This window comes from Ziziphus jujuba, chromosome 6 (assembly GCF_031755915.1).
Source record: "Ziziphus jujuba cultivar Dongzao chromosome 6, ASM3175591v1".
NCBI lineage: Eukaryota > Viridiplantae > Streptophyta > Magnoliopsida > Rosales > Rhamnaceae > Ziziphus > Ziziphus jujuba.
In genome coordinates this window covers 10,198,505-10,256,817 of record NC_083384.1, presented here as the reverse complement: position 1 = coordinate 10,256,817, position 58,313 = coordinate 10,198,505, and the positions used below count along the sequence as shown (strand labels likewise).

Sequence of the window (58,313 nt, the reverse complement as noted above, 5' to 3'; positions counted from 1 at the left end):
TAAAAAATGTTTGTATAGGGAAATATAAAATATTAACAAATATAATTGTTTAATGTATGTAAAATATGTAGAAGAAAAATAAGATTATCTTAATTTAATTTGATAGAAAAGGAAGAGGAAGAAACCAAGCAAAGATCCTAATTCCTTTTTTTATGATTTATTTGTATCAAAAACGTTTTTTTTTTTAAACAAAAAACAAAATAAGGAATTAACACGGTAATATACTATAGAACGATCAGATTGTAAGCAAGTATGGTGAAACCAATTAATTGTCAATAAGGATGACATAATTTGTAAATAATGAAATTATACTTTCAAGTTCCTCAAAAAATGAAAAATAAATCATAACTCACTTCAAGAAAAAATTTCAAAAGTTAAAAACCAATACTGGTAGACATGTATTACTTTTTTTTTATAATTTTTTTAAGACAACCGATATTTATTGTTCTTGAACTGCAAAATATTGAACAGGAATGAAAATGTACTCATGAGATTTAATAGAAGGAAATCCAGCCAAAAAAAAAAAAAGATTTAACAGATGGAAAATAAATAAATAAATACTTATATAATATATATACGAAGACGACCGACATAAGTAGGGCCTTTTAATTCGGCTCTTTGCTTCTTTTTTCTTTTTCTTTTTTTCATGTTTATAATCAGAAAAAAAAAAGAAAAAAAGAAAAAAAAAATCTTTGTTTGTACTTTCAGTGTCTAGTATGCTAGATTTTCAAAATCCAAACAAGGTAAGGCTGATCCTCGTCCTACTTTTCCGAACACGTTTTCAACGCTTGTGATCATGATCTAAAACTCCTACTTGGCAGAGGGCTTCGGCTAATTTAAACTAATAAATTATTTGTTTACACGATGCCCATTTTGAATCAATTCTACAGTTTCATTAAATCCAAAAGCTAGAAATGTATTAAAGTAATTTTTTAATATAAAATTGTTTTCAAACTTGACATAATTATACTCATTGTTTGCTGTAGAATCTATACGCAACTAAAAAAAATAAATAAATAAATAATAATATGTTATTTAGTTGAAGCATTCAACGATATGCATATTATAGTTAATTTATGATTTACCTTTTCTAGTAACAGAAAGTCAGAAACTCTACAGTCTTTGTCTCATTTAAAAGCTTAGCACAGTAAATACAAAATAGTAATATCCGAATTTGACCTTTTTTGTTTGGGCTATTTAGATCAACGCCACTTATTTAAATTACATTCCATATTGAAAGATGCTTTTAATTAGAAAACTTTTTTATGTCACATGTATGTAACTATACGGTTTAACTTTTTTTTTTTTATGTCACAGGAACATAAGCATATGGTATTCCATTTCGGTTTAATTATTAGCATAAGAACTAGGTTCATATTCCCATTTAGACAGTATTAAACAGACTATATATCAAATACTAAATGAAATATGATACTAGTATATATGTACTTATTTTATAAGATACATGATTTAAGCGATAATACCTCTTGAACTTTCCAAATATTGTTATGTAAGGATTAGTTTAATTTTTAATTTTTATTTATTTTTAGATTACAAGAAAGAGTTATATATATGTATGCAATACCAAAATATGTACAAAATAACCTCAGTTTTCAACGAGAAATTTTTCAGTACACCCAGTGTACTGACATGGTACACACGGCCAATAAAGAAATGACATCTGTCTCTTTAAGGTCGTTCGACCCTATTTCCGTAACTCTTCGGTTTTGTTTTTCCTTGGCCATCTGCTTTCTTCTCCATCAGATCTCCATTTCAAATCAATTCACTAAAATGTTTACAAGGATTTCTCACCTGAAATATAGAGCATCCAAGTCTTGCCCACTTTGATTTATAATCCCTTCATGGATTTTCCCATAGCCATATTTGAAGAACCAGAATGAAATTGTTCGCCCTTCAATCATTCACCAATCACCAGGGAAGATGGGCTATCCCTCTTGACGATACCATTTGTTTGGTTAGTCGAAAATCCAAGACAGACACCCATCTCAACCAAGAAATCTTTTCGAAAATATATATATATATATATATATATTTCTTTTAATATCTAGAATTTTGATAATCAAGAAGCCCAATTATATCTGTAGAATAAAAATGGCTTTGTGAGTTTCATGCCCACCCCAATATTATCCTTTTCAATATGCTTTCAATGTTTAATTCCTAACCCTATCCATAATTAACCCTTCATTTACTGACTAGATTACACACCAAATATAAATTGCAAAAATTAAATAACAAATGAAAAGATCTATGTGTAGAGAAAAATTAGGTTCACACTTGTATTGACTTGGGTCGTTGTATTCTTAAAAATGAAACATAGGATTTGAGCTTGCCAGAGAGAATAAGGTTGCTTTGGATGATAATACTTGCTAGAGAGACTAAGGTTGCTTTGGATGATAATACTTCTAAGTTTGAGACAAATGAGATCCCAGCGAAGAAGAAGAGTGTTAGAGAAGTAACGGTGTTAAGGTGTATAGTTGCTAATGTGACAAAATTTGTAACACCCCGTCCCAAACCATGTCGGAATTTTTGCACGTTGACCGAGGTTGACTGTTGACTTTGACAGTTGACTGAAGGGGTCAAAAGTTGACTTTTTGTCCCGGATGGAATTCTAGGTTGACTAAGGTACCGTTACGAAGTACACGTTGGCATGAGTTCGTAGACTAGTAGCACGTTGAAAATGGAGCTACGGTTTGAAAGTTATGAGCAAAACAAGTTGAGGTCCAAACTGTCCAAGGGGTGTCGGAGTTGACTTTTTATTTATGGGGAAATAAGCTTTGACTCATGCATGGTTGTGAAGTGCTCGTCGATACGAGCTCACAGACTAGCGGCACGCTTAAAACAGACATCCGGTTAAAAAGTTATGGACGCGTGAAGTTTGCCGGATACCGTAATTTTTTAATATTTTTGAGTTGATGAACAGTGAAATACCACGTGTCGTCACCTGATTGGTCCACATGGATGAGCAGTGTCACCACTGTGGCTTTTATTTGACAAAAATCTCGGGGAAGAGAGAGAAAGGGAGAGAGGAGAGAGAGAGAGGGAGAGGGAGAGAGAGAAACGACCGGCCACCACCGGTTGGCCACCGTCCGACCACCGGAGAGCTACACGCACTGGCCACCAGTGAAGCCCAGTCCCCCGTGACCCTAACCTCCAATTTTCACGGCCGTCGGCCGCCGGATGCGCCCGGATCGAGGCAGCGAAGATCGGCGGTGATTTTTCCCTCCACCGCCGATTGACCCCTTTCCGGCCATTTTCAGGCCACACGCGCCAGCCACCCCTCACCACCTCCTCAAGTCCGGCCTACTCACCAAATTTCACGGCCACCGGACCTCTGACGTGCCGGGATTGGAGCTTTTTCCGGCGAGGGGCCGAAATTCTTCAAACCCCGATTTCTCCGCCGTCCAGCCTCCGTTTGCCTCACCGCCGGTCCCGTTGGATTCCTCTCCCCTCGATCTACAAATCTGCAAAAAATCTCAGCCAACGGCCACCGCACGCGCCGCTGCCGGCGACGGTTGTCAGTGACCGCGGCGGCTCACCGGAAGTTACTGTTCCGGCGAGTACCCAGTTGCACCGCCGATCCCTCCCGACTGTGTTCAACCTCTTGAACCCGAATCCGGCATCCTTTTCCGCCAATTTGCGACGGTTTAGGAGAATTGCGGAGTCGAAACCCGAAAGCTTTCCTGCGAGATTCCGACCACCTCGGGTCCGATCACCGGAAAGTAAGACCGAATCCGTGATCCTCATCACTCGAGCTTCGATTCGGTATATAACTCGTAAATTTTAGATGTCGTTTGGTGTTCGCTCCCCGGGTACCCATTTGGGATTTATCCGATTAAAATATTAATATTTGTGGTTTGGTGTATTGTGGATGTTTTAGGTGCACGTGCGAGGAGCGGAGTCGATCCTACGGAGGATCTTGATTGAGATACGTGCTTAAGGTGAGTGACCCACCTTCAAATTAATTTTGGGAATTAAATTTGTGATTATTATGTGTGATTTGAATATTTGGAATTTAAATTCTATGTGCCAAATATTTAATTGATTTATTGTGGAATTATTAGTGAATTTATTTTGATTAAAGAAAATATGCATTATATAAATTTATGCAAATGTGAAAATTATTTTATGGCATTGAGGATTGCGAAATTCTTGTGGTTTTAACATTAAATTGGACATGATTTGATTTTCAAATATTTCAAGGAAAATATTTGTTTATGTTGGTGACTTCAATTTTTATAAAGTATGCCCATGGGATATTATGTGATTTAATTATTATATTTCAATAATTATTTATGCTATTGGGAAAATGTGAATATTTAAAGTGGTGGATTTGGGAGTTGGTGGATTTGAAAATCATGGAATTTATGATGTTGATTATAAAGAAATTGCGGAGAATTTCTGGGTTCAATTGGATGGAATAAACCCGTTATGTTTATGGAAAATTTGAGATTTTTGATATATAAATTAAATATGTGGATTTTATGATTTTTAGATGCACCGTGCACGTACTGGTGTTATGTTTATATGTGATATGGTTAGTGTGCACACGGATATGATTAGCGCGCAGGTGGGTGTGAGTAGCGCGCAGGTGATATTATGAGGTTGTCCTGTGGTTGCCATCGGATGAGGGTAGGTCGCCCCTCCATGGCCAGGACACCAGTTAGCAGCGGCGCAGTGGGACGCCACGCGACCGTATGTCGGTTTCTTTCTATAACCTCCTGTCTGGTGGTACCTTGGGACGCTGGGTACTGTTGGCGCCACTGGTATATAGTGGGTGCATCAAGTGATTTCAGAATTGGGATTTTAAAATAAGTATTTTGAAACTGTATTGGAATTAAAAATATAATTATTACCGTTTCTGGTATTTATTTGATGTCTTGGTTTTCGGGGAATACGAACAAAGGGTTTTGTGAAAAGGTTTTAAAAGGGGAACTTTTCCAACCGAGAGAATTGTAAGGGTTTTGAGAGAAATTATTATTTCCAATTAATTATTATTTATCTACTTTATTACCGTGATATTATATTGTATACTAGATAGGGTCACTCATTGAGATGATTAGCATCTCATATTTTCAAATTCCTTTCCTCTAGGTACCAGGTTGTTGGTGTTCGTCCGGAGCGGACTTGATCTTCATCGCTGTCTTAGTTCGTGAAGTACCCTGTTCTTCTTTCATTGCAGTTGTAATATTTCTTTCACTCTTGTTGTATTCTATACTTAGCAGTACTTCGTGAAGCTCTGTATACTGTATGTGACACTTATGTATTTATTATGCACTGAATTATTGTTATTTATTTTTGGAGTGCTGAAATTGTGGAATCAACTTGTAGTATTGTGGGAGGAATAAGGGGACGTTATAGAAGTGTGTTTTCAGTGCAGGAATTTGTAGTAAGTTCATCCCTTAGGGGAGGTTCTGCCGGATTTTCCATAGGAGAGTCCGATAAAGTTTCCCTGGGATCAGGACTTGTCTAGGGTTCCGGTGAGAAATTTTGGACAGGATCCTGACAAAATTAGACAAATGTTATTTTTTTATTGGTAGTGTGTATCATATCTGATTCCATGTCAGTACACGGTGTGTACCGAAGAATTTCTCGTTTTCAACCTCCTCCAACATTATGATTTGAAAAAAGAAAATGAAAAATTATACAATCGTGCTTATAAAATACTATTTGGAAAATTAAGAGGTATTACTCTCTTTTTATCATTTCTAATATTTTTTTAGTCTTCTATTTTGATGTTTCAATCTATAATTTCTAAATCATAAATATGAATGATTTATCAATAAAATAATTCAAATATATTACTTTTCAAATCATAGTTCAAATTGAATTACTTTTCAAATCATAATTCAAATAGCTACAACACGGCATAATAGAAGGGGTATCAATATATTATATATATATATATATTAAAATTTTGAAAATTTAAATTCAAAATCAATGTTCAAAAAACAGTGATAAAGCCACTGAACTGTCCTAGCCTTACCAACCAAGCCCTATAACGAGGCAAATGGTGCTTAGAGAGGAACGAAAAGTCCTTGCACTTAGTGAAATTGTCCTTTCACCTAAGTGAAATTGGGACTGTGAAAGCAAATTCATAGCTTTTGCACTCCAAAAAGGACCGGATAGAAGATGAAGTGGAAGAAACCAAAAAAAAATTAAAAAAAAATGCACCGTTTGATTCCATAAAAAGGAGTTAGGCAAACGTCATATTCATTATGCTGAAATCTTTGCTTCGAACAAAATTGAAATTTTGATAGGATTTTTGTGGCGTCGTGGTCCGATGGAGCTAGCGGAAAGCTCGTGAAAAAAATAAATAAAAAATAAAAAATTCTCACCCTCAATCATGATGTGACGTCGTTTTCTAATGTGAAGGCGTACGGTGTGACCACTGGGCTACTGTGGGCATGTGTTGCGGCGTGACCGTGACCAATGACCATCAATTTTTCATTTGTTTTTAGGACCGCAAATGATCGAGACGGTAATTGTTGGACATACTTTTTTGATCCGATAGACTAGCAAGTTCTCCATTTCTTGGTGGGGTCCCTTTTGGGACGCCTATCATTGGGAATATTTACCTAATTTTAGGACCGTTGATGATCGCAGACGGCGCTAAGGTGGACATGCGTGGATGATGACATCATTTTTCTGTCATTTTATTATTTTAAATATATATATATTTTTTATGAAATTCTACAATTGGTTGATTTTCTTTTCATGATTTTTTTTTAATGTTATTTCTCACCGTTAATTATGGAATTCAATTACTTTACCGTTTCATGTTTTCATAACATCTTTTAAAAGTTGATTTTAAAAGTCTAATTGCCCAAAAATGACACTTGGAGAAATTATGAAAGATTTAGGAAAGTTTTGACATTATAGCATGGTTTTGACAAACACCTTCTAAAATGTAATTTCAATAATTTAATTGCCTGTACACTTCAAAGTTTTAATCTTGAAGCGATTTTATGAAAAATGATTTAGAAAAGGTATTTAGGAAAATTTTTGACCTTATAACTTAATTTTGATAGCATTAAACCCTTATAAAAAAAGTTAATTTTAAAAGTCTAATTACCTATATTTGTTCCAGGAAAAAAAAATTATCAGTAAATCCCAAGTAAAGAGTTTAATAAGATTCAAACTTAGATTTCAATATTAACCATCATAAAATATTTTATATTTTATAATTCGATATCTATAATAGCAAGCAAAATTGTTTTAATAATAAAAAATAATTTTCTTAATTGGATGTGGATGGACAATAAGCAAATATTTATGTTTTCACTAAACGCAACCCCTTTATATGTCGGATGGAGACGCATGCGGACCAGAAAAAAATTGATACTATACAAAAAAAAAAAACATCAGCTTTTCACTTAGAGAAAAAACAGATGTTATACGAGGAAAAAACATTGGCTTTTCTAAAAACATTAGTTTTGCTCTTGGTGCGCACACAACTCCATTCGAATGGTCCTAATCATAAAATCTTCCTATATATATATATATATATACCAAGTGCTAACCCTTGAAAACTATCAAAAAAGATCCCAAAATAAAGAATAAAATTATTTACCTTCTAGCATCAAAAGTCCAACAAATAAACACATAGAAGGGAGGGAAAAAAGGAAGTAGAAGGAGAGCTTTTTTATCCTTTGCTTTTTTCTCTTTTTTTTGGGGATAAATTAAAAAAGATAATTTTAGCACTAGGCAAATTGTCTTCACTTTACTAGGAAAACAGAGTGAAAGTTTTTCTTTATAGTAATGATTTTTATCATTGGATAGTCTTCACAAAAGCAATATAGCATAAGATTTATATGTCTATGAACCAGCTATGAGATTTTGATGGCTTTATTATAAGGATTTCATGTATTAACTATTTAATCATTTCAATAATTGAAATTTAAAAATATATTTATAATTTATCAAATTCTTATAAACTTTATCATTTTTAAATATAATGTCAACATGTCATTAAAATTATTTTAGATCATTAATTAGTTTTTAAATCTCAATTCTAATCATTATACTGATTTTGAATCTTTAATTCTTCATGATTTTGCTAATGGAAACCTAACTCTAGGTATAATTATTTATCTGTTTAGCATGAATGATATAAGAGAGGCGATCACAGTTCAATTGCCCCTAAAATTAATAAGACTTGAAAAAGATAAATAATTGAAGGCTTTATTTATTATTTTACGAAATTATTTGTTTTTGTCATGTCTTAGCTAAATTCATTAATCAATATTATCGTAGATTGTATTTCATAAACTTTTGGTTTTCTTAATTCTTGTTTTATTATTTGTTATAAATCTAAGATGCAACACACATCGATTTAGCACTTCTACATTAAAAAACAGTGAAAGTCACATAAAGCAACACAACAACTATTTCATATTCTTCACAAATGAATGATTAGTGAAATATAATATTTTAACAATCACGTAAATACGTCAAAAAAAAAAAAAAAAAAAACTATGTGCGTAAGTCTTAACATATAAAGTAATATTAATAATGCAGTTTTATTTTATGTCAAAACGATCATGATTATAGTCAATGTCTTGCATATCTTCATATTTCATGATTAATATCGGAGATCAAAAAACCTGTGGCAGACTATGGCATGATTACTTTGCAAAACTATTGGAGCTTGTTATTTAATGTTTGATAATAAATAAGATTAACTTAATTGATAAGCTAATCAGGTCTATATTTAAATTGAGGTAAAGTAAAAAATCTTTTTAATTTATATATGTTTCTGAAAAAATGATAAAATTATTATAATATGATATTAAATATTTCAAAAAATATTCTTGGTTCTTTAAATTTTAACCAGGTTACAAAAATGTCAATAACATAATGAATATTTTTGGAGAGTTTTTCTTATGTATAATATGTTTTAATCATGATTGAAGTTTATGTCCATACAAAATCGGGTTATAGATGAAGGCGTCCACCTAGTCAATGTAGTCATATTAGCCCTTTTTTTATTCTTTATTTTTATTTTTATTTTTTATTTACCAAAAAAAACATATTAGCCCTTTTTTTATTGTTTATTTTTTATTTTATATATTTTTTATATATATTCCCCTAATCTATTTGATATAGTCACTCGTTAGACTTTTTTTTGTTGGGTGAATAGTGATGGTTAGATTGGACCTTCTGACAAGATCAACGTATTATTAACTTTTTTTCTCCCCTCGAAAAGAACGTATTATTAATTTATTAGCATACTTTTAGCCACCAAAAAAAAAAAACAAAAAAAAACAAAAAAAAAAAAACTTATTAGCATACTTATTTCATGCCCACCCCACTATTTATTTTATTTTAAAAGTGTTTCAAAGTCCAAACCACCATTATGTAAGAATTTGTCGCGATGAAATTGGTTGTTTTTTATTCTTGATTGAAATTAAAATACAGGCCATAAGCATACTTATATTTTTATATTCTTGAGAGAGAATCCTTAAGATTTTTTTTCAATTTATTTTTTGGGATAACATTAAACTCATTAAAATTAGGGAAGAAATTATTTTAACTCCATTTGATGTATACAATATCAATATTGAATGTGATAGATAAAAATAAGGTATGATTTGGTAACATAGTTAATTTTCAATTTTTGATTTTATTTTTTACTACTATATAATTATTTATAATTTACATACTCTAAATATTTATTAATGTTAGTTAGTAGTTACTAGATATTTCAAATAACTAAACTTTTAAAGAAAAAAATCAATATAATTTAAAATTATATTCAATTTGATATTTATTTTTTATTCATTAATTTTGTAGTTAATTAAAATATTTAACAAATTTTAAATATCATTAACTAATTGTTGATAAATATTTAACAAAATACATAAGTATAAAAAAATAAAAAGTCAAAACTAAAAGCCATTAAAATTACCAAATACCACCTGTAACTTCTTGAACTAAAATAAATTCTATGAAGATAGAAAAAACTGTTAGTCAAGTGTTTGACAAAATATTAAGTGCTTTCTAAGTAAGAAATAAGCACTTGAGGTACAAATAAGTGTTTTAGGATTTTAAAAAATAAACCTTCAATATATTAGTTAAAGGATAAAAATGTCAAAAATATTTTTTATTGTATATAATCAAATGTTCTACCATTTATTTTAAATGTTCTATAATTTATTTTACGAAGTATTTATTAAAAAAGTTATTCCGAAAAATAAAAAATTAAAGAGAAGTGTTCATAAAAAGCATCCCAAGCCAACCCCTAATCACTTCATTTCATATATGGATAACAATTAAGCAATATTTTTTATGTTTTAAAAAAATGGTCCATATGACCATGCTGAACATTAAACAATATTACTTTTGCAACCTATTACTAGCAGAATTCCACTCGACGATTTTTATTGTCCTTTCCACATGGTGCACCGATTGCCTAACATAGGAATATAATAAAATACTTAGAGATTTACTTTTGGGTGTTTAATTGGTTGTTGAGAGATGTGACAATTACCAAATGATTTTTTATATTTTTTCCACATACATTCTTTACAGAATTTTATATTCTCTCTTTTGATTTCAAATTATCAAATTTCATTTTTATTTTTTCCCCTTTCCTTTTTCATAACAAGTCACAACATACAATACGTAATGGTATCCCAACCAATGGCGGCTATTGATTTATTCTTTTCCCTAAAGATTCATCTTATTTATTATTATCATTATCATCATTATTATTATTTAATTAGCTGAGCAACAAAGTTAATAATAATTAGCTAATGATTCAGCTGGAACATGGTGTTAATGGATGTTCTAAAAGAAAATAAATTCAAAGGAAAAAAAAAAAAAAAAAACCTTGCATTACTACCGACAACAAAACACTGTTGATGATTTCTTTTATTTTGTTTAATCGGTCTAGTCAAGACCGGTTTGTCGCTAATAGTTTTTTTTTTTGGAAAAAAAAAATGTTAAATGTAGTGCATGAAGTTTCGAGTGATAGACATATAAAACCGCCGTAAAATTTATGTTGTAATTAATGTTGATGTAGCCCAAGTTAAGGATGATAATTTGACCCGCACATCTCAAAAATCAAGATACATTGTTACTAGAGGGGCGATTTTTTTTCTCAAAAATCCAAACCATGGAATGAAATCTGAATAAATTCTTAAGGTCCAAATCGGAATCGAACCGGGATTGAAAAATAAAGAATCCAGTCCATATTTATTTATTTTTATATTTTATTTATTTAAATTATTATATTTTTTAAATATATATTTTATTATAATTGTAAATTTGGACATGATATATTTTATTGTATTTTTATCATTTTATTTATAAATTTTTTTTTATATAAATTTCTAAAACAGAAAACTATATCAATTATTAAAAAAAAATAAATAGAAAAAATCATCCATTCTATTTCCGATTGAGAAATCTCCATACTCGTTACGCTTCTAAAACAATGTAAAATGGAGGAAACGGAATGGAAAATTCCCTACGACGATGGGAATAGAATTTTAAAAATAGACCTGACCGGTCCGGTTGACATTACTAGCCCAAATGGTAAACATTACTACCATAGTCCACGGTTTATGGATAGGCCCAGTTTATATTCGGATTATCCAATCCATAGTCCGACTCTGACAAGACGGACCTCCACATGATTGACCCAGATTAAGCCCGCGCAACCATGAACAAACTACACTCGTCCCGCTTCTCTGTTCCCGGTGAATAAAGCATCCACAAGCTGTGCTCTGCAAATTCAAGAGCAAAGCTTTGAGCTATCTGATCACTTCAATGGAGGAACCACACGTGCCTAGCACGAGCAGCCACTCTCTCAATCTTTCGACGAATTCCAGCGAGGAAACTGTGTCTCCGAATGCCCTAGCTTCTATGAGATCTCTTATCGTCAATCCTTCCACTCCCGAGTCCACAATCTCTTCAATCTTCGAGACACTAACTCGCTCTCTCCAACTCAGTACCAACAAGCTCGTTCTCCGCCATATTCTCAAGCTCCTGTACGACCTGGCCTCTCACCATAGCAGCCTTTCCCGCCTCGTGTTCGACTCGGTGCGTTCTCACTCACTCCTCTCCACCGAGTCAGCACGCCTCGCCGTGGAGGCGCTCGACGTGCTCGCTTCGATCGCCGAGCATGACAGAGCAGCCTTGGTTCCCGCCATGGATGAGCTCGACGAGGGGTTCTTCGCCTCCCTCTGTTTCAGTCCCTCAGCTTCCTTGCGGCCATGGCTCCTCAGGAATGCCGAAAGGTTGCACGTGAGGCCGTATCTCTTATTCACTGTATTTCTAGGGTTCACAAAGGATCCTTATCCGTACGTGAGGAAAGTTGCTTTGGATGGTCTGGTTGGTCTGAGTAAGAACGGTGTAATCGAGGATCGAGGAATGATTAGGGGTTGCTATTTCCGTGCCGTTGAGCTTCTAACGGACATGGAAGATTGTGTAAGATCAGCTGCTGTACGTACGGTAAGCATTTGATTAGTGCCGTTATCACAACCATTTTATTTATGTTGCATTTGTACATTTTGCTTATGGAAAAAACAATTTAGCTGTTTATATATTGATTTCAGTGAGGCTAATTAAAGGTAGGCTTCCACTGATTTGGTTATATGTGTGTCTTTGAATCCAGGTCTGTGCTTGGGGTCAAGTGCTCGTAGCCTCCAATCCGGAGACAAAAGTGTATTGTTCTGACGACGTGTTTGTCAAGGTATTTTCCTATCTAAATTTTTCTTTGTATAATGTACACTGCGTACTTGTGTTACTGGGGTCGCTATGATGGTCTTATCCACCTGAATTAGTTTTGAAACCAAACACCAGTTAGATAATGTGTTTCAAATTTTGATTGGAACGGTACTTTTATGATATCTGTCTCTTGTACAAAGTGAAAATGAACGGGAAAATCTAGTAATTATTAGGGATCTTGAAATGTAATTTTCTCTTTTCCTCTTGATATATGATGTTCTGGGAATTATATAGAGTTCTAATTCTCATGCTACTGTTGCTGCTACTATTTAGCATCCTAGGAAATTCGACAAGTATTTTGTTGGATCATTGATCTATGATGTCATTTATTCTTTTGCATTGGCTAGATTAATTATAATTTAATCAACATTTGCTCCATCCATCAGGATGGAACTATATAGATGATTATTTATTCTATGGCTTTACTCGTCTTGGCTGGTGTTGTTGGTATCTCATGAGTCTAATGTTATCATCACAGCAGGTCTTTTTGTCTAGGATATCATTTAAAGAAATCACCACCTTCCTTAACCTGCGTAGGTGAATGTTAGCACATTCTCTTCCCAGCCTCTATCTATCTGGTTGTGAGAAATAATTAGCAGTTGTTAGAGTATCTAACCTGATGTTTGTGCTTTCTGTATGCTTTTAGCTCTGTTCTATGGCAAGAGATATGAGCATGGAGGTGAGGGTTGAAGCTTTCAATGCCCTTGGGAAAATAGAGATGGTATCTGAGTATATTCTTTTGCAAACCCTGTCGAAGAAAGTTCTGGGGAGTAAAGAAAACATATGTCTTGGCCAGTACTACACTGAACAATTTGAAAAATTGGCATCCGATGCTGCTGGAGCTTTGGTGCATGGACTTGAAGATGAATTCCACGAGGTAAACCTTTTGTTGACTCTGTTTTCCATCTGAATTATAAAAGGTAGGATATCTTTTAGATAGTGTTTTGTATTTTATTGTCTTTCTGGCCTGACCTCATAGCCTCCTTAACTTTCTTGTTTAACTGTTCATGCTGGGTGGTTTTGGTGAAATGATAGCATTGTTGTGCCAGTTGAATGTTAACTGGAAAGGAGCCTTAAATTTTTATCAATACTTCATTGTCATAATTTTATCAGATTTTGAATAAGTTACTTTTGAGACACAATGGATGGTTGTCCCTGAACAGAGTTCTATTTTAAATCTGATTTGTATTTTCCTTGTAATTTGTGGGATCAATACATGCTTTCTAATTCAAAACACCGGTTGGAATGAATATGAAGGTGCGGAAATCTGCCTGTCATTCCTTGCGTACACTCACTGTCCTCTCTGCTAAGTTTTCTGTGGAAGTGTTAAACTTATTGATGGATGTACTGAATGATGATTCAATGGTTGTTCGGTTAGAAGCCTTGGAAACTGTTCACCATATGGCAACCGCTGATTGTTTGGAGGTGCAAGAAACACACATGCACATGGTATGTTGCAGATTCTTTCATTGCAATTTTATTCTTACCATGACAAATATTTTATGAATTCAATATACTTACTGTTTATAAATTTAATGTCCATGAGGATGTGGCACTAGTCCTTTGTGGTTTGTTTTTTATTCAGAAACTGGTACTTCTACATACTTGACTAATTATTACCATTATTTGATTTTTCAGTTGCTTGGCTCTTTGGTTGACAAAAATTCGACCATAAGATCTGCCACAAGGAAAATTCTTATATTAGTGAAGCTGCCAGTTTTCAAGTTGTTCAAATTAACTGTTGACGCCCTTCTGGAAAACTTGGAAACATATCCACAGGTCTGCTATTCCACTACTTGTTTTTTTGCATGAACTTGTAACTTTATATTTTGTTTGAAAGTACGGTGGAAAGGAGTTGTTTATTTAGGTTATTTTGTATCATACGGGTTACTATCTAATGTGTTCACTTGACATCTTCCCATCAGAATATTCAGTCTTAACAACTCACTCTTAAAAGTTCTTTAGTTTCCTTTCGGACCTTATGGATTCAAATTTGTTAGTGTATTTTTTTCTTTTTTTTTCTTTTTTTAAAGGAAAATTATTTATTCCAGGATGAAGCTGATGCATTCTCTATTTTGTTTCATATTGGTAGAAATCATGGGAGATTTGTACTCTGCATCATTGAGGAGATTTCTCAACAGGTTAGTTTGGTTTTATGTATGCTATTACTGGATTTGTTATTCTGATGAACATTACTACTCCACCCCATGGTTGGCCCAAATGATTGAATCCCTTCTTAATGTGAAAAGTGGACTCTATTCATATTCTGATTCAAGAGAGTTCTGTAATTTTTTTTTTTATTTTTTATTTTTTTCAAATGTGATTTGAGTGGCTTATGTACAGACACAATTCTTTTTGTAGTTTTACTTCAGCATGTTGCATTACTTTTTGCCTTAGATCCTCTCACTTATTCGGTGGAGTGTGTACCATACCTTTGAGTAGGTATGGTTGATTATTGTGTCCATGTTATACCAACCCACCAATTCAAAAGCAAGTCACCTCTTTACACTTTCATTAGCTGTAGCTTATTTGTATTAGAATGATATTATTATTCCTTTCTTCTACCTTTTCCATTTTCAGATAGAGCCAACATCTGAAAGCAAGTTGAGCTTTGATAGTGCTAGAGTTGCTGGATTGCTAGTTTTGGCAATTTCTGCTCCAGTCTTGCATGATTGCAATATTCCACCTATAATATTTGCATATGCAGTCACATTTCTTGGAAGGATCTCTCATGCTTTGAGAGATGTTATGAGTCAAAATACCCTTTTGGCTTATTTGTCACAGCGGAGTAGATCCACAGGATTACCTACTGTGGAGTTCAGAGAGGGTCACCCATGCTTGTGGTCATCTAAAAGTGATGTTCCAGAGAACAGTAGCAATGAAAATTTTGGTTCTTTTCCAATGGAGTTGCAAGAAAAGAGAGATGGAACCTCCAAGATGCAGTCTCCAATAATGAAGGAATCAAGGAAGCTAGCAACTCCACTTGTGGAATACCAGCTGGAGGTTCATGATGAAGTAATCGACTCGATGAATGCTATCCTTGTGAAGGTCAAAGATCTCTGGCCATTTGTACAATCAGGGCATGTCAATAGAGTACTGAGGACTTTGAGGTTGTACAATAGTCTTTTTTATCTTTTCCATTGACATGTGTTATTGTTTTGCAAAAGCAAAGCTATTTCCTGAAAATAAAATGAAAAATGACAGACTTAAATCATCGATTGTTTTATTACTGTTTATACTTTTATCTCTGTTTTCATTTAATGTTGTAACCACATGGTGCACCTTGGCACGTGCATGTTATAGTTGCATGATTTATTCAAATTCCTCCCTTTATAACTATTTTCTTACGTAAAAGACATTTGGGTCTGTACAGGGGTTGCAAGGAAGAGCTGGCAACATTCACCTCCAAGACTCTTGCACCTGCTGGTGTTTTAATTTTTACATTGCTGTATCTCAAGACAATAGAAGTGTTAGTCAAGGTATGGGAACAATTCCTGCCTCAAAAATTTCTACATTCTTCTAGAATGGTAACATTGGACCTTTTATTTGGTAAGCTAGACAGGAGGCTTAGAGAATTGAGGACTAGATTTATAGGCTTGTCACCAGAGGAGGAGTTACATATCTTGGAGTTGATGCTTGTCACTTGTATGCTCAAGTTGTCTAAAGTCGAAATTTGCTGCAAACTTGTTACTCTAAGAAAGCTGTCTAGTACAATATCACAAGTGGAGTCTCTCCTTAAGGAAGGATCTGTTGAACCCTCCAATTTTGTAATTAAAATTGGAAATTTATCATCTGAAATTCACTCCTTTGTGGTTGACGGTTCCAGCAATCCATTTCCATTTAAAAGGTTATTGGAATTCTTCTCCCTTAAAGAATTTGTATTTTGCGGAGCACTCAAGCACATCAAGGCTGAAATAGATGTTCCTGATAATAACTTGGAAAACCCTATATCTTTTGTTTCGGGACTTCCTGTTGGTATACCATGCCAGATCACTCTTCATAACATTTTAAAGGAGAGTAGATTGTGGCTGAAAATGAGAATGGATGATGAGTCAACTCAGTTTGTCTCTTTGGATTCGAGCATTTTCGATGGTTGTCATGAGGTCAGAAGGTTCACATTTCTGGCACCCTTCTACAGAACCCCGAAATCAATTTCTTTCACGGTTAGGTTATGCCTTGGTGTGGAATGTCTATATGAGGATGTTCAATTTGTCAAAAGCTGTTGGGGCCCAAAACATGAACTGACATATCTTTGCCAAGAAAAGGAAGTTTATTTTTCCATGGTGGGATAAAGCTGAGTGGTTTGGTTTATTTTTCTTCACCAGATTGGAAAAATATGCTTTTGTAAATTATAAGTTCCGGATGCCTGTTGGCTGAAAGTGACAGATAGAATGATGTTGTGTGCTTTGCTGATTTCACAATGACCGTTACAAGCTATCTGATGAGAAGCAAGGTCTGCACCCACTGTGTTGTAATTCCATGGAAACATGGGTTTGAGTAATAGTACTAGGGCCGGTCATTCTACAGTTTCTCAGACGCAATGATAATTTGCAAGTTGGAGAAATGGTCTCATCCCTGCTGCCTCTACGACATTGTTCCAAGAATGTCCCTGCTGATCGCACTAATTTTGTGGTTTGGACTTTGGACAATTTTGTTGAATGTGGAGGTTCCCTGGAAGCATGGTCTGTTTATTTCCTCTGCAGGTATCTTTCGGCCCTAAGCTTCTAGCCTATTGATAATTCTGTTTCTCTTAAGAAAAATATTGATATCTATATTTACATGTTTGATGGGTTAGATCTTTCCAAGGGCAGAAAGAGGAAACAAGCTTTTCGCTCTAGAAGATCATCATGTTTCTCCTTTGGTAGAGCAGCGCAACCAGCTGGAATGATTATGCTTCAACATTTTGAAATCTATTGTTTTATTTATTAATTTTATTTTTGGAGGTATTTGACATTCCATGATCCGAGTTTGAACATAATTTATGGCTGAAACGAAATAGGTGTTCACGGCGATTTGTTTTTTTTTTTTTTTTTTTTTTTTTTTGGTAAAATGAAAATTGATTGTTTCAATTTGAGAACTTCGATTCAAAAGGTACCAGCTTAACGACTTGAACATGTTAACGACGATATTCAGAAGGGGAAAAAAAAAGGATTTGTCAGTTTGTAGGCAATGTGATTGAGAAAACCTTTTTCCTGCCGGGGTAGGGAATTGATTGAATTTAGAACTTTTCCAAACCCCCTCCCACTAATAATAATGGTAATGACTGATGACCATCGAAATTGATCAAAACTAACCAACTTTAAAAGCTCATTATATTGGATGGTCCATTACCAGTTCCCACGGCATAATGTTACAAAATAACAGGTGAGAGACTTAACTGCCATAGGCAGCGCCACAATATAATAAGCTTCTTCCCCTGTACATTTTGGGTAATATCAAAAGGCAAAATATTCGACCTTGAAAAGGTCATGGAGATAAAGCAATGGCTGAGAAAAAGCCCCTTTTTCCAATGGACTTTGACTTTATATCACGCCAACCCTGTCCCTCCTTGTAAATTTCAACCTGCAATTTACGTTTTCAGGTGGTGTGGTTTTAGATTCAGCTATCAGATTAGCCAACCGCATATAACTTTTGTGTGTAGTGAAATCAGGGCAGCATTTTACTTACTGTATCTTCGATGTTGTCATCTATATTATCATCACCTCCTCTCACCCCTGCGATAACATAAATCGATTCCCCAACGACTGCAGCACCTGAATATCCCCTAGGGCGGATCATTGGTTCCCCAGTCATCCATAATCCAAGCCGTGGATCAAAAATTTCCACACTTGAAACGGTTGTACTTCCATCAAAACCACCTAGAGCATATCTACAATTTGAAACCCAAAATTCAGTACCAAGCTAGTGAAACTTATTGTTGAAGCCTATTAATATTGTATTTAACTCTTAGAACTCAACAATGGAAAGATAATTATTTTTGAAACTGATGGTTGGATATGTCCAAGGGTTCCCCTATTTATTATCAATATACTATTTAGTGCAGGAATCCCCAGCAGGCAAAACAACATGGTCAAGATTTAACCATTTCCAATTCAAAACCAAAATATAATAGCTAGGCATGGCCAGATTCAATACTATGTCCATTAATTACGTCAGACTTATACCTAATTTTGTGCACAAACTTAAGCACCCACATTTATGTCATGAAATCCAATATTTAAATGCTGAACAAAAGAAATGATAGATATGAACTTGAAGACCCCCACCCCAAAAAAAAAAAAAAGACGTATATGAACTTACAATTTTTCATTCAAAGCAACCAAAGAATGAGAACCTCTCCTCATATTCATACTTGCAATTTTTGTCCAAGTGTGTTCTCTGGGGTCAAATCGTTCCACAGACCTGAAAATAATACAAACTTTTCAGTCAACTACTGTATGGTTAATAGGATAGTAAAATACTAAGGAAAAATTATTTAGTTCCTGTCACTTCATTAAACGAGATAATATAGTTAATGGTTTGGAATGGAGAATGCAATTATTATTACCTTTTTTGTGCCTTCTTCCATGCAAATAAACATTGGACAGCACTAGACATATTTCATAGATTAAGTTTCTAACATTAAGTTTCCTAATAATGTTGTATATCATTTCTTATCCAAGGATACTTTAAAGTCAATAGATGCACGCAGCATGCACTCTTGGTTAACAGTTTTTGCTAAACAAAATTATAATAAAATCTAATTTAAGTTTAAAGTGCATGTGATGCATGATCATAACAAAAATATATTCAACTAAAACACCAAAAAAGTCCACCAGCTATTTATCACACAGGTAGTAAATCATTTGCATTTGTAATTTGCTAGGTAAGACATTTAGGCATGTTTGCATCATTCACTTTAGGTTCATGCATATACATGTGAACTACAGATGTAACAAGTATAGGTGTATATATGTATATGGATGGGTGTATAAGGTATAATGTCTTACTTCAAATAATCACTCCCATCGAATCCACCAGCAGCATAAAGCACACCATTGAGTTCCACTGCAGCAAGGGCAAATCTCTGATACAATACAAAAAGCAAAACCAAGATCCAAGTGTTAAAACAGTTTTTGCAAACAAAAAGTACACTATAAAAGGTGGCTGCACCTCGAGGTCAAGAATACATAAAGTCAATGCATAATTAATTCTCCTTGAATATTCTTTTTCCACTCCAGAGCACTGCTTTCGAGTGACATGCTACGTCTCGATGTCCTTACAAGAGAGTTATGAGGTTCATGCACTCTAAGCTCAGTTTCTGGGTGAGCGGATAGAGTTGGCAGACAAAATCAAAATAAAATCAAATAGAAAAGATCATTTAAACACCAATCCATCACTTGTACACTGTTTTGGAGGCATAATGCGGTAGAGGAATTGCAACTCATTTCTCTGAATAACCATTACCATTTATTTTACTTAGTCTTGAATTTCTTCTGATTTCTTCAAGTAGCATAAATTCAACAATTTAATAATTCACAAAACATAATACAAGAACAGTTTGCATTTAGTCAACCACTGTTTTCTCCACCTTTTGAAGCTTGTACCCCATACTCTAGGAAAGATAGAAGTGATGAATCATCCAATCTTTTCCATATTCAAGTTATGCAATCAGATCAGAATGACTGAGTTCACCTACACTATTACAAGGCAATCAAACAAAGAAGCCATATATATTTTACCTTTTGCATCATTGATTGTGTATTTATCCATCGCCCAACATCTAAATCAAGCATTTCAACCACTGAAAAGCACTCAATTCCATTCCCTCCACCCATAGCGAATATTTTGTTATTAGCACTTGCTGCAGCTAAGCTTCCCTTGTTCTGGCTCAAAGAAGGGCGCTGAGTCCATTGGTCATTAGCTGGGCAATATGATTCAACTTCATAGAAAGACAAAAGAAATGTCAGGAATATTTAATTCCCAGCGGAAACAAAGAGTGACATGAGAAAACATACCTGTATCATACCATAAATTTCCATTTCCACCACCAATTATATATAGATCACCATTCAGCTGTGCAACTGAAGCATATGAACGAACAGAGTTCATTGGGCTGAGAGATTTTATCACATCATGTGAAGGATAATATGAATCCAATGCCAATAACCATGATTCGCCAGTGTATCCTCCAAACAAAAATATTGACTCACTAGGATCCAAAGACAGCTCATCAAATAATTCAATAACATCTTCATTAACAGTAACCGTAGAAGGATCAGATTCAGGTTCCAACATCAGACGTCCTTTTAACGTTTGAATTTCCATCTCTGCCTGCACCTGAAACCCATGGCATGTGGAATTCATTTAAACAAGAAATAGTATTCAGTGGCATGGTTTCACAGCATGAGTGCAGAGTAAAACCAACCTATGACATTATCTTAATCTAGTTTATACATAAGAAAAGGACAGGGAGTTAACTTTCTTGCCTCACAGCTATGATTGACCACAAATAGACTAAAGCAATTGATATTAGTTCATAAAATGGCCTTTGATATGCAAAAAACCAATACTTAACCCAATTTCTTAAACGAACTTTCCTATAATGACAAAAAAAAAAAGGAACTCAATGAAGAAGCCCCAACTCACAAAACAGGACATAGTTAAACACAATTCCAGAAACTATGGACCATTTTTTTAACAACGCAAGAAAGAAAATGTATCATTACCAGCTTCTGCTCCAAATGAATTATCTTCTGAGTCTGTTCTGTTTTAAAAAGCTTTAGCTCAGTCACCTCTTGAACCAACTAAAGATATAAACAACAATGTATTAGAATAGTTACAAAAGAAAACAATTATACCAAAGATATCCAGAAAGGTAGTATAAAATATTTATTTAAAAAAAAAAAAAAAAAAAACAAACTACCTGAGCAACGATGGATGGGTACTCAGATGATGGATAAGGAGTCTGTCCATTGTTGTCTTCTAAACCCGCCTGTTCCCCCGGATAACCTTTGTCCTCCAAGAACAGATCATTCGAAACAGTGGTATTTTCCACATCATCCAGCATTGGTTTCTCTAGATAACTTTTCTCCTCCAAGAGCAAATTGTTCATTTTGGTAGCATCTTCCACATCACCTGACGGAGACAACTCTTGACATTTGCTCTTAAGATTACATTCGAGAGCCAATTCTTTTAGTTTGTTGTATATAATATCTTTCTCCTCTTGGCAAACCAGTTTCATATCTAATTCAGCTTCCAATAGCTGGTTATTTCCATTTAAAGATGAAGCCACATCTCTAGTGTCATCTAAAGCAAGTGATACAAACCCTTCACCCTCCTCTCTTATATCATGTGAAGGAAAAGCTTGGGAACCAGTTCTTCGCTTGATTTTACACTGTGGTACAGGGGCACCAGGAGCGACTGCTAAAGATGCCAATGAGGACATCAGCTTACTTGTCTGAGCATGGTCTAGCTCAAACCAGAAATGATGGTTATTATAATAGTTGTCATAAATTATCGGTTTAAACTGACTTTCAATCAATGGCTGGCATTGTAGCCGGACACGAATTTGAACCTTAATCAGAAAATAAAATACAAGCAACATTACTTCCTGTTATTGATCATGAGCATGTGCATCCCCAATAAAACTTCATAGCAAGTAAACCAATAAAAAAAATAAAAAAATTCCACGTAATACCTGTGCAGGATACTGTGTTTTCTCTGAACCATCAGACGTCCACCCATATGGATTAATATTCATCTGGCCAGGGCTAGCAGACTCAAAAATTCCATAAAGTTTCCTATCACTGTAGTTGAACAGAAAAAGCGGCAAGCCAGGATCAATATTCTTTACATAAGAAAAGTGTTGAGCTGGTAAGCCTGAAAAATTTTACCAATATATCCCATGAGTATTTGGAAGCACAATTAAATAGAATGAAACAACAAATTAGCAGTTATTATCTGCGCAAAAGGTTCTTTGAAAATTAAAATTCCTATAAAAATATTTACATAACTCAAGATGTTATATATGGCAACAAATCTAAATGATACAAAAGGTAAAATTTGTCACTGCAAATGAAACCTAGCATCATATAAGAATGTTTAGTCCATAAGTGCTACAAAAACTAGTTTCTGGGAATTTACCCAGTTTAACCAAAAATAAAAACTACAAGAAAAAAAGTGAATAAAATTCTGGATTAGAAAATGTAAAGACATGCAATGAAGTTTAACTTGCTCACCAAAAAGTTGTTTTGAAAGGCATTCCTTCATTGTGGTATTTGTGCATCCAAATATGACACCACCAAGGTGGATCTTCCCCAAATTTCTTGCAAATAGAGAACTGGAGATTGAAGCAGGTGCACTTCCATTAATTATCAAAGGCTGTGATTTCCTTCCGGCCCCCATTCTAAGGAACATGACAAAATCATATCATAAACACAGGATAACAGATAAAAAATCATGCCACAACCCTAGAAAGATATATATATATATATATACATATTTGATACATTACAAGCTACCTCCAGTTAATGGAGAAGGTAGAGAGGCAATAGGAATTGAAAGAGTATAACATTGAAACAGTCAACAACAAATTAGCCAAGAAGGACCATGACATCATCATATATCAACCAAACTTCAAAATATGCGAAATTGTATATAACCATGAAACAACTTCATTCTATAACAATTTCCTTTAACTGTATCCCTAATTTACTAGACAGTTAAATTTTAGTTGGGCTTAACTTTTACCTGACTTGTTCTATTTTTTAGAGAAAAGTTGTACAACAATAAATAAACATATATAACAATCGAAAGAATGTATATTATCATAAAATTTAAAATTTAACTCACTATTCGAAATTTATTCTCTGCTTATGCCAAGTTATTCTTGGAATTGCTACGGTGGGTTAAAAAAAATAAATAAATAAATAAATAAATTTATTCAATTATTGTTACTGCATTGCACTAATAAGGACTAATTAGCTGCACAATAAATGTATATTCCTTTCAGCGCATTGAGAAAAATATTTACAAAAAGAAAATAAAGGAAATGGATTATAGGACCTGAAAATGAACTGAGAGCCTCGGTTCTTAGTTAATTCTAGCAGAATAAGCAAAAATGCCCAACACATTGTGCGCAATTTATACAACTGACTCGTACTCAACCAGTAACCACATGAATTTCATTGCTTTTGCTATACCATTTTTAAGTTCAAGCATCATTCTGAAACCATGCTCATACTAACCATGTATTGAACCGCTCCTATACATTTTTGCATTAACACTTACGAAAATTCAACATAAACTAATCTAGCAACAAAACTTAAAAAAAAAAAAAAAAAAAAAAAAAAAAGGGAGAAAATTAAATTTTAAAGATTTTAAAGAGAATCAACAATCTGATTCGCTACCCAATGAATAAACCCTAGGACCAAAACTCGCTTAAAATTAGTTTTCACAATCACCGTACCAAAGAAAATAACACAAAGTTCGAAACGCGCCCGCTTGAAAGCTCGGATTAATGAAAAAGAAAAATAGAAAAAATGAAGCATAAAAACGCTATTGGGTTTGCCAAATGATCAAGCGCGGTGACAAAAAAAGCAGTAAAAATAAAAATAAAATAAAATAATGTTTCACAAAAACTCGAAAGAAGAGACCGAAAATTGAAATTGAAAACCAAGTATATAATCGCAGTCGATTCTTGAGACAAAGTATAGAGAGAGAGAGAGAAAAATAAAATAAAATAAAAGGATTGCGTTTCTTCAATCTTCCAGTATAGAATGCCAACCCACAGAAAAAAATCACAGATAGAGAGAGAAAGAGTAAGAGAGAGAGAGAGAGACATACTCAGAGAGTGAGAGAGTGGGGTTTAAGGGAAACGAAAAGCTTCGCCGAGACAAGGGACGCCAAAGCGCGAAATGGGACAAGCTGCTTTTAACTTGTCCAGCATGCAAACAGTAATGTAGATGTTTTTTAACACCATGCGCATTTTAGCGAGCAGTACCCAACAAGCTTCATTTTAAAAATAAAAATAAAAATATTTAAATTGTTCTGAATAAGCTTTTGGTATCTAACCCGAATTAGAAAATTACTTTACTGTATACCTTTCTAAGGTTTACATCCTTCTTTTTTGGCTAATAGGAGTTTTTACTTTTTTTTCTTTTTTTATTTTTCTCAAACAAAATTATCAAGTTTTCTATATTAAATTTTGCCATTCACACTTTTTAGACACAACTTTCAAAGTTGAGAAGTTACAATTTTATTCTTTTCAAAACAACATTTGATTCTTTATCGACCTTCAAACTGTTTTTGGTTTTTTATGAACTTTTTGAAAATAGTATAAATAAATTGAATCAAGTTGAGTTAAATACTTTTTTTTCTTTTTTGCTAATTTGAGATTTTACAAATTTTTAAGCAACATAATTCTACAGTTTTCTAAATTTCATTCTAATTTGTTCCAAAATATTTTTTTCTTTAAATATTGAAAGTGACATCTGTTTTGAGTTTATTTTATTTTTTTTATTTTTTTTTTATTTTTAGGGATGTAAATGAGGAGGCAAGACAAAAAGTATGAATATTTCCAACTTTGGCTAAAAATTTTAAAAATATTAAAGAAAAAATAAAACATTGTTTAAAGATAACCATGTTAAACACAACCTTGGGTGTAGGTTTACTTGGCTCCTTATAAAAAAAAAAAGGCCAAAAAGAAAATTAAGAATTAAATTTCTTAATTTTATTTTTAACTACTAATATTTATATATACGAGTATATATCAAATTTGAGCTATTTATAAGATTTTCAAAATTGGTTTTACACACTGTATTAAGTTTTATTTATTTTTCAAGATTTACTATTTTTAAATAAGCTGAAGTTGAATAAGGTAAAACTAAACCAATCTCAAATTATTAAAGTCTAGTTACGACCCTATATTTTGGTACATATCACATGTTTTGCATTTAATAAAAGACAGTACATTAGAAAAGAAAGATAAAACTGATGCCTTTTTGTGGATTTTGTGGGGTTTATACAAATATTATAAAATTTGTAATTTATAATACTAACATATTTAGAGTTGATCGGTTTATTAATTAGCAATTTACATTAAGATAATCAAATAGGCTACTCCCCATGGGACTTTTTTAAAGTTGTTATAGCTAAAGCAATATGATACTGTCAGTAGTGAATGTATGATAAATTAAAATTTTGGTCTCTTTAGCTAAAAATATTACAGAACGTTGTAAAGAAATTCATGGTACCCAATCCCAAAAGTTGATGTGTTGATTGTGACAAGGAATATGTAAGTTGAGAGCTCCAAGGCAGCCCAATATTTATGGGGTCTGACAAACATACCAAGTCCAGGTAAATTAATCTTAAATTTAGAATATGGTTGAATTAGAAAGAAAAGAATAAAGTAGAACCTGTGAAGTGACATTGTTTGTTTGTTTGTTTGTTTGTTTGTTTTTTTTTTTTTTTTTTTTTTTCTTTTTTATAGAATAAACTTTTTAACTACAGGCAGGAAAAGTATCGATAGAAATTCATTTCGATAATCAATTTTATGAGATTTTTAATTTTTAAAAAATGAGATTTTTTGAGAATTTATTTTATAATATTTGATTAATAATAAAAGAATATATAACTGTTCACAACTTTATTTTTTAAAAATCATCCAAATAAAAAAAAAATATTTCTTAGATAATTTCAGAATTCTACTTACATTTACCCAAACACCCTCTAATGACAAGCTTATTCATTGTGCAGTATTGAAATGGGCCTTACCAATTGAAATCTAATCTGGGCCACCTGATCCATACAAGATCTGGTCAAAACTAAACTAAATAGTGCGGGAGTGTGTACGTAGTTTTAGTGGAGTTGTGAAAAGAAGTACAAAAGTTATGTTTTTGATCGAGTTATTCATATTTTTAAAATGGGCCACATGGGAGATTGTCGTGTTAAGACAGACTGTCGCTGGACAAGACCACATACGATGCAAACTGGGCTTCACACTGGTACACCAAATGGGCTGGCAGTTTTTATAAGACTGATGTTGATTCATTTGACTTAACGCAATGAAGCTGTTGAACTTTTACCTCTAAAATTTACTTCTTCTTTTTTCTATTTTAACTAATTTTACGTCTTTAAATATTTGTTCATACTAGATTTATTCAAAAAAAAAATATATATATATATATATACTATATATCTGACTATGAATAAACCTTGCATAATATTTTATTTTTTATTTTTTTTTGTAAATCCTTGCATAATGTATTTATTTAGCTGTTTGAATTGAAAATTTAGAACATTAACATTTTGGTCATTATCATATAGACTATCTAATAAAAATAACAGTCCAAACACACTGGAAACTTTGGTTGCCTTTGCTTCCTTTCCCTTTTCAAATCAAACATGAACATGTGCCGACAGTGTGGCAGACCCTATTCGTCTTCTGTAAAGCAGTCACTTGGTTCCCTCTTCTCAAACAAATTAATGTACTCTTTAATTTACCCAGAAAAAAATAAATAAAAGAAGAAAAAGAGTAGGTACACTTAATTGTACGTTGATATTTCAGCGAAAAAAAAAAAAAATTTGTATATCGACAAGGGATCATGATACCATATGTAATAGATTGATTAATCACAACCGTCTGATCCTTCGCATACATATAACATAAGCTTAAATTCTTATAGTTTTCACATGAATTCAAAAAACATGGCAAACCTCTTTGCTGAATGTAGAGAGTTTTGATTGGTATATATATTGAATATGATATGACTGCTTCAATGGCGGACAAAGAGATAGAGATATTCCATGGTCGTATTGAATTCCAGGGACTTAATAGTCAACTTGATCATTAACAGCTTGCTACTACAAGGGTACTTATAAAAAAAAGTCATGCAGGCATAGTTTGGTTATTGGTGTTGCACAGTTGCAATGTGTGCATAATTGTACAGGTAGTCTATCATCAAGCCGACCTCCTCTTTCTTGTTTCAAAATCGAAAAACTTTTAATTTTTTTTTTTTCCCCCTCTTTTTTCTTGTCCAAATTGTTGGCATTTCTGAACCCATATGAGCTGTCCTTTCTTATTTTTTAAATTTTTAGATCCATAAAAGGAGTTAAAAATATATTATGCATGAAAAGAATCTTAATCAAGCTGTTAAGCTAGCTAATCTTCACTGACTAAAGTTGGCAAACTATCTCTTTAGGATTCAAAAGCATATTTGAGCTTTTTAGTGACTGCACCTGACAAACTGTTTGTGATTGGTTTGCCTTGATTTCTTTCAGACAACTATTGGTGTTTGCTTTTTTGTTTTCTGTTCTGTTTTTTTTTTTTTTTTGTTTTTTCTGCTTTATTCATTATTCATAAACTTAAATATATAACTACTTTAATTTTTTTTTAAATTAAAATAGGTTCAATAATAAAAAACAATCTATTAACAGTAACTTTATTATATCTAATATGAGAGTCTGGGATCAAAATGTTATAAACGTTGGAAATTAGATCAGTCAAAAAAATAAATTGTTGGAAATTGGAATTGCAAATACCAAAATTGTCAAAATTATGTAATATTACCTTCCCAAGTTGCCAATTAGGTTTTCCTTGTGTATAAACAAATATAAAAAAATTATATGGTACGGATAGTGATGTAAATTTTTGAAAAAATTATCATTAATATTCACATCATCTATATAACAGTATAACAATATTAACAATAATTTATAATAAAAACATGTGAACGTATAAAAAAAAATTCAATATATATATATATATATATATTTATTTATTTTTAAAAAGGTCTATAGGCGTATATATTATTTTAAAAAATACGAATGAATTTTGCAATAATTCATGTGCCATTTGCAAAACTCTTCCCAGTCCCTCCTCTAGCTACTATGGGTTTGTTTGTTTCTCGATAATGAATAACAATAACCTCCCCAATTTTATTTTTTTTAAACTTAAAATTTAAATGGAAATATAAAATTTCTACAACATTTGAACTTTAAATTTTTCATAATTATATTGTAATCAAACGCCTGATCCATAATATTTTATAGGTTTTCCTTTCCGTTTGTAAATCCACAATTCAAATATAGTGTAACTGTTTTCCTTTGTTTTTTTGGCCCCCTGTTAAATCAGTGTTCTTGTTTTTATTCGCATAATCTTTGCTTGCATTGTTGCTTTTTTTTTTTTTGAGAACAACAAACTAAAATGATTAAGAGGGTAGTTTTCCTACTATGAATATTCTTTTTCTTCCTTAGAAGTTTATCAAATTAAGCAACAAAAAGCTAACACTTCCATGATTTCTTATTGAAAAATTTGAAATGGGATCCTTTTTTTTTTTTCTCTTAATTTTGGGAAAAATTTTCGGCTCTTATTAGAAAGTGGTATAACTAAGACACCTCATTCCTTTTTGGAGAGCGATGATTAAAGCCTCTTTAATCAAGTGAGATGTTTTATGCAGAAGTCAAAAGTGACTTGGTTCAAACCAAAGGAAAAATTAAAAAAAGTTAAAAATGAATTATTACTTTGATAATTCTCAATTAAACAATTTTTAGCTTTTTGCGACTTTTAACACCGTATGAACCTAATTTTATCCAAAACCTGTACTTTAAAAATTACACCAATTTCTAGATTTGAGTTTCCTTTACGAAAAGCAAAAAACCATGATCCAACCCTGATGGATTTTCACCTTTGTATATATTACAAGTACAAGATCATAGTTGATATCATGGCCCTAACAATGTTAGAAAATCAAGTACATATATGCACAAGGAGAAAAACAGAGAGAAATCATATGCAATTTCAAGGTTTTCTGTCACAGCCCACCATATTTTATAGATCCACATCTTGAAATTTTGAAAGTAGTAAGAACAGCTTCAAAAAGTTTGATGTGGGTAAAATGATTAATGGGTCCTAGGCTAATTACTCTGTTTTGCTTAATCTGATCCCAAAAAATTCCCATTAAACCCTCATTCCCTACATAGAACCAGTGACAATTTGTTCACACTCTTTCTCAGAATCCAATGCAAAGTTCCTGCTTTTCTTCAAAAGTGGGACCTAAAGGTCCCCCTAAGACTGACCTAACGTCTATGTTTTCCCATTTTGATGAAAACAAGTGGTAATTTGGTACAAGACCATCTGCATAATCAAATGGCTTGCCTTGATATTACCCCTTAACTTTGCAGCTTGTCAATTGCGTCTGTGGCTTTTAGCAGGAACTTTGGCTGGAAGCCTTCCAATGGACCAAGTGAATGATTAAATTTGTCCCAAAATAAATAAATAAATAAATAAAATCCCTGAGATGAAAATGATCCGGGCAGCAACCACAATAGAAAAAATGTAATATTTATTTTGTCCAAATTTGACCGAACATTGCAATATATGCATCTTTATTGTTTGGTAACACTCTGTCAATGTGCATTCAAGGAGGTTGACAATACAAACCCATAAGCCAATCTATTTCAAACACCTAGCTATATATAGGCAATATAAAATACAAAAAAGTATCAATGATGGAGATTTGACAGATGCGGACATTTCCATTGGAAATACCTGCCAAACCAGGTTTCACATTCATACAGGTTGTTCAAGGTAAAAATAATAGCAATGCACATATAACAAAACATGGATATTTATTTCCATTGAAGCAAAATGAATAAGTAAATAAAATAAATCCCTTATTTGCCAAAAATAATAAATATTATTTCTTTCTTTTTTCTTTTTTGGTAAATGATTATTAATTTGCCTTTTTTTGTGTGAATAGTAATTTGCATTGGAATGTATGCATATTTATTTAAGTTGAATTTATAAAATTCTAAACTATGTACCTTTGTTCTTTTTCTTTTTGGATGAATCTCTATACTATAAACCTAGAAAAACTGCATGAGAATATTTCTAATCTTCAATATTCTCCAAGTACATTTAATTTAATTTAGTAGAGTAATGAATTCGTAAAAAATAACAAGTAATCAGTTTTCATTTTTTATATAGCAAAATAAAAATAAATAAAAAACTTTTTTTGAGTAAGATACAAAAAAAACCTAGAAAACTCCATCTTCATGCAGAAAGCAAACTTGGAAGACAAAGGAGAAAATTAGCCCTGAAGTTGTCACTTCATTATCAGGGATAAAACGATCCTTGTCCCACAAACACTTTCACCATTTAAAGTAACAACATAAAACATCCCATAGCTAGGTTTCTTGCAAATCTAATACTGTAATAATGGAAAAAATCTCACGGGGGCTAAAAAATTTATCAATTATAAAACTTTTTTTTCCTCATTAATTATTATTAAAATTTATCAATAAGAAAGCTTCTTTTCCTCATTAATTATTATTTATTTATTCTTAATATGGTTATCTATGAATTTTTAGAAATGATCGTTACTTGTTAGATTTATTTTTGTTTGCTTTCAAAACATTTTACCTTTCGTATATTCTATTGGAAGCCATGGGATTCTAAGTGTCATCGATGTATATATTTTTTTCATTTTGGGACCATTTTAGTATTTGCAATATGGAAAAGGCAAAAGATAGAATATCTAGCTTTTCCTTATTCACCAAAAAATAAAATAAATAAAATAAAATAGCTAATGCCCCGGGCTTCCTTCTAAATGCATTTTCCCATTTTTACTCTTGTCCCCACATATACCCTTATTTTCAAAGAGATGTGGAGATAATGAGATAGTTTCTTTCTCGTCCTTCAACTTATTTTTTCCTACATATATATTTTTCAAATAATACAATAAATTTTAAATTTCTATAATTATTTTGGTACCTAAAATAATTTTTTATGATATCATATATATGAAGACGAAGAAGAACTAAATCATCCAAAAAAATGATCTACAACCAGCATGATGACATAATTTTATTTAATTAAAATATTTTTATTATTTTTAACATGATATAGTCTTCGAGTAGATTACAAAGCAATAAAAAGTATAGAAGGATATATATATATATATATATATATATATATATTTATTTATATGTTTTGCTGGATATTGAAGGGATCAAAAATATTCCTATGCTTATTATAAGCTGCTACCAACTTTAATTAACAACGGTCACTAGAATAAGAAAATACTTCATCAGGAACTAACAATATGTTGCTTTGTTACAGTAAACCTGATTAATGATGTTAACCTTGATTTTTAAAGTTGCTTACGGTTAAAACCCAAAATTTGTCTGTAAATTGTAACAAGCAGAGGCTATCGTAAAATTAATTGTTATTAAAATGGAATATAAAGTAAAAAAACAAAATTATAAGATATATTTAAACCTTTTTAATTGTATGTTTTTTAAATATCCATTGTACAATTAACCTCACTCTATTTTGGTACAATAAGCCTACGGTCGAAGCGTATAAATAATACAAACTATTAAAAAGGAGGAGGAAATACACAGACACACATATATATATATATATATGTTTCCATTAATTTGATTTTTAATGTACTCGAGCATAATGTTAAAAAGTTCATCTTGTATAAAATAAGAAAGTGGCCGTAGCGTGGCAATAAAAAATTGCATAAGTTTATTATTATGATACTAATCTTACATCACGCATGCGTCTAAGGGTCAATTTTAAGACAAAACGCACTTTTTTTTAACTAAAGAAAAAGTTATATCAGTTGTAGTATCTAAAAAGACAATTAGATAATTACACTGTTTAAAAATAAGAAATTAAAAATTGCTATTCTTTTATATTAAAAAATAAAAAATTCATTTTGTTTCAAAATTACCAAATATTGTTTTGACTGTATATAAAGTTCAAAAAATCAGAAATATTAAAAATTTAAAATATAAAATTTTTTATAAAAATATTAAAAAATATCAAATATTAATAAAAATTATAAAAAATAATAAAAATTTATTTTATTTGGATCCTTTCAAAAAGTAAAAATTTTAAAAAATTTTAAATATTTTAAACAATGCATACAACTTATTAGGAATTAATATTTTTTAGATAACTAAGAATGACATCGTTAATGGCGAAAGACATTACCAAAACCAAAATGAATTGTCCATTTTGATTTTTTTAAATAAAAAATAAAAGAGTCCAATTTATTAAGAAATATTTTATCTTTAAAAAAATTTAATACTAGAACGAAATAAATTCATACTTAGCTAATTGAATTTAAAAAAAAAAATATGGAAGGAATAAAATTTGAATAATATTAAATATTTATTTATTTATTTTTTTTGGGTGAATAATTTGAATAATATTAAATAATAAGGAAGAAATTCCGTGTAATGAGATGAAAAGGGAGCTTCTTTTGGCATTACACAGGAAGCGTTTGTTAATTTGTTTTGGGGCCAGACATGGAGAGAGCTTATTAGGAGGAGCTGAGAGACAGAGTGACTCGGTAGGTGTGTCAGAGAAAACGTGGGCCCACAAACAAAAATAAATAAATAAAAAAGGGAAGGGTATCAGTGGGTCCCACTGGAGAACTCAAGAAACCCGTGCCTCGTGGCACGGCTTCATGCCCACTCTCTCTTCTGGCTCTCCTCCACCATCCCTCAATCCTCAATTATTATCACCCTCTCTGCACTCCATTCCTCTCTCTCTCTCTGTGTACGGTCACTCAGCCACGGCTTTTTTTTTTTAAATTTCATGCTCGGCACGACTCGGCTCGACTAATCAAAATCATGCATTGCCGTACTCGCTATTATAAAGCGCGTGTTCTCACTCTCTGCCTGTTCCGAAAAAATGTTTCAATCAATTTTTGCTTTTGAAAGTTCAAACTAAAATCGCGGCTTTATAAACAAATGTATTTTTCGCTCACTCTCTCTCTTTCTTATCTGTGTGTCTCTTTTCTCGTTCCCCTGTTTTCGTTTATTTCTTTGTCTGTTTGTCTGTTCGGGTCTCTCACAGGACAGGGTTCCTTTCTCTTTCTCTGATATCACACTTAAGAGAACCCTCTTAAAACTTTCAGAGATTCAAAAGCCACAGTTGCTTCTCCTTCTTCAAAAAAATAAAAAATTTCGGTTTCTTTAAAGACTAACCCAAGTTTTCTTATTAATCTGCATTTTTTTTTTCTGCCTAAGACTCCATCTGGGTCTAAATAAAAAAAGAAAAAACAAAAACAAAAACACCATTAATGGACGCTTCATCACCAATCTCCATCCAACAAACCCCACTCCAAGACCAACATTCTGAACCCACGCCCAAACCCGGAAAGAGAAGCTTCGTCACTACTCTGATGGAGGCAGCCTCTCTCCGTTCCCATTCTTTCAAAGAAGACACGTATTTCATCTCCAACCTCAGGTCTTCCGAGAAAAAAGCTCTGCAAGAGCTCAAGGACAAGCTCATGGCGTCCGATTCCTGCTGCGACGGTTCCATGTGGGGCACTCCTCTGTTGGGTGGAGACGAAAAGGCCGACGTCATACTCATGAAGTTCCTCCGAGCCAGAGACTTCAGGGTTGTCGATTCTTACAACATGTTGCAGAAATGCCTGTCGTGGAGGAAAGAGTTCGGAGCCGACAACGTTCTGGAGGAGGATTTGGGTTTCAAAGAGCTTGAAGGTCTGGTGGCTTACATGCACGGCTATGACCGTGAGGGACACCCTGTTTGCTACAATGCTTATGGGGTTTTCAGAGATAAAGATATGTACGAGAAGATTTTCGGAGACGAAGAGAAGCTGAAGAAGTTTCTGAGATGGAGGGTTCAAGTTCTTGAAAGGGGGATTAAACTTCTGCATTTCAAGCCTGGAGGTGTGAATTCCATCATTCAGGTTACTGATCTCAAAGACATGCCTAAAAGAGAGCTCAGGGTGGCTTCTAATCAGATCCTTTCTCTTTTTCAAGATAATTATCCTGAAATGGTTGCCCGGAAGGTAAAACCATTTTCTGTTTTGTTTATGAGTTTATTTATATTTTTTTGGTTTTTCTCTCTTAATCATTCACTTAAGAATTTTTAAAATTTTTTTTTCTTAAATTTTTTTTTTTTTTTGGGCTTTCAGATTTTCATCAATGTTCCATGGTACTTCAGCCTTTTGTATTCCATGTTCAGTCCGTTTCTGACTCAACGAACGAAGAGCAAGTTTCTGATATCTAAAGAAGGAAATGTTGCGGAGACACTTTACAAGTGAGTTTTTCTACTGTCTCAAACAATGTCACTCTGATGGGATTTTTTTGATTGAGAATCTTTGTTGAATTCTTATGGGTCCTAAAACTTTTTAAATTTTTCTGCCAAAGAGGTTAAAAATTCCCTGATGGTTATTCCCTACTCTGTCAAATTTTCCATTTCTGTTTTGGCGTTTTATTATCTTTTTATTGTTGGTAAAGAAAGTGTAAAATACGTTCTCCTTTTTTTGGGTTTCTAAGAAAAATTATTTGTGTGGGTTCTAATCAGGTTTATTAGGCCCGAAGACATTCCAGTTCAGTATGGTGGACTGAGTCGACCCAGCGATTTGCAAAATGGCCCTCCTAAACCAGCTTCCGAGTTCACAGTCAAAGGAGGAGAAAAAGTTAACATTCAGATCGAAGGGATTGAGGTTTCACAAATTCCGTTATCGACCCTCGTTCATTTTCTTTATGACCCTTGTATTTAAAAAAAGAAAAAAAGAAACAAAAAAAGCCACCAACGCTTTCTCATTTTCTTTTCTTTGTTAGGCTGGAGCAACAATCACATGGGACATAGTTGTAGGAGGGTGGGACTTGGAATACAGTGCTGAGTTCGTGCCCATTGCAGAAGGAAGCTACACCATTGCCGTAGAGAGGCCAAGGAAAATGAATCCATCTGAGGAAGCAATCCACAACTCTTACACTTCAGGGGAGGCTGGGAAATTGGTCCTCTCAGTAGACAACACTGCCTCAAGGAGAAAAAAAGTAGCTGCCTATCGTTACGTTGTCCGCAAATCAACCTCCATGCCCATCTAAAAAACTTCCAAGATATTCAAATTGATAATAGATATTTTCAAATATATTTAGAATATTTGCTGTCTTTTTATGTTTTTTTTTTTTTTTTTTTTGAGGGTTTTGTTTTAAAATTAGCAGTTTGTGAACCTTTTACTTTTTGTCTTAACCATAGTGTTCTGCCGTAATATATAAAAAATGGTGGGTTAAAATTAAAAAAATATTTGCTTAGTATAGGGGGAAAAAAAAAAGAAAAAGAAAAAAAAGAAAGCAGATTAACTTTTGCTTATAAACTTAGTGTATATTACTGTTTGTCCCTCTTGTTCAGAGAGATTGTTAACAGAGATAAAAGATTGGCTTGACTTTTATTGTAGTGGGTTTTGCCTGATTCAGTAGTAGTAGTGACTGGTGACAGAGTTTGCTTTCTTTATTATTTTATTTTATTTTTTTTCACTTTATGACAGAGTGTGGGTCTTGAAAGATGGGTTTATTTGCTTTGCTGGTATGGAGATCCCAGATATCAGAATTCTGATGAGATTATTAGATTACTTTGTGTCTTTTGTGTACTGAAAGGGATTTTGGTAAATTGATTACAATCTGGATTTGATTTTTATATTCTTTGGGGTTATCAGAAAGGGCAGTGAGAGTAAAAACAAAAGAAAAGCAAGAGGTTTTTCGTGTGTTTGGGTTTTCGATTTTTCTGATATGATTGCGAAATTTCATAGAGAAAACAGGGAATGGGTTTTTTAAAGATTGAAGAGCACAGAGAAGTCGCTGTGACTGTGTCACGGGTAGTTAACGTGTGCAGGCTGCAAAACAAAAGAAACATAAAAAGGAGGGAAAGGAGAAAAAAAGAAAAAAAGAAAAGAGAAGCTGTTGCGTGTAACGTGTTTGATCTTCTTATGAGTTCTCTCTGTTGAGGCTCTGCTATGGATAATGAGTCTCTGTATACTGTTTGATCTTCTTATGAGTTTTCTCTGTTGAGTCTCTGCTATGGATAATGATGTCTCTGTATACTGTTTTTCTCCATTTGAAAGTTTTAATCATTGTCTACTCAAAAACTTTTTTTTACCTTTATTTTAGTACTGCCCCCATTTCCCTATTTTATCTATTTGAATTTTTGGATATTAATTTTGCATCACGATTACTACAGGATTTTCATATCTTCTACTGGAAAAACCCCATAATATTTCAAATTCTGTGCAATGGAATAAATAATCAGCTAAAGTTTTAAATATCAAAATTTTTGTTGAAATTCCGTAGAAATTTTGATCTATTTAAGGTGTTGGAAAAAAATTTAAATCCCAAAAGATACAGAATTATTATAATATTTATGGAAATTTTTATTAAAATATTAATATTAAATATTTAACAATTTAATTAAATTTTTTTATATAAATTTCAAAAATATTTATCAAATTTTTCAAAAAAAATTTATAAAAAAGATTTATAAATATTATTGATGTTTAATAAATTTTGTTTATCAAATTAATTTTAAAAATAGTTTTTTATTTTTAATTATTATTTAAATATTTAATAATAGAAGAAATTAAAATTAAATAATCTTATTTTATTTATTGATAAATCAAATATGTGCTTGTATATATTTTGTGTAAGATGAATTTGTTAAAATTTTATAATTATAAATTAATTATTAATTATATAATAATAAGAAATAATCAAATAAAAATATAATATTATATAAAATTGATATGGCTAATATTTAAATTAATAATATTAAACAAATAAAAATAAAAAATAATAAAATATATTATACTAAATATAAAAGACAATCACATTTAATATAGAACTATTATAATTTATATATTAATAATTATATAAAAAATTATCAAAAAATATATATTTTTATAATTATTTTTTACATTTTATATCTTAAAATAAAAAAAAAAAATAATTTTTAACCATCTAAAAATATTGAATATCAATATGATATTTATAAAATATAATATAATTATAATAATTATTTTATTTTAATTAATAAATAATTTTATTATATATATATATATTTTATATTTTTATTAATAATAATTTATTTATAATCATTTATGTTTACTATACATCAATTTCATATTTGATTTAATAAATAAACTAATTCAAAAATTTTAATAAAAAAATTTATTTTTTTAATTAAATTTCTATTAACTTTCAATTTTTTTAACTTTCAATTTTTTTAAAAACCTTTATCCAGATATTTTTTGATATTTTTATAAAAAATTTTGTATTTTAAATTTTTAATATTTTTATTAATATTGAAAATTTTGAACTTTAAATTCAACTAAGACTAACTTGGCTGTAAAAAATGGTTTAAAAGTCAGTCTATTAATTAAAAAAGAAAAAAAAAACCAATATATATATATATATATATATATTTAGTTTTTGGCTAAGGAACCAAAAAAAAAAAAAAAAAAAAAAACCATTCTACTTGTGCAAAGGAGAACGTGGATATATTACGTTTCTGGATTAATTGCAAAGCTGGATGGGAAACCAAAAAAAAAAAAATAGAGATCGAGGAAATAAAGTGCACCTACAATTAAGAAAGTGGTGTAGGGAAGATAAAGTGCAGGCTTTACTTGGAATGGAATCTGTGTGCTGCTTTTTTTTTTTTGTTTGAATTATTTGGAATCTCTGGTAGATGCATATTTACGTAAGGATTAATAAAGGGGTACTTTTTGTTTTTTAAAATAAAGTACCTACGCAAATTATAATTATACATTATAAATATAATATAAGTGTGTGTTTGTGACCGGGAAAAACGGGTACTGAATGCTGTCCATTCTTAAAAATTTGTTGTAGACTGTGCAGCTGCTGCTGAATCAGTACTGAGGACTCAGGAGGCAGTCTGTCTTTACGAATTGGGTACGAACAAGATCTTTCTTTCTTTGATTCGATGATGACTGGTTCAGTTCATACTTTTAGCTGTTGGTAAATACCATGTAACATTGTACAATCTTATACATGTGCCTCCCCTTTTGTGTTCTTCATGGAAAATCTTGGATACCATTGTATTTGTACCTTCTGGTTTCTAAATGAAGTGCTCGTTGGAAAAACTAGTTGGTGGACGTCGTTAATGGGTTGTGGATTTGGATGGAAATATTTTAATTGGGCCAACCATATGAAAATCCCAGCCAATAAAGCCCAATCTAGGGGGATCCAAGTCCAGGGAAACCCCCCCATATAGACAAGAATTGATAATGCTACGTCTACGTGTTGGATAGGTGAGGCAGATGCGACACGTAAGCTGAAAGGTATTGGATCGTGTCTAGCATGCAAGTGAGCCATGTAGCTGATGATGGAGCAGCGAGCAGAGAGCTTATGTATGTATTATATATAATGTGTGTGTGTATGTATATATGTATATGTTCATCTAAAAGTCACCGCCACAGAACTCTTAAAGAAAATGGCACAGGCAACAGTTAATAGGCCACAGGAAGAGGATACGAAGTCGTTTAGGCTGTTGAGTGGGCATACCATTCCAGCCGTTGGATTCGGTACTTGGAGATCTGGTGCAGAAGCTACCAACTCGGTGTTCACTGCCATCGTGGAGGTACTCATCGTTACTTGTCATGCAGTGTGGCTGTATATAGCCATCAACTTATTTCTTCGTCAGTACCATATATTATGTTGGAATTTTACATAAACCACACTAAAACAATTACATTATATTATTACAATTCAAATAATTAATATTATGTCTTTGATTAGAGAGTGGTTTTCAAAAATATTATTTGTTTATCTTATTTTAAAGGAATATTCAATATGTATATTCAAACAAAGAGAAAGTAAAATTATTCGTTACATTTTGGCAATTTGGGGTCCATTAAGACCGATTTTCATGCTGCAGGCTGGTTACAGACACGTAGATACAGCTCCCGAGTATGGAATTGAAGAAGAGGCACTTTCTCTCTTTCTTTCTATAAGCTTAACTCTTTCAATTAATTATATATGGTGAACCAGGCCAAACTAGCTAGTTCCGACTCTAATTATATGTTTGGTAGCAAGGTTGGGCACGCTCTGCAAGCTTCCATGCGAGCAGGAGTTGAAAGAAAAGATCTCTTCGTCACCTCCAAGCCATGGTAACATAGACGTAAATATAAATAGTTAATATTTCTTATATGGGATTTTACTGACAGGAAAATTAAGAAAAATTTTTGTGGTACTGGTGGTGAATTTTTCAGGTGCTCAGACTTGTCCCCAGATAGAGTTCGAACTGCTTTAAAAAATAGCCTTGAAATGCTTCAGCTAGACTACCTCGATCTCTATTTGATTCATTGGCCTTTCCATCTAAAACAAGGTGCAAGTAAGCCTCCAAAACCTGGTGATGTATTGGAGTTTGATATGGAAGGTGTTTGGAGAGAAATGGAGAAACTTGTCAAGGACAACCTTGTTAAAGACATTGGAATTTGCAATTTCACAATCAACAAGCTTCAGAAGCTTCTGAGATTTGCTCAAACTATGCCTTCGGTTTGTCAGGTAATATTAGACTCCTCCGTTTTACATGGATAATGGATTTTGACTTTCTCTTATACTAGAAAAACAGAATGGGTCATCATCATCCAACTTTCTTGGTTTGTGGACCATATATATAGATGGAGATGCATCCTGGTTGGAGAAATGATAAGATGCTTGACTTTTGCATGGAGAATGGCATCCATGTGACTGTAAGATTGATTACCAAAAACAATATCTTATTTTATCGAATGTAGTCGTCCAAATTACATTAGGGGTTAATTACAAATAATATTGTGGTGTCGACCAATATCCCATATAGCATGGACCTGGACGATTTTTTTATTTCTATTTTTGTTTTATTTATTTTATTTTTTTGCTGGAATGGACCTGGACGATCCTGCCCAGTGGAATGCTAATATATATGTGATTACAAAGTGTATCTGACTGGATGACTTGATTTGATAGGCCTACTCACCGCTGGGGTCATCAGAAGGAGGAAGGGATATGATACACGATCAGACGGTTGAAATAGTAGCAAAGAAACTGAACAAGAGCCCAGGGCAAGTGCTAGTGAAGTGGGGCCTTCAGAGAGGGACGAGTGTGATCCCAAAATCAAGCCACCCAGAAAGGATAAAAGAGAACATAAAGGTATTCGGGTGGCAAATCCCAGAGCAAGATTTCATTGCTCTTTCTACCATCTTAGAGCAGGTACTACGGACATCTCAACTCTTATTCATCATTGGAGTTTGGACTTAGTGTCTAGTGGTGGTGGTGATGGTGGTTTTTCAATGTTCTTCTTTCTTTTTGCTGATGGTTGCAGAAACGAGTATTGGACGGTGCAGATCTGTTTGTGAGCAAGAGCTGCGGCCCCTTCAAGAGCGTAGCTGATTTGTGGGACGATGAGGACTAGAATTGCACCACCTGATGGGTTCTTTTAAGTGGCCAGCCCTACTGAGCCTTAGGGCTTTCCTCTTTCTTTTCCCCCTTTTTTTTTTTTAATAAAAAATATTGAACTCGAATGTCAAAATTTCTTTCCTGCATATATTTGTGAAATACCATAGCTGATCAAAAGTTATCGAAAAAAACAAAAAAAAAAGGAAGATGATGAAAAACTAAATATTTATGAAATGTTATGGTAAAGCATAAAGACCTAAAAAGAAATTGGCCCAGACCATCTAGTTCTTGGGCTTAATTTCTTCCAATACCTCTTTTCACACAAACAAGATCCACATTCCACTCTAATATAAATAACCAAAACAAATGCCCCTCTTCCAACATAAGTGAGAGAAATTGGTTTGTGAGGCATCACCTTCACAAATTATATTCAACCATTCATCTTCTTATTATTGTTCTTAACCACGAATTAGTTAATGCTCAAACAACAGCCTTGATCTCAGCTAAGCTAATGCACCCTAGGAAGGTTTTTAAGCGAATACTAATCCAACAAACCTCCGAAAATTGTTTGTCCCACGATAACCGCAATTGAAGCAGCGTTTTTTGGATAATGCAGCATCAGAATTAAGTTTGATAAAGAAAAACAATCCTATGAAGAGGAAACATTATTTTGGGAAAAATCCTATGCACTCACCTTTAAATATAGTATGAAAATTTTCCTTCTTTTAATATTTTTTTGTTATGTGTGTGAGGTTATAAAATCTTTGTCCTGGATATATATATATATATATATATATATATTTGTTTTTCCTCCATCCTTTTTAATGTCATCATTCTCAAACTCGGTACCCATTTGGGAAAATGTCCCAAGAAGAAAATTTAATTCCTCCATTATCCACATCGATCAGAACCACACCAGAAGCAAAGCTCCAAACAAACGAAAAAGCTCTTTATGTTGTTGATGTTGCATAAAAGTTAAAACCATAGTATAAGTTTATACGAAAATTTAAGCAGTGAGGTATTAAAAAAAAAAAAAAAAAACAAAAGAATCATAATCAAGACACCGCCAATATATATCCCCCACCCAAAAAAAGAAAAAAAAAGAAGAAAAAAAGACACTGCTAATTAATTAAAATATTTCTAAATCTTCAAAATATTACATAGATACATCATTTTTTTCTTTTCTGTTTGGTGGCCAAAGCATTTTGGAAAGAACTGCTTCTGTTTTCTTGGAGAATTATAAACGCATTCTTTACTTGGTATACAAGGGAGAAGAAAATTGCGATCTTACAACATCCAAAAAGGCTCCTTTTTTTTTTTAGTAATTATATTTCTCTCCCAAATTGCCCTTCTACGTTTTATAGTTGCTCTTTATGTTTCCCCCTAGCTATAGCCGCTCACTCTTTGTTCAAAAAGACTCTTCTGTTGGGGAGAAAATGGGCATATTTGAGAGCTTTTCAATGAGCTTCAACCTCCTGAACATCTTTAGAAGATCTCCTCAAAGTTAAACCTTGAGGCATTTTCAAAACAGTGTCTACTCTACTAATTTCATCAATATTACTCCAATTCCCTTGTGATGAATTCAACGAAATCTCACTATCCGCAGACCGAGGACTTCTATGACAGGTCTTTGGTATACGAGTAACAAGGTCTGCATCATTTAAATTGCTCCTGGTCGAGTCAGATTTGGAGTAAAAACTATAAGTAGGTTGGTCTTTCAAGAAGAGGACGATTACTGCACAATCATCAATTTTCGAACATGGATATTTTAGTCTCCAAGCTCGAACAGCTCCTTTTACTAGACATTTAGCTGCCAGGGATCTCCTCCTTGCTGAAGCAACTATTCTTACAACCTCAGTGTTTGATAAAGCATCCCAAACCTGCACAAACCATGACAATTCTCAGTTTAATGTGTGAATAAGCCTCTTTTTCAAAAAGGGTCATTCTCATTTTTTTTGGTTATAAAAGTTTGATCATGTTTGTTTGGTGTTATTGTTCTTACCCCATCAGTGGCCAAGATTACAAATTCATCATCATCTGTGAGTTTTCTATAAGAAACATCAGGGACTGAAATAAGGCCATAATCTTTGAGACAGAAATCCCCAAAAGCTCTTGCCATTGCCAGACCGGGACAATCTACGTCGGGCATCCATATTCTATAAACACTTGGTTCTGCATCCACTGCAAAAACTCTGCCTTCACAGCTCTTGATTCTTTCAGCCTCACCTAATTTTACATCAACCACGAAACTAAGATCAATAAGACTGAAAGAAGTCGCAAAAAAAATCAAAAGTCAAAAATCAAAAAGTAAAACCCACTTGGAACATCTGGTTTAAGATCTACTGTAAGTTGGACAGGAACAAGTTCTTCATCCTCTCCCCTAGAACAAAGAATTGCACGAGAATCCCCCAAATTGGCTATTATCAAATGGTCACCCTGAAAGAGAGAGACAGAAAAAAAGAAGAAGAAAAACATGTAAATGGAAATGAAAAACAAAAGAATAAATCTCTCTATGGTTTGAATTTTTGCCAATTAGATGAGATGTTCTATACCCTTTTAACTATGGTCACGGCTGTAGAACCACTGCAGAAGCTATCCATTGAGGTATCTAGGCTAAGCTCTTGGTCAATCTCCTTGAAAGCTTTAATTAAACAGGCTTCCCATGAGGAAAGAGATAGAGTATTGATACTATGTTTCTGGTTATGGTTGTCTTCGGAATCCTCATTACCGCTAGAATCACCATCATTATTACGCTGGTTATGGCCGCTTTGTTGTGCAACTTTAACTGCTTTTGAGATCTTTGAAGGCAAATTGTCACGTACATGGCGCGCAACCATATGACCATAAGGACCATGACCATCAAAAACACCACAGAAATACATATCTTCCTCACCAGTAAAGTCCTAAAATATTATCAAAGTTTTGAAAATGAGTTGCAGGCATTTCAATTTTTTCATGAAGAATATAACAGAACAGGAAAAAATTGAGAAAATGAAAGGAAGTGGTTTTCATTATGGATAATAACAAATCACATGATGATTGATTATGGAAAAGTGAATATCTCAAAAAAAAAAATAAAAAAATTAATGACCTTGAAAGTTTAAAACATTGATTTAACAATGTGAAGATCATTTTAATAGCATTAAAATTTCCATATTTATTTATTAAACAAACAAATTTAACAAAGGAAAACAGGGTAGGAAACAGAAAAGAACAGAACTTGATGAAATTATGATGAAAATTGAGAATGGCAAACAAATTCATTTGAAACCAAGAATAAATGTCCAAAAAAAAAAAAAAAAAAAGAATTAATTTTCTAACCTGCCAAACAGTCATGGAATCTTGATTGATCCCTTTTCTGCCTTGTTGGGTATACATAGATATAAAATTTGAAAAACCATCCAACCTTATACGAGCCCCACAATCTCCATATTGAATATTTTGATCTTCATCGTCTTCTTCCTTAACATCATATACTTTTTGAACCACACGTCTTTCTTCCAAGTACCTTCCACTATGCATGCCATCTTTACTGCAGCAAGCTCCCATATTCTAATAACAAATCCACCCTTTCAGAATAAAAAACGTTGTAAAATTCTCAAAACCCAAAGAGACCCACCAGGAAAAAATAAAAAATAAAAAAAATTTACAAAAATTAATCAATAATTTTCGGAGATTTTCCAGTGGACCCCAAAAAGCTAAAAGCGGATGAAGAGGGAAGAAAAACTAGAAGACAAAATTCAATGGTGATGGGTGCCAAATTTTGAACCGTAGAGAATAGCATTTTATATGAAAGGACAAGAAAAGAAAGAGAGAGGTTTTCAAACAATTAGAGGCAAATTTCATATAAAAATGTTTACTCATTTGTTTTGTAGGGGGGTTTGAGAGGATTAAGAACCCAAACAGACAGTTTAAATTCAAAATGGATTTTTTTTAAAAAAAATAAAAATAGTTTTATATATTTCAAAAATGAAAACAAGAAAAAAAGAAAAACGGTATGTTCTTTGTTAGCATATATTGTGGATTTTGTTCTATGAATATTGAATAATGGGCCGTGCTCATCATCAAAATCCTTGTTAAAAATTAGAGCTGATTTTTGGTGACAAAGGTATTATTGGAAAGCCAGACAAAGTTTGTGCTTCTGCTTTTTAAATGACTACAATACCCTCGTGAAATCTTTGTAGGATATATCATATTATATAAAAATATAAAAAATACGCATTAATATTCTTTAAATAATTAACTAATAAGTTGTGCCGGATTTCCATTAAGAACTAAATAAACAAACAAATACAAAAAGTTGTGCTGGAGTTCCAAACAGGCACTGAAAATTCACGTGCTGCATGGTGTGGACTCGTTAGAGCTAGCTAGGCTAGGCTGTGTCGGATTTTGTCAAATTCGATATATTAGGATTTTCTCGAAGCTAATTGAGTTTTGAAAAATTCTATTTTTGGATTACAAAAGGGAACTAGAAATTTCATTGTCATGGTGTGTAATTTTGTATTTTTATTCCAACAAATAATGCAATATAGAGTTTCTGATCCTTTTTAGTCAAGTTTCTTGGTGGTATTTGACAAGTAGCTTTCTAGAACAGTAATTTTTTTATTTTTTTTTATTTTTTTGCACCCTCAATTGGATAAATTCTATTTTTATGCAATATTAATTCTATTCTTTAAGGTCACAGTATATTTTTAACCTGCTCATTCTTAATTTGGTCATTTCGAATTATCTATATAACAAATTTAGCACATCCATCCTAGCCTTTGATTATTTGGTTCAGGAAAAATCTTAAGCCATTTTACTAAAAGTTGACCTCATGACAACATCTCATGTTGGAGTGCAAATTTTCTCAGTGAATTCTAGGCATGTTTAATTGAGTTTTTGAAAATTTAAAGTTGATAACAAGGGTATATGTTTTGGTAGGATAAAGTTGAGAGGAAGGAAATGAAGAGTAAGTATTTTATTTCGTAGGAAGAAGAGGAAGATGATAATGGAAGGTTGAGATCTATTCAAATCCCCACCAAAATAAATCTCTCCAAAAGTGAACTGAATATTGGACGAATGAAATAAAATTTCAATTAATAATTTTTCTAAGAAAATTATATGTATTTAATCTGTACCATAAAATAATGATTTAGCAGAGGAAAAAGAAAAAAAGAAAAAAAGAAAAAAAAATTATTTCCTTCTACATTTTACTTTAATATAATAAATAAGGAGAAATCATTCAATAAAAAAGATCTACCTCATAAGATATAAATCGTCCAATTAAAATTTATCACTTTAATTAAAAAATTCCAAATCAATCTCATTTATCATATATATCATTAATCCCTTTCTATCACTGTTAATCTAACATTCTATTTTGATATGTTACTCTTAATATTTTTTCTTGAAAATTTCTTATATCCCACAATTCTCTCCCATTATATTAATTATTGTTATTAATACCAATATCATAAAGAAATTTCCAAAAACTTTATTTCCTTCTACATTTTACTCTAATATCATGAAGAAAGAAGATAACTTGTTATTAACTAGAGGGCTAAAGGGAATATAATATATAATCAATCTCATTTTCAATTGGTCTCTCCATAAGTGAATTGAATATTGGAGCAATGAAATAAAATTTCAATTAATAAATTTCCTTACAAGCTTATATGTATCTAATCCATACCATAAAATGATGATTTAACAGAGGACAAAGGAAAAAAAATAAAAAAATACTTTACTTCTTTCTACATTTGACTCTAATATCATAAAGAAGGAAGATAACCCATAAGGTGGTTCTTTTTGGAACCCCGAAGGAGTGAGGACAGTTTGTGAGACCTTTGGCTGTTTGAATGTGCCCACTTAGGGATGTGGTTAAGTTAAACTCTGATGGTACCATTAGAGGTGATATGTGTTGCATTGAAGTGGTCGCAAGGGATAATGATGGTCGAATGATCAAAGCTTCAATCTTTAATCACCGTTTTGATTCGGTGGAGGTGGCTGAGATGTATGGATTTTATCAAGCTGTTCTTTTGGCTGCTGAGGAGGGACAGAAATCGGTTGTGTGTGAATGTGATGCTTTAAATTTGGTGAACAGCTTGAACAAGCCTTCCATTTGCAGATTAGGTCGGAAAACTAAGATCTGTTTGGCTATGTTTTCTATTTTTTGTTTTCAAAATATAGAATAAAAATAATTTTCTATTGTTTTATGAAAATAATGAGTGTTTGGTCAATTGTGTTTAAAAACAATTTTCAAAAACCAAAAACATATTTTTAGGGGCGATGCAGGCGGTTTCAAATTGTGTGGGGAAAGTTATCATTCTTATTTTTTTTTATCAACACTCAAATATCAGATGTAGTGAACTAACATACTTTTAATTTTTTTTGAAAACAATGAAAAATATCTTTTTATTGTTTTCTGTTTTTTGTTTTATTTTCCATTTGTTCTTTAAAAATAATTTTTGAAAACTGATGGTTAAACAATACATTTTTATTTTTAAAATAATTTTCTATTTTCAAAAACAAAAAACAGATGGCCAACCAGACCTTAAGCTTTTTTGGTCTAATACTTTCAATTGTTGTACAGTTTTTGATTCTATTTCTTTCAGCTGAATCCCCAGCGAAGCTAATGATCTTGCTCATATGTTATGTATATGGGGCTCTTGTGTCTCCTTTATGGGACTTTTTAGTCTCGAGTTCCTTACTGTTTCTTTCTCTGAGCTTGTAACGAAGGTCTGTCGTCCTTTAGACATCTCCTAATTTACCTTGTAGCCTTCTCTCTTGGTTTATAAAAAATATACTTTCAGTGTAAAATAAACAAAAAAAATCTAGAGGGATAAAGGGAATATAATATACAATCACTCTAATTTTCCATCCTTCCAAGCCAGAAATCTTTGAGATGAGGCTTCCAACATGGTTGACCCTGACCATCCACCCATTGTACATAAGGAGGTGGTTTCTCTTCTTTGATTTATAAGTCTTGGCCCCCCAGTTCTCGAAATTGAAATCAAATAAGAAATAAAATAGTTTTGAAATATTAGAGGCAGAAAAAACTAATTGCCTAGAGTTAAAAGTCAAATCAGAATCGGTGATAATTTGTTTGGGAGAATTTACCATTTTGATGATGAGTAATATTTTGAAGAAGTAGTGCAAATTGGACAACAAGTGATGGTAATATTATCAGTTTCATGCTTTTTTCGCTTGGGAATCGGGAAGTTATGAAGCTTTCCCTCCATAAGAACAAAACGAGAATCTATAAAAATAAAACTAAATAAAGGGAAAATGATGAAGAAAGACCCAGAAGTCTAATTTCAATATTAAGATGTCGGGTTTTTTCGATAAATAGCCACCTTACAACTCCATTTTAGAAAAATAGCAAAAAAATTTTTTTTTTAAAAACTAGCCACCTTGGGACAAAAATACCCTTGATAAAATTGAAAATTACGCAAAAGGTTTTTTTTTACCCTTTCCTTTCTTCCTCTACACTGCCGTTCGTGGGGTTTCTCTAAGGTCACTCTTTGCATCTCATCGCCTCTCACTCTCATTTTTTTGTATTTTCTCATATCTCAAACTAAAATTAGGTAAAAAGTTTATCTTTTTTCTTATTAGATGAAAGTAAGGAAATATGTGTTTTTTTTGTTTTTTCTCTTTCTCTTTTTTCTTGTAAGTTTTATTAGTTTATGATTTTTTAAGCTTTTTATTTGATATGGGTATGCAAGAAATTAATTTATGAGATGTTATATGTGATTTTAAAGATACTTAGGTGGCATATGATTTGAAAATGGGAGAAATTTTGTGTAAAACTGAAAAATCACGAAAAACAGTAAAAACGGAGGAAATTTGGCGAAAAAGATGAACTTCCGCCAATTTCCTCCAGTTTGTCAGTTTTCGCAAAATTTCCGCCAATTTTCCGCCAATTTTCTGCCATTTTTCTGCCAGTTTTCTGCCAATTTTCCGCCAGTAGGAAAAAACTATATTTGGCCAGAAAAAAAAAAACAGAATCAACTTTTTTAATACAGTTAATATGTTTGTTTAGTATTATTCAAAATTTTATATATTTATTGATTTAGTTTAACGTTATTCATTTAATTTTGTAGTAAAATAGAAGATGATGACATTGTAATTGCGGTTTTATACAATGGAACATTGGTACAAAATGATAGTGGTAATTAGGAATATCGAAATGGTAAAAATATAATGGTTTCCGTCGGTAAGAGATGCACAAAATCAGAGTTAGAGGATAAGATTTTCAATTCTATTGAGATAGATCGAAATGAATATTTGCTAAAGCTAAAATGGATATATGGACGATGTGTAGAAAAGTTGGATCCTACAGAAATACGATGTGATAGGGATGTGAAATGCTTTCTTCAAGAAATGAGGAATGGAGGGATGACAATGATGCGGCCTCCATTGTATGTTGAGGTGATTTTGAAAGTTGAACATGTATGTAGAAATGTTCATCAAACAGCATTTGCTTCGGATAGTGGGAGTAATCTCCATTCTTTTTCTTATCCTCCAATTGGCGCTCGTTTACCACAAGCTTCCGGTACTGAACTTATTCAGGCTACATCTCAGGAAATTATGGTTCAAGAAACTCAGTTTAGAGATCAAGTTGATGTTCGTGGGGTCTGGACATCATTTAACATCCACGAAAGAGTTGATGTTGGAGGTGACTATGCTGAACGGTTTCCTTACGACGAGGAGTATGAGCAGTTGCCTCATATTGATCATGATGAGAATTACAATGCAGCAGGGGATGATGTTGATCATAATGATGTAGATTTTGATCATGAGTTTCCGGACAATGATAATGATATGCATCCTGAAATGAACAATGAAGGAGTTGATGATGTTAGGGTTCATCGTGCTACAAGTGACCACATATCATCGAGCAACAGAAGTGGTTCTATGGTCATATTTTCGTCAAAGTTCACTGGCTGTGAGAGCATAGTAGTTGGACAATTATTTCGCAACAAACGTGACCTACAGAATAAACTGAGTATCTATTGCATACGAGAAAATAAGGAGTTCAAGGTGACACGGTCAACTACACAACGGTATAAGGTTGTATGCTTGGAAAATAATTGTAAATGGCGACTACGTGCAACCACATTTAAAAATGGAGAAATATTTGTTATGAGAATTTTTGATAATGTACACAGTTGCTCGTTAGATATCGTGCATCGAGAACACAAGCAAGCCAGTAGTCGGGTTATCAGGCAATGTATCAAATCTAAATATGAAGGTATTGCACGTGTTTACAAACCCAAAGAAATTCAACATGATTTTTTGCAGAAATATAGGGTGAATATAAGCTACAACAAAGCATGGAAAGGTAAAGAGTATGCACTTAACAGTGTTAGGGGATCTCCAGAGGAGAATTTTGCTAAGTTACCTGCCTACTATTATGAGTTAGTGTCAAAGAACCCTGGGACTGTTACACGTATCAAAACAGACGATAATAATAATTTTGTATATTTCTTTATGGCGATTGGAGCAAGCATTAGGGGATTTAAATCCCACATAAGACCCGTGTTGGCTGTTGATGCAACTACATTGAAAGGGAAATACAAAGGGTACATGTATATTGCATCGGGCATGGATGGCAATAAGCAAATATATCCTTTAGCTTTCGGCATTGGAGATGGAGAGAACGAGCAAGCATATAAATGGTTTTTCCAAAACCTCAAGGATGCCATCAGAGATTTTCCGGATTTGGTGTTTGTGAGTGATAGACACCCCACTATTGAAAGGGCATTACACAAAGTTTTTCCCAATGCATACCATGCGTTGTGCACGTACCATATAAGCAGAAATATTAAAGCAAATGGACATGCGAAAGATGAATCAATAATACAATGTTTCATGCTCTCAGCTAGTGCATATTTGGTTGAAGATTTTGAGTTTTATATGGGGCAAATTGAGGCAAAAAATAGTAGGGCTGCCCAGTACATTCGATCATGTGACCCTACAAGGTGGGCACGTTCTCTTTGTCCATGTAGAAGGTACACTATCATGACCACCAATATTGCAGAAAGCTTGAATGGCATTCTGCTAGATGCTAGAGAGATGCCAATAGTAGCATTAATAGAGCACATACGGGATTTACTGCAAAGGTGGTTTTATGAGCGACGTACTGCAGGTGCAAAATTGACAAAGCCTGTGACTGACCATATGGAAGAGCAACTCAAACTACGAAATTTGGAGTCCATAGGACTACGTGTGAAAGCCATTAATATGCATGAATTTCTTGTGGAAGGTGGGAGTTTGAGGGGTACAGTTAATTTCCAATAAAAAATATGCTCATGTAAAGTCTTCGATCTTGATCAATATCCTTGTGATCATTGTATTGCCGCTTGCAGAGACTGAAAAATTGCTCCTTATGGCATGTGTTCTCATTACTACACCGCGAATGCATATCGTGCAGCTTATGCTGAGTCCATTTATCCTTTGTTAGATGAAAAACAGTGGTATGTCCCGGATGACGTGGCAAGTCGCATTGTTCTTCCACCAAGATGGACACGTAGGCGAGCTGGTAGACCGAGGATGCAACGTATACCATCCGAAGGTGAAGATGTTATTAGACGTAGATGTAGCCGATGCGGTGGTGTTGGACATTATAGGCAGAGATGTACGAATCCATTGTCTTATGCTTCGAATTAGAAAGTTTTAATTTAGTGTTATGGTTTAATATGTTTTGATAATTATTTCATATATTGGATATAATATTTTCTACTCCATGGTGGAAGATTTATTAGCAATCTTTTTTTTTTTTTTGAATTTAATCCCAAATGAAAAGAGACTTTCTGGAGTTGATTTTAAATCTTTTGTTGACATCTCATTTTATGAAATGTCCAAATGATTTTGAAAAGAAAAACAAATATATAATATTTTTTCTTTTCTTTAAAATGGTTATTGATTTTAAATGTCAATACATTTTTTGTTAATTCCATCTTCATCTTATATAATATTTGTCTCTACTCTCAAATTTTTTACCCCACTATTAACTTAAATAATCTATTAGAAATTGATTTTCCAAGTGGAGGAAATTAGTTTCTGATAGGAGTAAAAATTATTCAATGATTTCCGCTTGGAGGAAATTTTTTCCAACAGGAGGAAAAATTTTCCGCCTAGCGGAAAATTATCCAGAGGCTTCAATTGATCTTCATATGGGATTTCTGACTGGAGGAAAATATTTCCTCCAGGAATAAAAGTTTTCCGCCTAGAGGAAATATTTTCCGATAAGCAGAAAATTTTTTAGAATTTGCAATTGAGCTTGTAAGACGTTTGTGCATAATGGAATTCTAATAAATAAACATAGCACATTTTCTATAAGGTCAATTAGTTATCCTTACATCAATAACACATTGTTATCTTTGTTAAATGAACATTATAAGCCACCATTATCTTTACAATTAAAAGTCTAATGTAATAAAGAATATGCATCTATAAACATGACAAAAGGAAAGAAAAATGCATCACCACCCAGCTCATATGCTTAGTTCTTTGTTGTAAGCTTCATATGCATACTTCTCCTAAAGAACTCCATGTCATCTTGTGTGAATATCACTAGTAATCTAGCATGTAAGAACTCGATGATCTTGAGTGTAAACATGCCACAGTCACCAGTACAAAAAAACAATTATTATAACATATATTAGTATTATTAGAACAGTTAATATTTATTCAACAAACATGTACGTATTAAGGGGCTTTACCCGTTACTTTGCTAAGGGGAATTTTGTGCCAATTCACATGTAAACTCATCAACGAGTCTATAAAATCTATCCGCTGCTCATAAAAGGATGCAGACCGCAGTAAATAAGGTAACATAATGCATAATTTCTAGAAATAAATTTCTCCCATGTTTTGGTTGCCAGCCTTATCTGAGTCATATACAGTCATACGATGCTCTTTCAAATCCACGTGCCCTACCAGCCAATGTATGTTGCGCTTATTTAGTGGAATCAACAACTGTCAATACATTACAGGATTTCAGTTAGCACAACAAATAAAGGAAGGCATATGAATAAATGAATAGTTAACATTACACAATTTGGACATGTATATTGTACATGATTTACGCATTGCCATGGCTTCGACTCCTTCATTCGAATCCCCAATACATATTCTTGCATTGCATATGAGAATTGGAACTTAGATGGATTGGCGAGGAACTTTCCATAACACTACTCAATGTATACTTACAACAAAATAAATTATTAGTTACCCAAAATCACAATAGCCACATATAGGACATCTGGCCTTTAAAACTTCTTTACTTGGAGAAAAATATTTTCCGACAGGAAAAAAATGCTTTCCACTTGGAGGAAAAATTTTCTGACAAGTGGAAAATTATCCAGAAGCTTGAATTGAGCTACATATAAGGGGTTTGTGAAAAATGGAATTATAATAAATATGCCACATTTTGTAGACGGTTAATTACATATCTTTACACCAAAACCTATTATTATCTTCGATAAATGAACATCAAAATAATCTAGTACAAGATAAGTATTAAAAAAAATAGCTAGAAGTACATTATATATAAGTGCAAACTAATAAATGACTTCAACATCATATAGAAATTTCCCTGTACTTGGCAAAGACATATGGTAAAGACATCTCCATATCAAGTAGAGCTCGGCAGAGCAAGCTTCAACCTGTACCATGTACTGTCCTATATCCAATCTACTTTCCTACTTCTATTTCTTGATTGGCCAAACCATATCATCACCATGGCCACATCATCATCTTCTACAATACCACTTCCAAATCCAATTTCCCACATCTCCAAAAATCAAGAATTTCAATTCCAATCTTCAGACTATATCTATCAAAATTAAAACTCATGACTTCTAAATGAACCAAACATAGTAATATTTTTTACCCACTCCACAAAATCATCTCCATCTATGGTTAAAGCCACCACCATAGCCAGCAGCCATGAATGCATACCAAGCTTAAAAATTAACCACCTACCAATTGTTTTGCCTCTTATTATGCTCTTGTATATCTAAAGAGTAATAGAAATGACAAAAGATGATTATAAATATAATTACTTTAAAAAAACAAAAGAGAAAAAAAATGAAATTTGAGACTAGAAGATGAGATTATCCCATTTTGGAACAATTGTTGGCTGGAAAGAAACTCTAAATTGAGTGCTTGGTGAAGTAAAAATAACTCCTACATAGATTTTATGGTTTGTGTAACATGGCGTTGTTTGTATTTTGATGTAATTTTGAATGGATTAGAAAAGCAAGTCAGCCATTAAAGCAGGACAATAACTTAACTAATAAAGTAATTGTAATGCATATGTACATACAACAAATAGTGGGGTCAAAAACAAAATAAGACGTTAAATATATAATCACGTATGTAATTTTTAGTTACTTGTTTGAAGCATGCTTAATTACCTAGTGCTTAGCCAAAAAAATATTCATAATAAGTGATGACGATGATAATTAATTATTTGATGATTCTGCAACTAGAAATTAAAATTGCATTAAATAATAAAGCTCATAGCCAAAGAGATCGTTGGGTTGTTGAATTTGGAGGAAGGCCTTAAATCCATTTCGAATTGCTAAATGCTAATGTTGGATGGATGGATAACCTAAATTTGCAGCCAAACAGATTAATTAATGGAATACTTGGTGGATCTTGAAGGAGAAATTACCTTCACTTCATCACTGCCTCGTGGGGAAATTGAAGGGCTACCCTCACTTGATAACTACTCAACTGGCTATGACATTTCAAAGTGAAACTATAAGTCATACTGTTTTTTGGGCCATTGCCACCTTTACCATTTCCTTTTCCTCTCCCAATTTCTACACATGATAAACAAATTCTTTAAAAACTAAACCCTCAAAATATAATAATAATAATAATAATAATAATAATAATATTAAACAATTTTAAATAGTAATAATAATTAATATAAAAAATTTGAATTTGAATAAACAGTGCAATTTCAAATCTTGATACCACCATCCTTGGAACTTGCCTTTTCCCTCCCACTTCCTACAATTTTAAGCATTGTTTTGCAAAAATTATTGCCACATTCAGTAAAACTATACCCAAAAAATAAAAAAAAAGGTTTCCACATTTAGCAAGCTGAAACAGGGAAGAAGATACCTGAGGATCGAGTACCATAATTATTTTCAACCTTGCTGACATCCTTTCGATGAGAAATAAAGTAAGAAAAGCAACTCATTCTCTGAAAACCCATTAAATAATTAAAAAAATTAAAATTAAAAACAAAATTTGTACAGCTAGAAAACTAAAAATCCCACTCAAGTCGCTAACACAGAGAAAAAAATTTGTACAACCAAAAAATGTCTCTTTAAACGCAAAAAATTGAGAGAAAGAGAGAGAGAGAGAGAGAGAGGGAGGTGGAGAAGGGAGATGTGTCTGAGAGTGAGCTACAGATTCAGCCGTGCAGTTTTGGAAGGAAAATGGAAAAAAAGAAATTGTATTGTTAAAAGGTATTTTAGTCCAAATACGTAAAAAGGTGGTTATTTTTTATAAAAAATATTTTTTTTTGTTATTTTTCAATTGTTAATTTAGAAGGTGGTTAATTTTCAAAAAAACCCTAAGATATCTTATGCTAGTAGGGCCTAAATCTATACTCCATATGAGCCCAACTATTTGGACCCACGATATTCTGTCCTGGCAATCACAAATCCTTATCCAAAATAATTGTTATTCTCAATGCTAACCATAATTTTAGCTTAACTTCCTCTCTAATCTATACCAACCAAACCCACGCACCTTTTAATGGTAGTTGCATGATAGATATAGCATAAAATTAGATAAGATTTTCTCTTATATATACGTACTTATTGTTCTGAAAAGGAATTTTCCATTTAGTATTTAACAACTGTCAGGAAGAAACTCCAGTCGTCGTATTGATGTTATAGTGGAACTTTATTAATGCTCGATGTTAAGAAATGCACTTTTCAATTTGTTAAGTTCCTTTAAAGCAGGTATGAATGTCAATCACCGAAATATAACTGTGAAAGGTAAACCCCAACAAATCAAATTCTACATACCAAACCGGCAAAGCTGGTTTCGGTCTATTTCTGACCCATATGTGCATATGATATGGACTTCTAATCAAAGAACAATACCATGAACGCGCTTTGAGGGCCATCCAGCCAACGGTGAAGATGCTAAGTCGGTAAGAGCATGATTGAAGTTTCAAAGAAAAATGTGTTATTATATTGTGAACCACACATGAGAGAATATTACGATTCTTTCTTGCACCCCACCAATTTGCAGGAACAATAGTGCTTCATATGGCTTCACACTCTTGTCTTTTTCTCAACTACTGTTGCATTGACTCGATTGGCCCATTCATTGCAGCTTTCACGAATAACTCTGCCAACACTTTCAAAATTCTTTTGCTATATTGCTAAACTCTAGAAATTTTCCTCACATTAACTGAAATTTGATAGCTAAATCAAACTGGAAAATGATATATTGCTATATTAGACATGTTTTTAATGGCACTTATGGTAACATACTCCTTAAAAGCATACCCAAATGGTTCTATCAACCTCTAGTTCTCTACAACATTGCCTAGCAAAATATATCAGATCATGAAAGTGATGTGAGTAAAGAAATTTTCACTTTGAAGCTACAATTCTTACAAGAAATAAATTTAACAAGCGAACTCTGTAAAAGAAAAAATTGCAATAAGAGGAAGAAAAAAATTCTGTGAGAAAGTTAAAAAAAAAGTACACATACGTAAAGGGTGGCAACTGGTTACCAGATCACCACCACTGATGAACTAGAACTCCACTTTGCCTTAGAGAAGTAAATAGATCCAAGCATTGGCCATATGTTTTCTCATATTTTGTACTTCTCTCACCAGGGCAACATCTTTGCCACCTATTGTAATGGCATTCCAGGAAAATCTCATCAATCAAACAAATGGCTCCTGTTTCAAACAACCTTGGAATCAAATCGAATTCTGTCCCTTCAACATCCATCTTCATCACCACGAAATCTTTCTCAGTGACAGTGTTCTTCAACCAATCTGCGAAATCAAACCCCTGAATCTCATCCACCTCTCCATCAAAGCTACCACCTTTCGATGTCACCGGTTGAATTCTTCCCATGCCTCTACCTTTATCCGAGACTTTCTCACCTGGGTCTCGGTTAATTTCGAAGGACAAAGTCTCATTCCTCACCCAAGCCGCATATGGCAGAAGAGTGACCCTTTTCTTCACTTTATACTGCTCATGGAAAGTTTTGTCCGCTTCAATGGCGTAAACATCGAAGGTCTTGTTCTGTTTTGGGTATTGTTTCTTGAACCAACTTCCAATGCTAGAACCATAGCTTCTTGCTCCAACATCCACATAAACATACCTATTCTTAAAGCTTATATCAGCCATTGATGGAAGATATTTGATATTCTGTATATTCCTCTTCAAAGTAATCCAAGGCTTCAATGGCTCTTTCGCAATCAACGGCTCAGCCTTTCTGACCAACTCTTGCTTATACCCAGGAACCGAGCACTTTTTCCCAGAATTTTCATTGAACGCATGGCCCTGAGTTGCAAATTCTTTTTTCAGAACCATTTCGCGTATATGAGGCATCGAAGAATCGAACCCATCAATATCACGTATCGTTAACAAATGGGAGTAATTGAACAATGCAAGAAAGGAATTGAAACTGTACGTGTCTTTGGCGCTTACATGGACCACCGCAAACCCTTCGGGTTTCAGCGTCCGTATGATCTCCGAAGCGAATGCCAAAGGCCGGGGCGATTTGTCGAGCCGACCACCGCCGGAGAACACGAAGTCGAAGGTATTGTCGTCGAACGGCAGACGATGGGCCTCGCCGGAAACCACCAAAGGCCGCGAACCCTTCTTGAAAGTCCCAACCGAGTCTTTGACTCCGATCTCTTTCAAGGCAAAGACGTCCTGGCCGTTCGGGGTTTCGACGCAGAGAGACTTTGAGTCCGGCGAGAGGTACCCCTGAGCCATCAGATCTTGAAATATGGAAGAATAGAAATTGACGGCCTTGATCCAATCTTTGCTGGTGTAAAGCTCGCGCTGGGGAGGCACGGCCGCAGAGGAACCAATGGCCTTGTTGACCACGACCGCCGAACCTCCCGAACCGGGACCGGCGATGACGAAGTTTAGATTCTCCGGCAGCGAAAAGAAGCAGAAGTTTCCGACATTACAAGACTCACCGGCGATTGTGATGACGTAAGCAAATCGGGCGGCAATAAGCAAGACCCCGAAGGAAAGCAACCGTACCATAAAATTCCTCAGAAAGCTGGGTTTCCCTGTGGTAGGCTCCATAACCCCCCTATAACCTTTGAGAAACTTCTTTTTTTTTTTTTTCTTTTTTTTTTT

General features: G+C 33.0%; 6 protein-coding genes across 10 annotated transcripts in view; 3 read left to right on the top strand and 3 right to left on the bottom strand.

The window, feature by feature from the left end:
- Window positions 1–11,670: 11,670 nt before the first annotated feature.
- LOC132804162 (protein SIEL) lies at window positions 11,671–17,765 on the top strand. 2 transcript variants are annotated; one of them, XM_060818178.1, is made up of 9 exons: window positions 11,671–12,477; window positions 12,641–12,718; window positions 13,400–13,630; window positions 14,011–14,202; window positions 14,392–14,532; window positions 14,805–14,894; window positions 15,334–15,863; window positions 16,127–16,232; window positions 16,312–16,465. In XM_060818178.1, exons 1-9 carry the CDS (start codon window positions 11,794–11,796, stop codon window positions 16,330–16,332), a joined length of 2,073 nt encoding a protein of 690 aa, XP_060674161.1. In that variant the 5' UTR covers window positions 11,671–11,793; the 3' UTR covers window positions 16,333–16,465. The 2 variants fall into 2 exon arrangements, with proteins under 2 accessions (XP_060674161.1, XP_060674160.1); XM_060818177.1 differs by adding an exon at window positions 17,549–17,765 and having other exon boundaries at window positions 11,672–12,477; window positions 16,127–17,456.
- Window positions 17,766–18,032: 267 nt separating this feature from the next.
- On the bottom strand, window positions 18,033–24,720 carry LOC132804163 (uncharacterized). Of its 3 annotated transcripts, none has more exons than XM_060818180.1 (11): window positions 24,580–24,720; window positions 22,974–23,140; window positions 22,433–22,614; window positions 21,659–22,309; window positions 21,462–21,539; window positions 20,751–21,072; window positions 20,475–20,674; window positions 19,743–19,819; window positions 19,054–19,155; window positions 18,421–18,622; window positions 18,033–18,315 (listed from the first exon to the last, which is right to left on the bottom strand). In XM_060818180.1, exons 2-11 carry the CDS (start codon window positions 23,137–23,139, stop codon window positions 18,220–18,222), a joined length of 2,076 nt encoding a protein of 691 aa, XP_060674163.1. In that variant the 5' UTR covers window position 23,140; window positions 24,580–24,720; the 3' UTR covers window positions 18,033–18,219. The 3 variants fall into 3 exon arrangements, with proteins under 3 accessions (XP_060674163.1, XP_060674162.1, XP_060674164.1); XM_060818179.1 differs by lacking the exon at window positions 24,580–24,720 and adding an exon at window positions 23,800–24,157; XM_060818181.1 differs by lacking the exon at window positions 24,580–24,720 and having other exon boundaries at window positions 22,433–22,541; window positions 22,974–23,114.
- An 8,775-nt stretch (window positions 24,721–33,495) lies between these two features.
- LOC107431042 (patellin-6) lies at window positions 33,496–35,965 on the top strand. The gene is made up of 4 exons (XM_016041917.4): window positions 33,496–34,571; window positions 34,698–34,822; window positions 35,090–35,231; window positions 35,350–35,965. Exons 1-4 carry the CDS (start codon window positions 33,837–33,839, stop codon window positions 35,614–35,616), a joined length of 1,269 nt encoding a protein of 422 aa, XP_015897403.3. The 5' UTR covers window positions 33,496–33,836; the 3' UTR covers window positions 35,617–35,965.
- Window positions 35,966–38,968: 3,003 nt separating this feature from the next.
- LOC107431284 (aldose reductase) lies at window positions 38,969–41,102 on the top strand. Of its 2 annotated transcripts, XM_016042176.4 has the most exons (7): window positions 38,970–39,157; window positions 39,455–39,505; window positions 39,613–39,686; window positions 39,789–40,083; window positions 40,200–40,271; window positions 40,528–40,770; window positions 40,883–41,102. In XM_016042176.4, exons 1-7 carry the CDS (start codon window positions 39,011–39,013, stop codon window positions 40,970–40,972), a joined length of 972 nt encoding a protein of 323 aa, XP_015897662.3. In that variant the 5' UTR covers window positions 38,970–39,010; the 3' UTR covers window positions 40,973–41,102. The 2 variants fall into 2 exon arrangements, with proteins under 2 accessions (XP_060674035.1, XP_015897662.3); XM_060818052.1 differs by lacking the exon at window positions 40,200–40,271 and having other exon boundaries at window positions 38,969–39,157.
- Window positions 41,103–42,078: 976 nt separating this feature from the next.
- Window positions 42,079–44,830, bottom strand: LOC107431086 (probable protein phosphatase 2C 65). The gene is made up of 5 exons (XM_016041966.4): window positions 44,278–44,830; window positions 43,509–43,859; window positions 43,275–43,392; window positions 42,959–43,182; window positions 42,079–42,836 (listed from the first exon to the last, which is right to left on the bottom strand). The coding sequence occupies exons 1-5, from the start codon at window positions 44,503–44,505 to the stop codon at window positions 42,414–42,416; spliced, it is 1,344 nt and encodes a 447-aa protein (XP_015897452.3). The 5' UTR covers window positions 44,506–44,830; the 3' UTR covers window positions 42,079–42,413.
- Window positions 44,831–56,558: 11,728 nt separating this feature from the next.
- LOC107431288 (uncharacterized) overlaps window positions 56,559–58,313 on the bottom strand; it is a 2,183-nt gene continuing 428 nt past the window's right edge. Inside the window, exon 1 of the mRNA XM_016042181.4 lies at window positions 56,559–58,313. This exon is cut by the window's right edge and continues 428 nt beyond it. Coding sequence (XP_015897667.3) covers window positions 56,721–58,259 — 1,539 coding nt within the window. The 5' untranslated portion in view covers window positions 58,260–58,313 and the 3' untranslated portion in view covers window positions 56,559–56,720.

What these genes read in the sequence shown, in the direction of transcription:
- LOC132804163 (XM_060818179.1), bottom strand. Translation starts at nt 23,867, where the DNA reads ATGTGTTGGGCATTTTTGCTTATTCTGCTAGAATTAACTAAGAACCGA. An exon ending in CCTTTCAAAACAACTTTTTG is followed by an intron (nt 22,615 to 22,973) that starts GTGAGCAAGTTA and finishes AAAATTTTTCAG; the next exon opens with GCTTACCAGCTCAACACTTT. An exon ending in GTTGCTTTGAATGAAAAATT is followed by an intron (nt 18,623 to 19,053) that starts GTAAGTTCATAT and finishes TTCAAATTGTAG; the next exon opens with ATATGCTCTAGGTGGTTTTG.
- LOC107431086 (XM_016041966.4), bottom strand. Translation starts at nt 44,505, where the DNA reads ATGGGAGCTTGCTGCAGTAAAGATGGCATGCATAGTGGAAGGTACTTG. An exon ending in ATTCCATGACTGTTTGGCAG is followed by an intron (nt 43,860 to 44,277) that starts GTTAGAAAATTA and finishes ATAATATTTTAG; the next exon opens with GACTTTACTGGTGAGGAAGA. An exon ending in TAATCTTGGCCACTGATGGG is followed by an intron (nt 42,837 to 42,958) that starts GTAAGAACAATA and finishes TGGTTTGTGCAG; the next exon opens with GTTTGGGATGCTTTATCAAA.
- LOC107431042 (XM_016041917.4), top strand. Translation starts at nt 33,837, where the DNA reads ATGGACGCTTCATCACCAATCTCCATCCAACAAACCCCACTCCAAGAC. An exon ending in CTGAAATGGTTGCCCGGAAG is followed by an intron (nt 34,572 to 34,697) that starts GTAAAACCATTT and finishes TTGGGCTTTCAG; the next exon opens with ATTTTCATCAATGTTCCATG. An exon ending in GTTGCGGAGACACTTTACAA is followed by an intron (nt 34,823 to 35,089) that starts GTGAGTTTTTCT and finishes GGTTCTAATCAG; the next exon opens with GTTTATTAGGCCCGAAGACA.
- LOC132804162 (XM_060818177.1), top strand. Translation starts at nt 11,794, where the DNA reads ATGGAGGAACCACACGTGCCTAGCACGAGCAGCCACTCTCTCAATCTT. An exon ending in CTGACGACGTGTTTGTCAAG is followed by an intron (nt 12,719 to 13,399) that starts GTATTTTCCTAT and finishes GTATGCTTTTAG; the next exon opens with CTCTGTTCTATGGCAAGAGA. An exon ending in AGAGTACTGAGGACTTTGAG is followed by an intron (nt 15,864 to 16,126) that starts GTTGTACAATAG and finishes GGGTCTGTACAG; the next exon opens with GGGTTGCAAGGAAGAGCTGG.
- LOC107431284 (XM_016042176.4), top strand. Translation starts at nt 39,011, where the DNA reads ATGGCACAGGCAACAGTTAATAGGCCACAGGAAGAGGATACGAAGTCG. An exon ending in TTCGTCACCTCCAAGCCATG is followed by an intron (nt 39,687 to 39,788) that starts GTAACATAGACG and finishes TGAATTTTTCAG; the next exon opens with GTGCTCAGACTTGTCCCCAG. An exon ending in AGAATGGCATCCATGTGACT is followed by an intron (nt 40,272 to 40,527) that starts GTAAGATTGATT and finishes TTGATTTGATAG; the next exon opens with GCCTACTCACCGCTGGGGTC.